General features: G+C 45.2%; 1 protein-coding gene across 1 annotated transcript; it reads right to left on the bottom strand.

Moving 5' to 3' along the window:
* Positions 1-20,099: 20,099 nt before the first annotated feature.
* On the bottom strand, positions 20,100-41,489 carry LOC142796326 (uncharacterized). The gene is made up of 4 exons (XM_075886665.1): positions 41,306-41,489; positions 33,606-33,744; positions 29,951-30,194; positions 20,100-20,441 (listed from the first exon to the last, which is right to left on the bottom strand). Exons 1-4 carry the CDS (start codon positions 41,472-41,474, stop codon positions 20,262-20,264), a joined length of 732 nt encoding a protein of 243 aa, XP_075742780.1. The 5' UTR covers positions 41,475-41,489; the 3' UTR covers positions 20,100-20,261.
* Between the last annotated feature and the right edge of the window lie 30,600 nt (positions 41,490-72,089).

The raw sequence follows: 72,089 nt of genomic DNA on the forward strand, positions 1-72,089 counted from the left end.
AAAACTACTAGTAACTCAAGTGATATATTTCGATGATCACAAAAAACAACCTATATAAGAAGCGATATACTGAATTGGGTAAATTTACATTTGCAAACAAAAAGTTTAGTGGCGTGTTTAAATTGATGAAAAATTATGAAGTTTGGATAGTCAAGTGTTAATCATGGCACAGTTTTATGGCGGTGATTGTCGAGGCAATTTTGTCGTAGTTAGTATGTACTATAGTATGGTCAAGGAAAGTTAAAGTGCGCAAACCCGATAATATGTTTATTAGTAAGACATCTGAAATCAATGGACTTGCACGACAGCTGTTTATCAAGCAGTTTGTAAAATATGATAGTGAGATGATAGATAAACAAGGTTGAAATATGTAGTACGTAGTGGTCACAATGTAAAGTAGCCGCATTGGTGAAGAAGTTGCCATTAGTGATGATGCGAATGACTTAGATTTGCAAGAGCTGAATAGATGATAAATGACAATGATACGTATTAACCCAGGCGACAATGTCGTAGATGATGTGACTGTGAATGAAAGCAAAATATAATGATAAAAATGTAGGAACCTTAAGCTCTACCTTTCAGAGTTAACGCGCTAGTGATACTCTGTTCCTAGAGCATACTTCAAAGAGTGCATGAAATCTTTTCGATCTTGATATCCACCCATCTTGCTATGGCTTTAAGGGTGCAGTAGCGTGTGTGTTTTTCTGTAGTGGGTGACTGGCTTTAAACTGTGAAGTCATAATTCCGTGTTCTGACAGCCGATGGCAGTGTACGCTTGTTCCGCGCATCATTATGACAATATTTTAAAATATATTGGTAAATATGTACACGGGACGCGTCTGTTGTAAAGCACGAAAATTACTTTCACTGCATTTACAAGCAGAGGAACTTGCTTGCACTATATTGACAAGCAGGGGCATGGCTGTATGGTAGAACAACCGCTGTCCGCGCAAACGACCCGGAGTTTTTCAATTCAGGCCAGGAATTTCAGTCATGCAAAGAAGGCCGATTTTTCGGTCAAGCCAAGATGATGATTTTTTTACTCACAACCATCGACGCCAACGCCGACGCCGGAATTTCTGCAAAATAAGCTCTTTAACGTTATCGCGTTAATATTGCATGTTTATACAAATCGCTATTTGATCTAATTAGAACTCTGATTCCGAATATGTATTTATGCTTAATGAAAGTAATATCATCAGAAAAGCAAAGGTTACAATTCAGTTTAATTCGTGAGAAATATGCACAGTTAGGGTTCGCGATGATATGTCAATGTAAAATTAAATTAGGTTCATTTCGTAGCACTCATGTGCCATCTTCACTTAAATCACAACGATCATTTTGTTTTAACGTCTTTTATTGGGGTCAGTGTTCTTTCATCTTTTGTGAATGCCTCCTCCCGACCTGACGGCATTTCGTCAAACACTGAATTTCAAAACGATATGTAGGTCAAACGGCTCTTAGAAAACTGTTGTTTTAGATGCTTTAGATGTTTTAGATTTCAGATGTTTTAGTTTTTTGGCTATCAAACGAGTGTGTGATTCACGCTAAATGTTAGGAAGTTCGTATTAGGATGATGAAGTGCTCGATATTGTACAGATTGTGCCCGAAAAGTTGAGGGGCGGGCTAGTTGGTTCATATTCATTATGTCAGCTTGGTAGCGCAAACAAAGGTAACAAAGTAAGGTGGTACACAAACAAGCGCCGACTGAAACTTAGGTTTATTCGTAGATATGACGATCAATATCGCACAAGCAAACCTTAGTTTCAGGGTTTGCTTGTTTCTGTACCTTCTCACTTTTTTCCCGTTTGCGCTGCCAAGTCGTCATAATGAGAATATACATGGCTGCCCCAAACTCGTGTAAAGCTAATTATGCTTCTAATTAAATTAGAATTGAAGTTGACAATGTTTCAACTTCATTGCATAAAAATATTTACGGCTACATCGAACAAAATTAGCGGGAACACTTGATAAATGGGGCAGTGCGATACACCCCGCCAAAATTGGCTTTTCCTCAAAAAGCATTTGATTTTTCTCGCGAAAGCGAATTTTCCTGCATTTATTTTGGAGAGCGAGTCGTCGGATTTGGAGGGCGCCACGCAGAGTCCACAAAAAGGGTCGCTTGCCATCGCCTGCTTTGTCCACGAATCCCTGTTGCAGCAGCCATGCGGGGTCGCCATTAGCTTGTTAGCTTCTTTTGCTAGTGCGAAGACTGTCTTGAAACGGAAGAACCAGGTTGTTCACCGGAAAGCTAGTGGTAGCCAACATAGTCAGACATATATAAAACATGTTTAACGACGCCGTTGCGTATAGAGCACCCGAAGAAGCCCGCTAAGTACGAAATTGAAAAAAAAACGCCACTGCTATAGAGCCAAGGCCGACTAGATTTCGGGGCCCGACGAGCTCGCACAGCAGCTTATAGGGAGGGGTGTTGAGTCACTGCTTACTTCAATACAAAATTCTCACGCCTACTACACGCGCCTACCCTGCTAATAAACACGAGATAATAAACACTAAAAGAAAAATACTTCTTTATCCGTGCGTTGACATAAGCAGACCTTTTCGACATAAGCAGGCTTGTATAAGTTCCCATAAGCAGGCTTCTTCAGTAATCCCGCAGTCATGGCCGCTCCTTTTACCAAACCATTTTGAACTTAGCGTCCTCAGTGCATGACACCGCTATTTCAATGCTGCTTCCATTTTAAGAAACTTAAGTATAGGCATGCATTCTATACTTAGTGGGCAGGAAGTCCAATATATCATTGCGCAAGGGCATTTTTGGCTTGCTGTAACTGCAAGTGAAACCATATATCGCAACATGTTTTCATTATTTGTGAAAGCCGATGTTCAGGAGCATACGTGGTGGAAGTTTAAACAATGTAGACATTGTTTTTAATTGTTGTAAGAAGTTTTCATTGCATGCTCTTTACTAGAAGCTAGCGCGATTATTTGTTTTCATTTAAAGGTGTTATTATTTAAGTTTTGCCATCTTTTTGAATAAGCATGCTGAAGAAAGTATGCGGAATTTTCACCGCTCTGTCATAGGGCTTTTTTAAAATCAAGGCCTGCAAACTAGCCACAAAAACGTTCTAGTTCAAATTCGAGAACCATTTATTAAATTGTACAATACGCAAATATTTGAAACGCAATTCTATTTAAGTGCAAGTACTGCGCATATATTTAGCTTAACAAACTTGATGTACGTAGCTTGAACATATTTTGTGGGATTCATCCCCAAATTTGAAGAAGAAAAACACAGCAGAGCAGGTAAGCGTGGCACTCGACCTCTTCGTCATTATTGATTTTTACAGTGCTTCAAAAACGTTTTTACAGCAAAATCAATTACCGATCGCTTCTTTCTATTGAACAGGCAACAATATATAAAATTTTGAAAGCAATTCAACAGGTTGAACAGCCATGCCTTGTTCAATCTTACGTGGAATCGCGAATTCTAACAGGTATAAAATTCGCAACAACAGCTTTGCTGCGGTATTTGTGAACTGCCAAGGGGAATCTAGAATCGTCAGGCCATGTTACAGCAGCCCGACAACACTCGACGCCCAAGTTGACGTGAGCTGCGCGACCATCGTCGACTTCGAGGTTTCTCTAAGCCCGCGGCTGCGAAGAACGCTATAAACAGTAATCGGCAACAACTCAGGCAGTGACACCACACACCTGTTCAGTGCAGTGCATCGGTGCGGTGGGCATTACTGAGCCTTTAGTTTTCGACCGACTACAGGATTTGAGCGTTTGTGGCCGCTACTTCACGCTGGAAGACCGCCACTGCCATTCGCATGTTTGTACTTGCAAGTGAACGTTTAAGCGTCCCGCAGACTTAGCGTTCGCAGATGATTGGGTTAGCGTGATGGAAAATGCGAACGGCCAGTGGTCATGATCTTTACCGTACGTGGTGGCCTTCGCCTTAGCAAACATGTAGCGTTGCCTCCCCATACCGGCACTTGTAATCATCGACCAGTGATGTACATCGAACCCAACCACTGGCTAAACGCGATGAGGTTGGAAATCACTTCTAAGGTGGCGGGAGGCTAAAATTACTTTTCCGTTGTTCTTTCAATGTAAGATGCTTAGTTTAGTTATGGTGGGAATCATGTGAAAATGTGGTAATCCAATTTAAAGACCCCCAGGTCATTGAAACTCCCGGAGCCCTCTACTACGGTGCCTCTCATAATCATATGGTGATTTTGGGAGGTTAAACACCGCATAATAATCAATTGATTAATACGTAATAATTGTTTCTGTAGTGCACATGGGTCGCCCTTGATCGCGTGTGCTGTAGTTGATCGGGTGCGCTGTAGTTGCACGTGATGTCTATAAGCACTCAAGTATTGTTGTGATGCCACGTTTGCGGTAACTGTGTTTCGACCCACGTTGTCATGAATTACTCTACATTGCATACGCGTTTACAGCGTTCACTCTATTTCGACTCATATAGGTATGTTTATCACAGTGTTTCACCATACATATCTAGTAGAACTTTCATCGCTTTATTGTCCAAGAGGAACAGAACATAGCTGCAAGTTGAGGCACGCGGCGCTGCTGATATGCACGAAATAGCGGTGAGGACGCAGGCTTGATAGATGCCCTTGTACAAATTATACGAAAGTTATACTTGGGATGAAAGAAGAAAGAAGCTTAAGCGTTTGGCTTCCGCGATCGGCGAAGTGACGGCGTACATTGCAGGATGGGTTCAACACTATTCTTGGTTGAATGCGCAACAGAAATTAGAGTTCGAATGTAAAGCCCCTGCTTCCGTCTGGCAACTGCACTGTCGGGGTTTTCCGCAGCACGTTCGGTAGGCCTGCCAAATAATCACAGCTTACGGAAAATGTTTGAAGCGCAGCTTTAATTGCGAAATAGGTCGTGCTAAATGAAGAAGCAGAAATTACAATCTCGTCAGTCGCTGAGCACTGAGATGCATGAGCTGTCACAATTCTGTGTGTCCTGTTCCTTCGGACTCACAAACCACTAGGAGTCGAGGGTCCTGCTTGAATCTCTCTATCTATCTATCTATCTATCTATCTATCTATCTATCTATCTATCTATCTATCTATCTATCTATCTATCTATCTATCTATCTATCTATCTATCTATGTAGCCGCCTACGCATTCATCGCTTTTGTTTTGTTACCATCTCCTCTAGCAAAATTTTTATGTCAAGATACTAACGAATGACAAGCTTGAACAGCCGAAAGGAACACGGATATCATATGTGTGTTACGTAGGTTAGAATTAGGCCTTCATGTTTTCGGATAAATTCAGGTAAACGCGATAAACACGTGTCGCAGATTTTTTTTTTTTTTTTGCTATTCGGACCTATTCGATTAGCTTCGATATTGAAAGGACATTTTCAAAGCTGACAATCACCAAACAAAACAAGCACACATCCATCAGCGGTACCAATCTCGTAAACTATGCTTGCGTCTGTTACAAGGAGCTTTCGTTTGTAATACAAACTTAAGCGTTTTGTATTCCAGTAGTCTTGCATGTATGCATATGTGATTGCGTTTCATAAATTCCAGTTATCTAAAATATTTTTAGTGTGTCCACATGTTCTGTTCGGATATAATTTCATCTCATATTTCATAATATTGAGAGTAATAATAATAGGTCTTTTATTTTTCCTCAGGAATATGAGGGAGGCTGAGAAAAAATCGGAGAATCACCTTGACGAAACACGTTGTCATGTGGCCTTCCACCTGCTCACCCCAAAATACACTCTAGTAAGACTACAGCAGTGCACATAAACAGCCTTACCAACAGGGTACATTAACGGGGAGAGAAAAAAGGCGCTGGGAAAACAGCATTGTCAGCAACAACGCAATGCGTTGTTATTGCAAATAAAATTAATAAGAACATAGTGCAAAAACTTGTATCCAAAATAAACGCCGACTTTCTAAAAACTGGAGCATTATAAGAAATAAACACTTATAAATGCCAAATTTCCTAAAAAAGTGAATAAACTCCGGAAAACTACATTTCCATTTAAAGAAAAATGAAGTCCGAAAACACCGAGTCATGCTCGTGATGTACAGGGCAAACCGGCACTGGGTTGGAACAGAGGTTGTTTCATTACCTCACTGTGTTCAAGAATGCCCATCATGTGGCGTGCGTATATGATGAGCCCGAATGACACGTCACATCACGTATGTCGAGTGCATGTCATCTATTTCACTACATTATGAACCCAGATAGCGTAATTCCGTCAAGGTCATTTCATTATCATAGCGCACCAGAATGTGTAAGGCAGCGCTACACATGGGTAGCGATAAGTTATCTTTCATGGCATGTTATAGACAGCATGACATTCATTAACGTGATCACCGTGTCGTCACTCATGAATCATGAATACGCCCTTAAAGTGAGCGGAAATCCCCTGCTGCGGAAATTCCATGATGTCCAGACTGCTTACCTATCACACCAACGAAACGCGACTCAGAACCATCTGTTTAGTAAAGCGCTTATTAAGACGCGGCCTCGGTGGCCGCATTTTCAATGGAGGCTAATATGATCGAGGTTGTTACACTTACTTAGATACACGTTAAATAACGTCAGGTGGTCGAACTTTCCACTGTCCTCCGCTACGGCGTCTCTCATTTTCATATCATGGTTTAGAGACGTTAAGCGTGACCAATTATTATTATTAGTTACGAGGAAACTCAATACAAGCGGCGTCATATTGATATGGGCTTAATTGCAAGGAACTTTCTGGTGATGCACAGTGAGCAAGAAAGATGCGTTCGTGGAAGAACGAAAATTCAACGACAATCACGACACTGCACAATGTGAATTCAGAGCGGAACTTCGTGTTGGGGCGCCATGAGCTGCGTTTGAAGTTCTGGCTATTCGCAGTTGTAGAAAGGTAACATTTGCTGTATATCCCACAGAAACGACCAGGGTTTGAGTGCTACGTGCATCAGTCTGCACGTTGCAGGTGTCGCGAAGCAAGCGAAACACTGACAATCCCGTTACAAGAACCTTGGTGCGGTGAACCATTGTGGCTAATGGGGCCCAGTAGGAGGGGCACCACCCACCATAACCATGCAAGGGCACGTTATGAATAAATGTTTCTTCTCTCTCTGTTCTCGTCTAGTGCCATTTTGGTTTCCGTCACGTCTTACCAACATGGCAAAGCTGTCACCTAAGTGAAAGGCAGTTAATGCTTGCGTTGGAAACAAACATTGGGGATAAGCCTTACTTCAGGTTTCGCTGACAGAACTGCATGAACGGTTGGCCAGTTCTTTTTTGGGTCCTAATGGGTTGAGAAAGATGCACAGGATGTTGAAATTGTGTAGGGCACTCCATAACGCAGGTGGAGTGTGAAAGATAGCATTGCGTTAGGAATTCACCCAAGCTCTCTTAAAAGCCATCGTGAACTTACTTACAGCGCAACACCAGAAAAAATACAGGACAGGGAAGGAGCAAAAGAGAAAGAAAAGACAGCACTGACTCACAACTGTTGTTTATTGGAAAAAACGGGGTGAAAAGTGTATATATAGGTACTGGCAGCCTACATCACAACATGCGCAGAATACGAGGTGCACTGAGGTAGCGTTATGACAATCATGGCAATAAACAAGACTGGCCTAAATAACTTAACTCTTTTTCATGCAGTGTGACGATGGTTCACTAACGCACTTGCTCCCCCTAATCTTTATATGATATGCCTCAGCGATTTCTCTTTTTAGCTGGTTAGGATGCTTGAAGATGATGGTGGTTCTCTCAAAAAGGGGACGACAACCGCATGACCTGCAATTTTCCGGCAGATGAAGTCGCGCGATTCCTTGAAGAGATAACTCATGCTCCCTTAAACGAACATTGACACATCGTTTCGTTTGTCCCACGTACTCCCTACCACACGATAATGGCGTTGTTTCTGTATAGTTGCTGATTGTTGGTCTGTGCTACTTCTCGTATTGTGCGGGGACGTAGAGACGAATCCCGGTCCCCAGACCCGGTCCGCTGTTGACCTCAATGAGCATAAAGATGTCTTAAGTGCTATTCTTGAGGAACTGAAAGAGATAAAGACTGCCGTGAACAAGCGTGATGAAACTCTGACCCGTATTAGTTCAAACCTTGATGAAGTTCTGGAACTGTCAAAAGCAAATAAAGAAAAATTCATACCCTTCAGCACACCGTTGAACAACTAGAAAAAACTGTCGCAATTCAAGGCAAGAGGCTTAATGATTATGAAGATGGGTCACGACGGAATAACTTAGTAGTCTATGGCATACCAGAAGGCCAAGAAGAAACCAGAGAAGTCCTTGAAGACTTAGTTGTCCGACGGGTTTGCAATGATGAACTAAAAGTCGCTGTCACCTCTCTCGAACGCATTCACCGAATCGGTAAACCCCGAAATGATAAACCCCGCCCAATCATTCTCAGGTTGTACAATTACAACGAAAAAATAGCCATACTAAATAACTGTTTCAAACTAAGACAGCGAAGTTTCTGTGTTACATGACTACTCCCAGGCAACGCAGCACATAAGAAAAAAACTTTGGCAATCTGTAAGTTCTGATAACAAGGCTGACAATAAGATAAAACTGGTTCATGATAAACTGCATATTAACAACGACATATATGCGTGAGACGAAGCAAAAGATTGCCGGGTGCTCGTGCGCAAAGGTAAAAAACGAGAACTGAGCACTAAACTGAAAAACACGAAAAAGACGAACGAATGACTTCCGGATTCTACAAAGCAACAACCGAAAACACTGAGGCTCATTTCCCTTAATGTGCGAAGCTTATGCAACAAACAAGGAGAACTAGAACACGTGTTGTTAACATATGACCCGCACATAGCTGTCATCTCCGAAACCTGGCTTTGCCCAGATTTGCCTGATAATTACGTGATTCCGTCTTCATATACGTGCTATCGCAAAGATAGACTTACACGAGGAGGTGGTGTGGAAATTCTTGTGAAGGCGGGCCTTTCATCTGTTTCACTGCCTGCTGTTAACCCTGACCACGAAAGTGTCTTTTGTAAAATAAATATTTCAGGAAACCATATTGTTATTGCGGGACTTTATAGGCCGCCGGGAGCTCCATGTGAATTTTTACTTGAACTGTATGATCATTTGGCAGTGTATAAGGATCAGAACATTATTGCTGCGGGAGATTTCAACTTACCGCACATAGATTGGTGCTCGATGTCATCAGGGGGCACTGATACAAAGAACTCCGAAATCCTTCTAGATACTTTATTAGCTTACAACCTTACACAGACAGTACTATATCCAACACGAGTGACTAGCACTGCTTCCACCATTCTAGATTTAATTTTGTGTTCAGCAGCTTTACTGATCATACCACAGAAATTCACGAGGGAGTCTCGGACCACAAGCTCGTATATTTTTCCTGCAAGCTTCCAAACCTAATCAAGTTAAACAACGCTAAATTCGTAAAAGTAAAAGACTACAACGCAGCAGATAACCCAAACATTGCCCACCATTTAGAAGAAGCATTACTGGCATTTCACGATGACGATGTTAACGTCTTATTGGCAAAGTTTAAGTCATGCTGCAATTATTGCATCAATAAGTTTATTCCAGATAAAATGAAAAAAAAATCAACAAAGCCAATCCTTGGATAACCAGAGAAATTATACATTTAAAACGTAAACTAAAACGGTACCGAAAAAGGAAGAACAGGGATGCCGCCCTCCTTTTTAAGCTAAGTTCTAAGTTGAAATCTAAACTACGAGAAGCTAAAGAGCACTTCTATTCAACCACCCTCGGGCGCTTTGCTACCGAATCCCCTCACAAATTCTGGCAATTTTTATCAAACAAGGACTCATGAAGCGTAGATCAAATAGCTGTTGGTGCCCGCATTGTTACAGATAAAAAGAAATTGCTGAAACGTTTAATTCCTATTTCCAGAGCGTATTCTCAAGGCCAGCCACGCTGGGTAATACGCCTTACGTCAAAGATCATCATCATCATCATCAGCCTGACTACGTCCACTGCAGGACAAAGGCCTCTCCCATGTTCCGCCAGTTAACCCGGTCCTGTGCTTGCTGCTGCCAATTTATACCCGCAAACTTCTTAATCTCATCTGCCCACCTAACCTTCTGTCTCCCCCTAACCCGCTTCCCTTCTCTGGGAATCCAGTCAGTTACCCTTAATGACCAGCGGTTATCCTGTCTACGCGCTACATGCCCGGCCCATGTCCATTTCTTCTTCTTGATTTCAGCTATGATATCCTTAGCCCCCGTTTGTTCCCTAATCCACTCTGCTCTCTTCTTGTCTCTTAAGGTTACACCTACCATTTTTCTTTCCATTGCTCGCTGCGTCGTCCTCAATTTAAGCTGAACCCTCTTTGTAAGTCTCCAGGTTTCTGCTCCGTAGCTAAGTACCGGCAAGATACAGCTGTTATATACCTTCCTCTTGAGGGATAGTGGCAATCTACCTGTCATAATTTGAGAGTGCTTGCCGAATGTGCTCCACCCCATTCTTATTCTTCTAGTTACTTCACTCTCGTGGTTCGGCTCTGCAGTTATTACCTGCCCTAAGTAGACATAGTCTTTTACAACTTCAAGTGCACTATTACCTATCTCGAAGCGCTGCTCCTTTCCAAGGTTGTTGTACATTACTTTCGTTTTCTGAAGATTAATTTTAAGACCCACCTTTCTGCTCTCCTTGTCTAACTCCTTAATCATGAGTTGCAATTCGTCTCCTGAGTTACTCAGCAATGCAATGTCATCGGCGAAGCGCAGGTTACTAAGGTATTCTCCATTGACTCTTATCCCTAACTGTTCCCATTCTAGGCTTCTGAAAACCTCCTGTAAGCACGCAGTAAATAGCATTGGGGAGATTGTGTCCCCCTGCCTTACACCCTTCTTGATTGGTATTCTGTTGCTTTCTTTATGAAGCACTATGGTAGCAGTTGATCCCCTGTAGATTTCTTCCAGAATGTTTATATATACTTCATCTACGCCCTGATTCCGCAGTGTTTGCATGACGGCTGATATTTCTACTGAATCAAACGCCTTCTCGTAATCTATGAAAGGAGATGACAAGGACTTGAAGAATTACAGGCCGATCAGCTTGCTCTCTGTAGTATACAAGCTATTTACAAAGGTAATTGCTAACAGAGTAAAGAAAACATTAGAGTTCAATCAACCAAAGGAACAAGCAGGATTTCGAACAGGCTACTCAACAATTGACCACATTCATACTATCAATCAGGTAATAGAGAAGTGCTCAGAGTATAACCAGCCACTATACATAGCCTTCATAGATTACGTCAAAGATAGCAACCAATATATCCATATTACTGTCGAAGGTGTTACTGAGCTGCTCTTACGATTAGACCCTAAAAAATCCGCAGGACCTGATAACATTCCCACCGCATTTCTCAAAAGATATGCAGAGCTCCTAGCTAGATTCTTGGTACAGTTGTATTCTAAGTCTCTTGAAACTTCTTGCCTCCCACTTGAATGGTTGGTTGCCCGAGTGAAACCAATTTTTAAAAAAGGCTCTGTCACCGATTATTGTAATTACCGACCCATATCTCTCACTTGCACAGTTTGTAAAGTTCTCGAACACGTAATTGCTAAACACCTAAATGATTTTCTTGACAACAATAATCTTCTTACTAACGTACAGCACAGTTTTCGAAGAGGTTTTTCAACTGCAACTCAATTAGTAGTTACCGTCCATGAGATGGCACAGGTACTTGACGAGGGCGGACAGATTGACGCAGTTCTAATAGACTTCTCGAAAGCGTTCGATAGAGTTCCACACTCAAAACTAATAACAAAAATGAAAAACTTAGGCATTCCATCACAAGTCGTCAATTGGGTCATTTCATACCTAACTGGCCGCAAACAGTATGTTGAAATTGGCGGTGCCTGTTCTCGTTTTCTTGATGTTTTCTCTGACGTCCCACAGGGTTCGGTCTTGGCACCGGTTCTATTTAACATTTATATTAATGATCCTGGCCAAATTGTAAAGCCCCCTCTACGCCTTAAGCTGTTTGCAGACGATTGCATCATATTTAGCCACATAGTGTCTGCCGCTGACCAGCACGTTCTTAACCATGCTTTGCATGCAATAACGGAATGGTGCAATAAATGGGATATGCTTATAAATCTCGACAAAACAGTTCACATGTGCATCTCCAATAAGAATAAATCTCACTTCATGTATAGTCTTGGCAATTATCAGATTAAACAAGTGGAGGAACATAAGTACCTGGGGTTAACCTTGACGTCCAGACTTAACTGGCCAACACATATAAATAACATATGTTCTTCCGCGAGAAAGAAGTTAGGATTTCTGAAGCATAAATTAGGTGATGCCCCCTCGTCGCTTAGACTCATTGCATACAAATCCATTGTAAGACCCACCCTGGAATACGGAAGCATTGTATGGGACCCCCATACTATCACTAATAAAGAAAAGCTTGAAAAAAATTCAGAGATTGGCAGCTCGCTTTATTTATAAACGTTTTAGACGTCGCGACTCCCCTTCAGTTATGTTGGAGCTCGCACACCTAGAGCCATTGGCCAACCGACGTAAAAGTGCCCGTCTAAACTTTCTACACAAGCTATATTTTAATAAATTGGGAATCCAGTCACAAGATTACATAGCTAATAACCCTAGTCGAGCGTCTCGTCACAAACATAGCTGAAGTATTACACCGTTCTTTGCCCGTACAGACCAATACAAATATTCATTTTTTCCCAGAACTGTTTCCGATTGGAATGTTTTGCCAGAGTGTTCACCCTTGCTGTCATCCAATGTATAATCATTGTATACTTACCTGTTGATTATGTACCCTCACATTCATGTGTCGATCTTGCATCCGTACGCATGTCTTCTGGATGTGTACATCCCTCTCCTGCTTGGACCTCTCAAGGTTTGCAGTATTGTACAAATAAATAAAATAAAATAAATACACTGCTTTTTTTACGCATGCGATGTACTTGTTCTTATGATTCACCGCGCATCTCCCTTTGGCTTGTTTGTTCCTCAGCGCATGATCAACCATCGGGCAAACACAACCTATCTTATGTTTGGCGGAAAAAAGAACGTCGACACCATATCTTGAGCCTACGTTTTTCAGCCCATGCGCCAACTTGTGTACATAAGAAAAAACCGCTCTTTTTCTTTTTCTATCAGAATTTTCTTGAGCTCCTCTGTGTTTCACGAGCTTAACGCTCCGAACCATTGACTCACACACAGCCGAAATCACCTTGTCAGGATAACCAGCATCTACTAACCGTTTTACCTGGTTATGAAAAGCAGTATTCGACACGTGCACACAGGATTTCCTGAGCGACCCATTTAAGATTCTATTTGCAATCGCTCTCTTCACAATCTTAGAATGGCCAGACTTGTAGTTTAAGATAGGCTTCACTGATCTTGGGTCATATTTCCAACACAAATGATCTTTACCAAAAGTTAGCTTTAGGTCAAGAAACTGTAGCTCGTAATCCTTACAGACTTCGTGAGTGAAGGTAAGAGCTATACCATGCTGACTGAACAATTTGAGAATGTGGTCAATCTCCTTATGGTGAATGTCATTGTGGGAAAAAAATTACAAAATCAACGACGTAACGAAAAACAGCACTGCAGCACTTACTAAGGTGACCTTCCAGCTGCCTGTCAATGTAGCCTAAAATTATGTCACTAATAATGGGGGCCACGCTCGACCCTATGCAGACACCAGACTTTTGTACATAAAGATCCCCCTGCCACGACACAAAGGTACTTTCAAGGTAAAATGATAAAAGTTCAAGAAATGATTCTAAAGAAATACATCAACCATCGATGAAAGATTGTTCATCGTTGTCAAGCACAATGCAGGCTTTTACGCATTTCATAACCGGGCAATGCGGAAGGGAATAATATGAATTTTCCACGTCGACACTGAAGGCGCAACGTAGGCTCGTCGAGTTATTTTTGAGGTACTCGCACACGGAATCCAAATTCGGTATGCGGAAAGGGTCAACAATATTCAGGCATGCTAGGTTCTTTTGCAGAAAACGCGAAACATCTAACTGCCAGCTACCTTTTTCCGAGACTATGGCCCGGAAAGGCTCTTAAAAGCCACTAGTGATTGTGAACCTTCTGGGTCAGACTACTTTGGCTTCATATTTGGAGGTATAATGGCCATTTCATGCGCTATCCACACAGCCGAAATGCACGTGCCGGCACACGTGTCGCACCCGAGCATAGGGTGAAAGAGCGTCGCCAATTGGCTTATTTGTCCCCCGCTTTCGTGTGGCAGGGGTCCCGTCACCTGCGTTGCGACTGTGCAGGTAACACGTGGAACGGCCAGGGACAACCCGGCCTGTGTCCTGTGACATTTTTAACAAAGGCAGTATATGGGCATTCTGGACGTGTCTCTGCCGCAGCCATACGCGGACTACAACCCGCGAGTGAATGCGCCTGAGAGCTGGTGACAAATGCGGCCAAAGCAGGAATGAAAGGAGCCTGCCATCTATGTCACACGGCGGGTACATGTCATAAAAATGGAAGCTTCAGTGTGGTGGTATGCGTTCATTGTGGTTCATACAGCGCACATGCTGAAACCCAGCGCTTGTCTTCTTTTATTGCGATAGCAATTATATGTACATTCTCTGCTGAATTTTGCCGCCAGCGTCGGCGTCAGTCAACGTATTTGTATATGTATCTATATATATACAGAAATTAAAGGAAGAAGAAAACCCATAAAAAGACTCCGCCACGCAGAATCGAACTTCCGAGCTCTAAAACGTGAGTGCAAGGCGTTAAGAGCCCCAGAAAGGTACGTCCTTCAACGCTCAAACGACAAGCTATTTATATCCACCACTTACCGTTGTTGACGTGCATCTCGGGGGGAACTCTCGTGTTTTTGCATTACCAGAAACATGGCGCAATCAGCGCGTCGCCACATTGTCACGACACGGCGGCGCGCGCTCGCATCTCCTACGAGTACTTTGTCCCGCGGAGAGGAGGGGGTGGAAGCTCGCTCACGCACCCTCGTCTCGGGGTGGGGAGGATTATACGTCTTGGCTGGCCTTGGGATTTCACCGAACGATTCTGTTGCAGTTACCGGGCGCACAAAGGTCACTGCAATCGTTGCACTGTCTCCGTTTTTGAAAAAGGCACGCTTTTCACACACGGCGAAGTCACAACAGAAACGCTTATTCGCGTTCATCTATACTTGTGAGTGCCCCGCCGCGGTGTTCTAGTGGCTAAGGTACTCGGCTGCTGACCCGAAGGTCACGGGGTCGAATCCCGGCTGCGGTGGCTGCATTTTCGATGAAGGCGGAAATGTAGTCCCGTGGATTTGGGTGCACGTTAAAGAACCCCAGGTGGTCGAAATATCCGGAGCCCTTCACTACGGCGTCTCTCATAATCAAATGGTGGTTTTGGGACGTCAAACACCACATATCAATCAAATCAATACCTATGAGTACGTTCCATGCGTCATTTGTGCGTGAGAAACACTGGGCACGTTTCAAGCAGCTTGCCATTCTGCGCATGACCTTCCAATTTGTTGCTATCGTGTCCATTGCTTCGCTTTTGCGGCAAAGCTGCGACTTGCGCTGTCTCGTGTGTGCTGTATCCACCAAGATGAGTGCATACAATAGCATCAGTACGCGTGCGACGCCTGCCATCGTAGAGCACTGTCTCGGTAGGCATCAGAAAACGACTCGTATATCTGTCCACGTGCTGGACTCTGAACACTACCCGTGGAGGGGGTAGACTTCACGAAAATTGCTTCTATCCCTGAAACAGCCGAATTCTCTAACACCAGCAATTTGTAAACTTACGCGAGATCAGATACCAAAGAGTTGGCTGTTAGCCTTCGTATAATAATAAAAGTTCATTGCAGTCGCATTCGTTGCTTCACCTCTGCGGCAAAACTGTGGTTCTTATGCGGTGAGTTCCCGATATGACGCCAGTTTTTCCGTCTTTCTTTTTTATTAACGTACCTGAACATCTTAGTAGCTCTGGGAAGGCGATTCACGTTGACTGCCTTGCTTATAATGTATCGCAAATAGGTAACAACGTGCCAACACAGTCGATGTTTTGGCTGAAATGATTGAAATCATACGCTGTGCCAGGCACCCAAGTGCCGCTCCACCTCTAGAGAAAGATTGCCAAGTGGCGGCGCCTTCAGGCGACGACAAAATTACACATCTCCGCTGGGCGACGTACCCAATGGCACCGCCATAGTAACGGCGTTCCACCGGCTAATCCTGGAGGTCATTGAAAGGACCACATGGTTGAGATCTGCTTCACCGGGCACCGCTATGATCCCAAGTGCACCCAACGAAACCGTCTATTCTTCCAACTAACTCTTTCAATTGTGTTTTGTGGATTATCCTGATAGTTCCAGCCTCTTATTTTAACCTAACAGATGCTATAATAGGATATGTATCCGTTGCAAATATTCACTTGAACGACGATCATCAATTTGGTACTAGTTTCTTCTTTAAGCTTCTCTGAAGCGAAAAAAAACGGAAGTCAGTGCTCGACCGAAAGTGTTTGTAGAATAACAGAAGCGCCACTCATAGCTTCTGTGGTCATACTCTGGAATTCTTTTTTTTAGGGGGGAGGGGGGGGAGGGCGAAGGGGGGAGGGGCCGGTTTGTAGAGCAGCTAACTACGCGACTGCTAGTCACTGTGACGTCGTGTCATCGTGTCACCCGAAAAGGTAAAGCATAAAAATATTTTGGGTTGAGGGGTTTTTGATCCTTTTACATTCCCAATCGTCTTTCATGCTTTAACCTTTCGGGTGATACTATTCTTTTCACGGCCCTGTCAACTGAATTATATGTATGGTGACATGAATGGCAAGGCGTGCCTGGTTTTTAGCACCCCGTTACGCTCTGGAAAGCCGCGGGGGGCACCGCTGCTCTTTTTCATAATGTGGCGGCTAGATCTGCGTAGGACACGGATAAGCAACCATCAGCTGGTGCCTCCTTCGTTTAGGAAAGAAAGGCCTGGTCTGGTTGGTCTAGTGGCTAAGGTATTTGTCTCCTGACCCGCAAGGCACGGGATTGAATCTGGCTGCGGCGGTGCATTTTCGATGGAGGCGAAAAAGCTGTAGGCTTGTGTGCTCATATTTGGGTGCACGATAATATAGAACCCCAGGTGGTCGAAATTTCCGGAGCCCTCCTCTACGCCGTCTCTAATAATCATATGGTGGTTTAGGGACGTTGAACCCCACACATCTATAAATCAATCAATCGTTTAGGAAAGAAACGTTCGTGAGTGTTGCGTGGCGTGGCGTACAATACTTAGCGCCTTCTCGCGGTGACCGTGTTACCTGTGCATCTTCGCCACGCGCAGCAGCCCACGGCATGTAGAAGAGGTGACAGATTCACATCACTTCACACCAGAATGTTGCACGGGCTGCTAAAATTAACCCAAAGCATCGCTGTTCGTCAGATCAAAAGATGATAGCCACAAAAAGAAAAAAAAAAGGGGGGGGGGGGAGCAATCTTTACAGGAAGGTTCTGCACAGCCACCATTTCGTGCGAATATGATGAGTCTCGTAATGCCCTTTGGAAAAAAATTGTGTTTCACACTCACATCCTGGGCTACCAGTGCCACTCGCTAACACTCCGAATGAAAAAAAGCACACATAAAATACCCTACAATAAAGCGGACGAGTGAGCACCATCCATTTCAGCTCACGGGAAAGCGCGCCATGTGCGTAATGCGAATGGGTTTGAATGCTACCGACAGAAAGGGATGAGATTTTTCGTGAGCATTAATTCATTCCATTTAAGCGAGAATTATATTACAGTTAACAAACCACAAATATTGTCTCCCATGTTTTTTTTTTTGCTTAATCATCTCCCGATTTTTTTTAGTTTTCGAAACACATGCCGTGGCGGTCTATGATGGCGGCAGCAGCTGCATTACCAATGTAGGCAAAATGTTTGAGGTCGGATACTTAGATTTCAGTGCATGTTAAAGATCCCCAGGCACTCGAAGTTTCTCGATCCCTCAATCATATTGTGGTTTTGGTACGTCAAACCCCAGATATTGTTAATTTTCGAAACTAGTCGCACTTAACAGTTACATGCTACTTCAATAGAATCAGCCAGATTTGACTCATTTTACCTTACCTTTTACAGGCATCCGGGCACGTTGTCTTTATTCTAACGAAAGCTCGAGGAAAAAAAGTGCAGGAGCGCCACAGTGACACATACCACAAATATCCATTGTTATTACCTTGTCCTCTTGCATGCAAAAAAAAGTGCCCCTTGGAAGACAACATCACGCCGACTCTCTTTTTCATCATAAAATATATTTTACCATTCATCATAGTACATTCCTACTGGCCTATTAGAGACATCTCATTCTGCATTGCCACAAGGGGTACGCAAAATCACAGTCATCGCTATGAAGCCTTCACGTTAATCTGCCCATTATATGAATTCAGCGTAGGGTGCCCAGCTCACTCGCACCAGCATTTGGAAGCCAATAACTCAAAAAACGTCTTACCAGTTGCATATTATAGCTGGTTGGGTGTGCTTACAGCCACGATGTTTTCATAATCAACGTCATAGTTTCGATTACGTCCACTACAAAGCTAGGGCATCCCCATGTTTCGAGCTATTTCATAATCTCAATATATAAGTTACTATTTGTAATTGGTCAGCTTGATAAATATTGTTGAAATCACTGACCTGCTCGTTAAAAACTAGTAGGCTGCCTTAAATAACTTCGGAATCAGGCATTCATTTCCTGCTAAAAGTTGTGTAGTCATTGTTTGCCTGACGTTGTTGTTCGTTGTCTTCTCAGAGAAAAAACAAAAACCTGCGTCCCTCGTGAAGCATGAAATGGACGCACGCTCACGCGCCACTCTTCGATTGCTCCTAATCGATCTTTGACAGATACACAGCTCAATTGGATTTTTGCCGCGCCGTGCAGCGGTACCCTTCGTGACATAAACTGTCGGATTGTGCTGACGCAGCCATACTCGCTCATGCAAAACTTCGCACAGCTTTATTTTTCGACAGGCTCCTAAACGAGAGGGTCACGCCAACTCGTAGACGCAAATGCGCCGTAGCGGTTTCCATGCTTAAGAATCACGACACTCCTCCCCCCTCCCTTACAAAAACACACACACACACACAACACACACACACACACACCAGGATGACACACACACACACACACACACACACACACACACACACACACACACACACACACACACACACATACATACATACACCTCACGATGACCAACGGTGCCACGCTTATCAAAGCGCGAGCGGTCAGCTTTCACGCTTAGACCACCGAAATGTGTGAAGCCCTCTAAGAAATGGTGAAAAACTAACCACAGCCATGTATCCATGACAGTTTGCTAGGAAGCGCCATAGTAGTAGTGTCGGTCAATTCTCTGGGCTTTTGTTTCTTTTTTAAAGCACTATCAGGCAAACTTCAGCACAAAATAAATGCTTAATTCCGAGATTAAATGAGGTGCCTACAACTTTAAAGTAATATTTAGCGCTCGAAGCAATGAATATGAAAGTATTTAATTCAAGCTATTCAATATTTGTTGGTGAAACGCATACTGGTTCTCGGTACACACAGCTACGGCTTATGTACAGTTGGTAAGATTTTTCCAGAGCTATTCGCTTCTTCGTATCTTCCCTATATCTCATTAAGTATTGATCCGAGGGGCAGTACCTGCACTAAGGCTTCGTTAGAGCTATAACATAGCATCTCATTATAACTTGCAACATAAAATATGTTGGTTCAGTAAAAGTCAATCCAGAACAAACTCAAAAGAGGAGGCTGGAGCGGAGCTTGTCCAGTCTTCTTAGACCTGGTTCTTATGCTGCTTATTTGTCTTTAGCACTTAAATATCACCAGCTACGTACAGGTCCTGCTAAGGAATACGTTTAGTCTTTTGCGTAAAGACAAATGTCACACGTGTCGTCATACTAAAAGCTCATACCTAAAAATATGTTCACTATGTTTTGTTTTGTTTTTCTACCTAAAATATGTTCACTGTGTGTTTTTTCTTTCTCCTCTGATTATTGTTCTTCTCCAAATACCCTCCACTTCTGAATGACGGCTTCATCTAGCTATCTTGCACATTTAGACAACCATAAGCTTCAAGTCAACATAACATCATTTGCAGGCATCTGTCGCCAAGCATAAAAATATTGAAAGGCTACAGCGCAACCTTTGAGGTCGTCAAAGCACGATGGCGACCAAATCGTTCAATACCACAGGTGTATGGGTGGGTGTTGCTCTTCAGTCAGCAGAAACATCGTCACCAACGGTCCTTGTTGTTTGAATTCGGCTCGACTTGCACGTACAGCTCGTAAGGGCAGTGCAGCGTGTACTGGTACTCATGGGATCCCTTCGGTCGGTGCGCTCCCTTGCCGGCAGTTGATGCGAATGCTGTCCCGGTGGGAACTTGAGCCTCGACAACGTACGTTGTATGGGGTGCCTGCCAATGCGTGTAAGAGCTCTGTCACATGGTTTTCTCGTTCAAGTAACTGTGCCCTGAAGCCTGATTTCATAGTGGTTCACAGCTAAGAAGCAGATATATATTCAAAGCATCTGAAACACATAATTTAGCTGCGACATAGAATGCACACAAAGCAAGCAAACAGTGTTCGGATTCAAGACTAATCGTAAGTAACAACTATAGTCTAGAAGACCGTCTTTTTTAAAACGTACTTCAAAGCATCGGTGAATTTTTTTAAAAAGGAGGACACAGAAACGACAGTTACTTTTCTGTTATACAAGGAGATGGCATCCCATGAGCCTGTACATCGAAATGAACACTCAGCGACGTGTTATATGCGCACGAGCCAGAGTAACTCATACAAAAGTGTGCTCTCCTTCCATTACAGCCTATGTCACTCGGGATCAGGCGTTCTAAAACGTGAGAGTCTGTTGTTTTTAATACAGAACAATCTTTTTACTGTATCCGCTATTACAAAAACTATCGCTCTTTAAAAACTACCGCGTTATTTAGCAGGAATTATGTCCACCTCGGTAGAACAATGACTGGCCCGAAGGTAGCACGTTCCATACCGGCCGTGGCAGTCACATATTGATTTAGGCAAAGTGTTGGAAGCCCATGCACTTGGATTTTGGTGCATTCACATTAACGAACACCAGATGGTCGAAATTCCCGGATTCTTTCACTGAGGCGTCGCTCATAACCATGTCATCGTTTGGGACGCCACACGCGAAATAACGTCTTCTCGAACGACACCTAATGCTTCTCTATAGCTCAGAAAGTATCTGTTGTTAGCAGAGTCATTGAAAATGTTTTCGAGCATTCTTCATTGTGGGCCTCTAAAAACAACGCTTCCTTTATTTCTTTCAAAGCCAGTACAAACGCGCGCTTCTCAAGGGGAGCCGTCAGTCCGCCTTATAGTTCAGAGAGTGGTCGTGATGCGACGCTACATGAGGAGCAGCACAGCTTGCGTCAAACGTGCTTCTGAGCGCTTTCGCCGAAGATCCATAGCCCCGTTTCCCTCTTAAATATCATACGTCTGTCAGATTCGTGCCTTTGTGCTCCTTCTTTTTGAGCTTGAAGCAACGCCGCCACCGCACCACAGCGCATGCAGTAGCGTTGCAGTGACGCTTCCTCATTGGCTGCCCGCATAGCGCCACGAACGGCGGCATGCTATCTAAAGACACCGTATTTCTTATAGGGCCAGCCTGACCGCCTAAATTGTAAACACGAGGAATGCAACGCGCCGCCCCATGGATATGTACACAAGTGAACAAAAATTACTTCTTACGATTTTTGTTGTGAGGAACTGGGCACTGAATGGGGGGGGGGGGGTTTCACCCATGACCCTCCATCATCTTAAAGCACATTCGAAAGCCAGGCAATGGACGAGAGCATACATATATATATATATATATATATATATATATATAAAGAAGCGTTTTTTATAATATATGTGTAAACGGGACTATCGTAACCAATAAGTGGCGTTGCAATATCTGAGGAAGGAATCTGAATCTTGTCTCTGCTTCTTAACATAGATCTCAAAAAGACGTCTGGTATGGATAGCGTACCTAACGGGTTCCTTGTGAGGTATGCTGAATGGTGCTCGAAGTTTTTGTGCATCATTTTTCAGAAGTCACTGTCACAGCGCGCTTCCAGATGACTGGAAAGTCGGAAAAATTATCCCTATACCCGAATCGCCTAACACTTCTCTCGTCTCCGCCTATAGACGGATTTCTCTGCTTTTCTCATGCGCGAAGGTATTAGAACATATTATATTCAAGCATCTCTCAGTTTTTCTCAAGGAAAATACTTTATTCAATGACCAACAACATTTTCGAAAAGAATTATCAACTGTCACACAGCTGTTGGAAACCGCTCATGACATTGGAGCTATTCTACATAAGCAAGGCCAGATTGACATAATTTTCCTAGACTTCGAAAAAGCATTTGATCGCGTGTCGCATCCAAAACTTCTCGCGAAACTTAAACCACCTATACTAAAAGACCGTACATTAACTTTATGGATTGAGGCCTACCTTTCTTATCGAAATCAAATAGTTTCTATTGATAACGTCCAGTCTGATTCAGGACCGGTGAAATCGAGAATTCCTCAGGGCTCAGTGCTTGGGCCACTTCTTTTTTTTAATTTTTATAGATGACATTGCCAGTGATATCTCGGTTTCTATTAAGTTATTTGAAGATGATTGCATTCTTTATCAGCAAATACGTGGTGCAGACGACCAGGTTCTTTTAAACGCAGCGTTAACGAAAATATCTTCTTCGTGTGCAGTGTGGCAAATCAAGATTAATGAAAAGAAAACGGTAGCTATTACCGTTACGCGCAAGCGGCTTCCTTTAAAACACTCATACTCCATCAATGGTCAAAAACTATCGTTTGTTAAAACTTATAAATATTTGGGGGTTGTATTAAGTGCAGATTTTGAGTGGAATGAGCATGTTGCCTACATTGAAAAGAAAGCTTAACAGAAACTAGCATTACTAAGACGTTCTTTGCGTGAATCTACCCCCAAATTAAAATTAATTGCGTATAAAACTTTTATCCGTCCGATCCTCGAGTACTCATCGGCGGTTTGGGACCCTCATAGCCAAGTAAATATTAAAACACTTGAAATAGTTCAAGGAAAAGCGATCCGATTTGTATATAATCGCTACAGTGCTCTTACGTCACCGAGTGAACTGTTAAAGAAAGCTGACTTGGATACCTTGCAGGCAAGACGGCAACACGATTGATTGAAGTACATGTTTCTACTTTACCACGACAAGCTACGCATAGACAAGCACACGTACATAAAAACGGCTCACCGCCGATCAACTCATTCCGAGCATCTAAAAAAACTGAAGGAACATTCCTGTCAAACAAAAGCCTTTAAACTCATTTTTTCCGCGCACTCTCACTAATTGTAATGCTCTTTCTACCGATCTGGTGAACTGCGAAATCGTTCAGTCGTTCATAGAAAAACTTAAACACCAGCAACCCACTTGACTTTGATCTTTCTTTGCGCTTCGCCCTCTAATATTCCACCGCGCATCCTGAACAGGCTTCCATTTATGTTCCACTTTCTATCACTTTTTCATATCAATGCGTTGTATTTTTGAAATTGTGCTGATTTTTGAACCGTTATATGGTGTTTGTTTCTTAGTTCCGTATGAGCAGATGTTTGTCATAGTTTTCTTGTACGTGTACGCGTAAACCACTACAATTGTGTAAGTACTGGCGTTTTACTTTGATGCACTAGTTCTCTATGGTGTAGCTCTACGTAACGTGGTTCCTTTCCTGGTGTATCTTCATATTTGTTTCCTTTCTTTTTATCACCCACCCTGCCTAAGGCCTCATGTGTGAGGCTGGCAGTACTTCTGAAATAATATATATATATATATATATATATATATATATATATATATATATATATATATATATATATATATATATATATATATATATATATATATATATATATATATATAGTCTAGTAGATCCTCCGTGAGCGGTCACAACGTGGTTTATTTCGACGTTTCGGCCTAGAGTCTGGCCTTCATCAGGAATTTTTATTCCTGATGAAGGCCAGACTCTAGGCCGAAACGTCGAAATCAACCACGTTGTGACCGCTCACGGAGGATCTACTAGACTATATGCAACGCTACGGCCACTCAACCACCATGCCTGCCTATATATATATATATATATATATATATATATATATATATATATATATATATATATTGTCACGCAGTTTATTCACGTACAGACCTACTGGAAGGCCGAGGAACGCCAGAAGAGCGAGGAACGCCAACAGGCCGAAAATGCAAAACAAACGCAAGCTCGGGTCGCGCGTGCACCAACGCTGTGGCTTGCCGTTTCATGCTGCTTCTTCGTCGTTCGCATAGTTCCCTACATTGGCCCCCGGTGAATAGCGTAGCCAACCTGGCGACTTAAGGCGTAGTCACTATAGCGGGGTCGTAATACGGCTTCAGGCGACTCACATGCACAATTTCTCGGCCACGACGGCGTAAGTCATGAGACTGTGTCAATGGCTCAATCTCATAATTGACGGGTGACGTACGGGCGAGAATGCGGTAAGGCCCGTGGTATCGTGCCAGTAATTTCGACGAAAGGCCAGGAGTGCTCGGTGGAACCCAGAGCAAAACGAGAGCACCAGTCGTGAAAGTAGAGAGATGTCGGCCGGTGTCAAGCCGTAGCTTCTGGTGGCCTTGGTCCTCGGTTGTCAGAGAACGGGCCAATCGTCTGCAATCTTCTGCGTACCTGGCAACATCAGAAATTGCAGTGTACTCAGAGGAGTCGGGCGTGTATGGGAGGATAGTGTCTAGCGTGCACGATGGTTCGCGTCCGTACAACAGAAAGAAAGGGGTGAATCCTGTTGTCGCGTGCGTAGCGGTGTTATACGCATACGTGACGAATGGCAGGACAGTGTCCCAATTAGTCTGGTCTGAAGCTGTGTACATCGTCAACATATCACCAAGAGTGCGATTAAATCGTTCTGTGAGGCCATTCGTCTGCGGGTGATATGCTGTCGTCAGGCGATGAACCATGTTGCACTGGGCGAGCAACGCTTGAATGGCGTCAGACAAGAAAACACGCCCCCGGTCGCTCAAAAGTTCGCGGGGAGCACCATGGCGAAGAACAAAGTTGCGCAAGATGAAAAACGCAACTTCCCTCGCGGTTGCTGCGGGTAGTGCTGCTGTCTCCGCGTAACGCGTGAGGTGGTCCACGCCGACAATTATCCACCTATTTCCAGAAGACGACGTGGGAAGTGGTCCGTATAAGTCGATACCAACGCGGTCAAACGGACGCGCTGGACAAGGCAGAGGCTGAAGTGTACCGGCAGGGCGTTGAGGTGGGACTTTACGTCGCTGGCATGCAGTACAAGCACGTACGTACTTGCGGACAAATGTGTACATGCCGCGCCAGTAGTACCGCTGACGTAGACGGTTGTACGTTTTGAGAGCGCCAGCGTGAGCGCTTTGCGGGTCGTTGTGGAAAGCAGTACAGATTTCCGAGCGCATGTGGTTGGGTATCACTAACAGCCACTTCATACCTTCAGACGTGTAATTCCGCCGATAGAGTAGGTCATCTCGAATAGCGAAATGTGTGGCTTGACGGCGGATAGTTCTTGACACTAAATTAGCTAACGGATCAGTCAAAAAGGTGAGGAGTTGGGAAATCCACACATCTTTGCGTTGTTCCGATGCCATGTCTGTGAAGTCGATTGGTGTTATGACAGCTGAAGAAGGTGACGAGGAGGCTGGGTCAGCCGGTAGCGGCGAGCGGGATAGCGCATCAGCGTCGGAGTGCTTGCGGCCGGATCGGTATACAACACGAATGTCGTATTCCTGTAGGCGAAGCGCCCAACGACCAAGGCGCCCCGACGGGTCTTTGAGCGATGATAGCCAGCATAGAGCGTGGTGGTCCGTAACGACTTCGAAAGGGCGGCCATAAAGGTATGGGCGGAACTTCGTCAAAGCCCAGACAATTGCGAGGCACTCTTTCTCCGTGACGGAATAATTACACTCGGCTTTCTTGAGGGTTCGACTCGCGTAAGCGACCACGTATTCTTGGTGCCCTGGTTTTCGTTGAGCCAATACAGCACCAAGACCGACACCACTGGCGTCGGTGTGGACCTCCGTAGGCGCATCAGGGTCAAAATGTCGTAGAATTGGAGGTGATAATAATAACCGCCGAAGCGCGTTGAAGGATTCGTCGCACTCTTTTGACCAAGCAGACATGCCTTAGGAAGTTGTCAACAGGTTGGTAAGAGGCGCGATAATGGAAGAGAAGTTGCGCACAAATCGACGAAAGTATGAGCACAGGCCGATAAAACTTCGAAGCGTCTTGATGGAATTGGGCTTCGGATAGTCGGCCACGGCGCGGAGTTTCGCCGGATCCGGGAGAACACCCTCTTTGCAGACGACGTGACCCAGTATGGTGAGCTGACGTGCGGCAAAATGGCACTTCTTGATGTTAAGTTGAAGGCCAGCAGAGGTGAGACACGTGAGAATAGCACGAAGACGAACAAGGTGAGTGGAAAAGTCGCGAGAAAAAACGACGATATCGTCTAGGTAGCAAAGGCACGTGTTCCACTTGTAGCCGCGAAGGATGGTGTCCATCATCCGTTCGAAGGTAGCTGGGGCGTTGCAGAGTCCAAACGGCATGACGTTAAACTCATACAGCTCATCAGGTGTTACAAATGCAGTCTTCGATCGGTCAGGATCAGCCATTGGAACTTGCCAATATCCTGAGCGTAAATCTAAGGAGGAGAAATATTCTGCCCCTTGCAAGCAATCGAGAGCGTCGTCGATGCGTGGCAACGGGTACACATCCTTCCGAGTTATCTTATTGAGCCGGCGGTAGTCGACACAGAATCGGATAGACCCATCCTTTTTGCGCACAAGTACAACAGGGGACGACCAAGGGTTCTGCGATGGCTGGATGACACCACGCTTGAGCATATCGTCCACTTGTTCGTTGATAATACGGCGCTCTTCCGCTGAAACTCGATATGGTCGTTGGCGTAAGGGAGCATGAGTACCGGTGTCAATGTGGTGCGTGATGTTCGCTGTGCGACCCAAAGATGGTTGAGAGCAATCGAAGGCAGAACGGAACTCTCGAAGAAGGGAGAAGAGTTCCCTTCTTTGTGTCGGTGATAGCTCAGCGGCAACAGAGGGCTGGAATGAGTCTGGCGTGGGCAGTGTGGCCACAGGTGGCGTCATAGCATTGAGCTGGAGGTGAGGTGCGCGTTCGGCGAACTATAGAGGGCGCAAGAGGTCAACGTCTTGTATGTTACCCAAACATTCTCCGCGAAGTAAGGTAACTGGCGACGATAGCGAGTTCGCGACGAGCATGGCGGTAGCACCGGATTCCACGGTGAGTACGGCAAAGGGCAGGTGTAGGCTACGGTGGCGGGTAAATACGTCAGACGTAGTGAACAAAACAGTTCCGGCTGGAGCGGCCGTACAGGTCAGGGCTACAAGGGCGGATGTTCTCGGTGCTATTTCCGTGTCTGCAACAACGACAAGTTTGTAAGGTTCAGGAAGAGAATCCACAAAACAAGAGGTTGGCAGCGGTGTAAGGGCAACTTCTGCACGTGAGCAATCTATGATGGCCCGATGACGCGAAAGAAAGTCCCATCCAAGAATGACTTCGTGGGAGCAGGATGCCAGCACAAAAAATTCAATGGCATAAAGTTCACCTTGGATAATGACACGTGCAGTGCACACAGCTGTAGGTTCTATGCACTGCGAGTTGGCCATGTGGAGCATCAGGCCCGAAAGAGGCGTCGTCACCTTTTTCAACTTGCGGCATAAGGGCTCACAGATTATGGAAACGGCGGCCCCTGTGTCGATAAGCGCTTGTGCGGTGGTCCCCTCAACATTGACGTCAATAACGTTTTGCGGCGAGAAAGATGGAGGCCTTAAGCAGTTCGAATTGTATGCAGCTGTTGCCTCCGGAGCTGCAGCGATCAGTTTCCCTCTTCCGTAGCAGGTCGGCGACGCATAGGTGACAGGGAGCGTCGTCGTGGCGATGGTGACCGTTGGTTTGCGTAGGGTCGAGGACCGTCAGTGGTGTACCTTGATGGCGTCCTAGACGACGACGCCATTGGCCGGCCCACGGCGTCGACTGGAGGGGGATCTCGGCGACAGTGGCGGGCGACGTGTCCAGCGATACCACAGGCGAAACAGATGGGCCTATTATCTGGCGTCCTCCAAGCGTCTGAGCGACGGTAAAATGGAGCTGGAGATCTCGCGTAGGGATATGGCGCCGCAATTGGGGTTGTAGGCACGACATAGGGTGGCGTGGCAGGTTGAGCATACTGCATACGCTGTTGCGTAGGACAAGCAGCGACGGCGGCGTACATGAGAGGTGTAGTGACTGGTGGTGGCTGATGCACCGGCGAAAGGGCTTCAGCGACTTGGGTCCGAATGACGTGTTGGAGGTCCGGTGCCAAAGCTTGCGTGGGCTCATGCGTCAGTGGCAGCAGTGACAGCTGGCGCGCTACCTCTTCGCGGACGAAGTCCTTGATTGTCGACAGCAGCGGCTGCTGGTCGGTAGGATGGGCAGCTAGGTGCAAGCTTGCGAGCGTGTCTGGCGTCGTGATGGCTTGACGAGCAATTGCGCGCTGCCTACGCAATTCATCGAAGCTTTGACAGAGGGAAACGAGGACAGCAATGGTGGGGGGATTTCTCACGAGCAACATCTGAAAGGCGCCGTCGTCAATGCCTTTCAATATGTGCCTGATTTTTTCTTCCTCAGGCATGGTAGAGTTGATGCGGTTGCATAGATGCAACACATCTTCAATGTAGCCCGTGTAGGTCTCGCCTGGTTGCTGTGCACGGTGACGTAAACGGTGCTCGGCTTGAAGCTTGCGTGCCGCAGGTCGTCCAAAGACGTCCGTAATAGCCGTCTTGAATGCAGACCACGTAGTAATGTCAGCTGCGTGGTTATTAAACCACAGCTGCGCGGTGTCCGCAAGGTAGAATGTGACGTAGCCAAGCTTACTTGGGTCGTCCCATTTGTTGCTTGCGCCGACTTTGTCGTACCTCGCCAACCAATCTTCGACGTCCGACTCAGTGGAGCCCGTGAAGATAGGAGGGTCTCGTTGAGGATACACGGCACCGCAAGTGACATGGACGGTCGAAGGTTCCATCTGGAGAGGCGTCTCGGTGGCCATGTTCGTGTCACGTAGAGGGGGAAGCTTACGGGAGCGAAGTTCCAGGTTTGTACGGGAGTCCACACACCTCCACCAGATGTCACGCAGTTTATTCACGTACACACCTACTGGAAGGCCGAGGAACGCCAGAAGAGCGAGGAACGCCAACAGGCCGAAAATACAAAACAAACGCAAGCTCGGGTCGCGCGTGCACCAACGCTGTGGCTTGCCGTTTCATGCTGCTTCTTCGTCGTTCGCATAGTTCCCTACAATATATATATATATATATATATATATATATATATATATATATATATATATATATATATATATATATATATATATATATATATATATATATATATATATATATATATATATATATATATATATATGTATATATATGTATATATATATATATATATATATGTGTGTGTGTGTGTGTGTGTGTGTGTGTGTGTGTGTGTGTGTGTGTGTGTGTGTGTGTGTGTGTGTGTGTGTGTGTGCGTGCGTGTGTGTGTGTGTGTGTGTGTGTGTGTGTGTGTGTGTGTGTGTGTGTGTGTGTGTGTGTGTGTGTGTGTAACAAACACAGTGACATGACGGAAATGCATGGCACTGTTTGTTGGGCTTCATGGGTTCCGAATTACAGTGTTCCATTCATTAATTCAAAAATTATAATGCACTCTCTAATCATGGTACGATTTGAGCGATTAGTATTCAAGTCATGCGCACACCCTAACACATAAATGAGACACTCTTTCTGTAACAACTACTGCGACAACTGCTACTCGTTCTAACCTGTGGTAATGGGTGCGCGTCATGCACAGCCGGTGGTCCGGCAACCCAGCCATGTGCTGCTGGCGCTGGTTGTGGCGGCGGCGGTACCCAGCCAGAGTAGTCACCGGGGAAGCCCCAGTGGGCTACCGGTGGTGGTACGCTGTGTGGCACCGCGTGAGGAGGAGGCACCCACTGCGGCGGGGGCAAGTACGCTGGACCGACCGCATGATGATGCGGCTGCGGCTGTGGCCTCAGACCAAACTTCCTGCAAAGGGGCACGTGGAAATCTAGAAGCTTGTCGGAGGAAACAAGGCTTACAATGCTAATTTTCTTTAGGAATTTGATTATTTCAATGGCGCATCAAAACATGGTTTTTTGTTAAAATGGCCTGTTGTGTAGATTGTTCTTTTTTTACACGCGCAAATGCTCCACGTATCCTTAAAAAAGGGCTATCACGTGAATGACTTTGCTGCACATGCGTAGTTACTCTGTCGAAGCGGACTAACCAGTGTATATATTCGTGACTTTCCTTTAATTAAATATATATTCGTGACTTTTCTTTAGTTGAGAGTCCGCGCTGGTGCTAACCTATACTTCGTCTGCGTCCTTCTTGTGCTGTGAGTTATCGAAAATGAACTATCACTAACTATTGCAGGTTTCTCTTCATGCACATAGTCAAAAACATCCAAGTTTTTTCGTGTCTAAACTAGTAGAGCAGTCAGAAGGACACGGATGAAAGAAGTGAAGACAGGACAAAAAATTACAATTGGACAGGGAGGTATTTTATTACGACACATTTTTTACCAAGATATTTATCTTAAGATCACCCAGAGTAGACACAACAGCGAATCACTCGCGTTATACGTGGTTTTCTCGTGCCAAACTTACAAGCCGAACTAGTCTCTGCAGGTTTTTGTCTAAGAACAAAGCACATGGTATGAATGCATGGCACGATATCTTTCGTAGCATCATGGAAGCCACCAAAAACATTTATGGAACGTCAATGATCATAACAAAAGTCAGCAAAGCGTCAGCAAGTCAGTCAGCAAGTCATCTTTTTCGTACGTTGTCTATCACCTGAGCTAATTAAACAGTCTGTTGGGAGTGAGCACATCGTCCTACCTTCACTTTCTTAGTGCGCTACGAGTTCTACCTTGTATCACCCCAAACAAACAGAGTCTTCCATCCCTTCATGTTTTTTTTTTTTGGAGGCTCGACTACATGGATAAATAGTCAGGTAAATATTTTGACATATTATACTTATCTTTCAGTTTTGATCTCTTTTCCTTTATTGGGATCATTGTCTGCCTCGTGTAGTGGAGAAATCTAGAGCCCCTACTTCAAGTTTAACCATTGTAAGATCTAGCGGAAAATACCGCCAGTTCTGCAGCTTCGCTGGCTATACTCTGTTGAATTGACCAGGAGCATCTGAGTAGCTAATCAGTCGTAAATGAAGCTTTGCAGACAAATGAGGTATGTCTTAAGGAATTAAGAGCTACTTTGTTGCTCTAATAGACCACTGCACACAAAGAAAAATAAATAAAGATTACAAATCGCCTATACACATCACGATCAAGCACTCTAACTTTAGTAGAAGTTACTGCCAAAAGATATGGTGCATTGAGCTTCTGACTGTGAGTCTTTCTACGCAAAACGCAAGTTCTTGTTGTTGTTGTTTTTTTTTCGAAGGATTGAATCACACGAAGCTCCAGCTTTTCCTTCAGGAAAAAGATCTCAACGCTTTTATTCTTCAGTGTACCCGTCGTAATCAGCATGCTCAGATTATTTGCGCTTATTGCTCACGTTATGTCCCTAATGAAGATACTTGTACGAATCACTAAATGACGCTTCATTACTCATACAACCTCTGTTATCGCCATCGCAATATCTGTTCCTTTTGTCTCTAGAATTCTAGGATCTAGGATCAGCGTTATACATTAATCAAAGGCTAGGAGTGCGAAAGGTTGCACGTAATTTTGCAGCTCATGCTGTTTTCACGCACACATTCTCAAGAGCTGCCGTGGAACGTCAGTAAATGAAACCAGTCAAGATGAATTAGTTTCTACATAAAACACGTTACACGTTAGTGATCAATACGAAGTTATATCACAGAAATTAGCCCTGTATCGGCATGTTACGCTGCAAATGTCGTCGAAAGACGATAGTCTTGCGTCTAGAGAGAGTGAACCAAGTGTTTATTTGATGTTCTGTGCAAGAAAATTGGGGGGTGGTATTCTGTAGGCGCTGCGTCGGAGTGCCTCGAGCGTGCAGTGGAGGCGAACGAGCACATCAAGTCACGTCACACGTGAGACATGAGCGCTATCTGGCAACAATCTTGGAAAACGAAGCGCGTGGCGTGCACGCCCGTCTCGGAGGCGATAAGGTGTAAAACGCAAGGCGACGGGAAGGTGCCACCACCATGTCGTGATTGTGGTGGAGTAATATGTTCGTGATTGCGTGTCCGAGTGAGTTTACTTGAAGCAAATTTTCGTGAGTGCGAGTCGGAGTCAGTTCAGCTCAGGAATACTTTGGTGAGTCCGAGTGAGTCTCAAAACGCAAAATGTGTTGCTTGAGTGAGTTTGAGTGGTACACTTTCTTTTGCCAATCTACGGACGTATCAAGATATCTTCAGCATTACGAGCAGCCTTACCTGGATTTGCGTTTATAATCCCGTCTACTCACAGGCATTCCAGAGCAGTGTCGTTCATAAACCACTTGAATATTTATTGACCAAAGGCGTGAATTTCTAAAATGTGTGCCTTGACCTTCCCTCTCACCAATGTTCTTCCGAAAAGTCTCAATACAAATATGTTATGCTGTCATCTTTTCCAAGAAAAATGTCGCTACTGGTTAGCAAGTATTCAGAACTCGTTTTCTAATATGCTATCCCAGATGTCGCTTAAAGAGCACCTATTACGTGAAATATTGATGTTAAGGAGCAATGACACCATGGTCGAAGAGGCTAATTATAGGCTAACGGACTCATGTCGAGCCGTAAGTCTGAGTCTGAGTGAGTCCGAGTGAGTAATATTTTGGTGAGTTTGAGTCCAAGTGAGTCCGGTTGAAGAAACTTTTCGGGAGTGTGAGACTCAGTCCGGCTCAAGAAACTTTTCGTGAGTCTGAGCTCGCGTATGTACAGAGCAGAAATATATTTCACGAGTGAGTCTGAGTGCGCTCCAGAAGTTCTGCCGACCTTATGCTGGTGAGTCAGTTTTACTTTTCTTGTCAACTGCGCATGTTTTATCGTTGCAAAGACGCTTATTCTGCTTAAGTCAGGCATGTGAGCGCATTGACAGAAAATTAACTGGAGCAACTTCACTCAGACTCACCAAAATTTTTGACTGAGTCAAAAAACGCCTTTTTGTCATTACACCCCTACTGTGGTTCGAAGCAGAGGCAATACTCTTCATTGTCTCACCGCCAATAAACGAATTCTCTTGTTTATGCAGCACTGAACAAGGGAAGCTCATTTTACTGAACGAACGTACGCTTGAGTACATTACATCGTGATTTTCGTTTATTTTATCATGAGACCGCCATTCGTCATAATTATAATTCTTATTCTATTGCAGGATGTGTAGAGGTCAATCTGAATTGGTCGTTCACAAGCCTTGACAAAAAAACTGGCATGACGTGAGAAGCGCACAGCCGCTCCAACGCGTCGCGCCGATCTCACCCTTTGCTGGCCTTCAAGAGCTTGATCTTCTTCTTCAGGAAGAAAGCGTCCGCACCAGGTGCCAGGCATAGCGGAGACAAGATGGCGACAAATACGAAAGCTTGAAGCATCCGTCGCTTCCAGTGTGACCTGCTCCGCCCTGCGTTCACAAACAAGGAAACATTGCTTGAAATAAACAGGTACCAACAATTTTTATTACCTTCTTCGAAACATATTTTCGTTTCCGTTTTACTAACATGTGGTGGTGCAAGCTGATGCACCACCACACAGGTTACTCAGGTACCTAGAAACATTACAGCCAATTAGGCATGAAAAGTGCAGTCCTAATTCCACCTTGGCTGTTCATGAGGACATGGTTACATTTTTCCAGCATGACGCGCAGGTATACATGAAACGATAACACTCACAGAATAGGTGCGCATTGGCTCCTTGTTGCTCATCATGAACCCTGGACACCGGACTGCCCGTTCTTCCTCAACTTTAGAGCGCACACTCTCAGCGTCCATTCAAGCAGTTGTTCTCATCGTAAGTTGCACGAACGATCACTTGCCGAAAGGAAGCTAAAAGAGAGTGAACGGCCGCACAGATGAAAATTAATGCCTGTGACAGCGAAGAGAGCGAGAGTAAGAAGCCGAAAAATGAAAGAAGGACAACAGAGGAGGAGAGTAGCGACCGTGAAAGCGCGGGGTCCGTTCAGTGGTGGTGGCTAAGAGGCGGCTCTCAAGTCGCGTACTGTCATCCGTTTGTCGCCTTCATTGAATGTATGGTGCGAGTACGACCGCCGATGTCACAGTTACAAGCAAAGCGCTGCATGTCTCTGCAGCTATAGTGATGTGAAAGGCCCCAGCGCATCGATGCAGTTCTCTTAGTCATCACACAAAATACATCCGGTTCTTTCTGAACAATGAGCTGGGCAAAGGGTTGATGTGAGAAGTCTGCCACTACTACGAAAGCAGCTGCCCAAGTAGAGGTTCAGCGACGCTGCCATCAGAATTAAAAGGCTCACAAAACTGAAGCAATGGCTATGTGGAGCCGCCTAGAAGAACCTGCCCATTCAGCCGCTGAACAGGATATCACCGCCACCAATACGTACAAGGAAGCTTCTCTCGAACTATATGTCTTGTATATCTCAAAATCAAAAGATCTAAGCAGCCACACTGACATTTACAATTATAAAGCATCATAATGTTCAGCGAGATTGCTTCCCCCAAACGTTTCCCGCAGTAGCACTCACCTACTACTGAAGAGAACGTCCTTAAACGCCCCTCTTTTTTATACGTCTAGACTATGTGCACTGTAGAGCCTCCGAAACTACTCTATTATAAGGATGCCGGCAATCACGGCCTCTACGACAATAACGAGAGTGTCGTAGAAGAAACCAGCCAACGTAAAGCATCCAACTGTGGATAGCGGCTTCTTTTCTCAGCTCGAAAAGATACAGATGAGCATCCCACTACGTCCATACGCGGTGAGCATACTTAGACACACATGTATGACAACGGAATAATTGAAGGCAAACGTGCACGCTGACTGCGGCAGCTGTAAAGTGTAATTCAGCAATGGAGTGTAACGTTGAAGACCCCACCACCTCACGATAATCGCAACGTCAAAACCACTTCTCCCACTTCAAACCCACTTCTATCACTTCCCTTCATTATCATCAAGAGTTGAGGTCACCTTGCAGCCACTAAGCAGTTTCCGCTTTGTGAGGTGAAGAAAAGTAACGCTATACAGCGAATTGTGGAACCAAAAGTGGAAGAAAATATGGATGACACATTTTCCTTCGAAGTCAGCCTTAACCAAACAGTGCAAACTTGAGCACTCCGCTGTTTCCCCAGGATGGACGTCATCTGGGGAAATTCCGCACGGAATCCTCGAACAGCACAGCTGCCTGCTGTAAAGGTGTCATCAATCATATTCAAAATTCAGCGTGTAACCCACGATTGCCACAGCCACCCGATATCGAAGTACCCAGCTACACCTGAAATTTCTGTAAAAAGCCTGAACTTTGAGCCTGGAGCACAATCTGATGTTTTACTTGACGGCACTCTATCTGAATCCTGACACACGAATTTTGTGCTCGTCCTAAGACATGTGCTGCGTGGTTACGTTCGAATGAGCCCTATTTTGTGCCTTGTTTGCGCGCTTTTTTCTGTGTATATGAGACGCAATCTGCTTATCAAGCATGCAAGGCGTCAGACACCGTGATTGCTGCTGTTCTGAACTGACGGCTTCCAAATCTCGAGGAGGAATAGCGTATACTGAGAAATACCACAAGGCATAGTCAACAAATGAAACCAACTCCCTTTGTCAGCCAAACAAGAAGGTGCAGCTAACAGAGTCAGCTCTGCCACACTTGTATGATCGAAGGCCCAAACACGACCCCATGCAACGCAATCAGAGCCATTCTTCACTGATCAAATGCATGTTATTAAATGCAAAGCTTTTGTTTGCGTGCTGCAGGCATGCTAAACTTCTATCCACGTACGTATCTATCTATCTATATATCCGTCTATCTAACCACCTACGTCTGATGGCTGTCGTGATCCCCCCCCCCCCTTCGCCTTAAGTTGGGGTGAACCAAAATTGGTACGGGAGGGTAAAATGATTTGGCGAATAAGGCTTGTTGCTGTCATGACATTAATATTGTCGCGCACATCGTCAAAGACTCTGCGCCAGGCAGTGCCACATGTATGCGGGTATGTGCCACTTCATATCCAGGAACGGCGAGAACACATATGGGAAATTTTAACGTGTGAGCGTTAAGAAAAAGTTGAGATCGCTAGCGTTGACCCGACGAATGCAAAGAATAAAGGTCCCAGCAGGAAGTGAACTCCAGTATTCTGCGTGGCAATCAAGTATTCTACCACGGAGCCACGGCAGGTCCCAAAACTACCATTCAAGTAGACCCTAATGTTCGTGAAACGTCAATTGCCGTTGCATGGCTAGCTGTCCAGTCTTATAAGCCATACATATGTATTTCTATGATACAGCCGTCCCATCGGGTTTACGTCAGGTTTAGTTATGTGCCAGTGGCTGAAGTTTGTTTGTGTAAACGTATTCAGGGCTACCATCCACCCCGCCGCGGTGGTCTAGTGGCTAAGGTTCTCGGCTGCCGACCCGCAGGTCGCGGGATCGAATCCCGGCTGCGACGGCTGCATTTTTGATGGAGGCAAAAATGCTCTAGGCCCGTACGCTAAGATTTGGGTGCACGTTAAAGAACTTGATTGAAGTTTCTGGAGCCGTCGGCACCCACGTCTCTCATAATTATATGGTGGTGTTGTGCCATTAAACCCCACATATCAATCAATCAACCAATCAATCTATCAATCAACGCTACGCAGGATGGCCCGAGATTAGTGAAACTCGGGATCTTTGCCAGCTCTGGCATCCAACCCTTTAGAATGAGCCAACAGTGTGAAAAAGTCAAATACACTCTTCATCGCTCTGCGTTTCATTTATTTCGATGGTACCCGGCATCGCGGCAAGCATGGTCGCGAAAGTTGGGCGGTATTTTCAAACAAGAGGAAGCTTATTTCATTTTTTGTCGTCTCTCTGAGAGCAAAAGTTCACCCATGACACAAAAGTGTCAGGAACCTTTCCTGGTGATACTTTTCAAAGGCACAGGCTGTTTGCTCGTAAATTCATTTTTCATATTTTCATGCCTGTACTAATTTGGCTTTAGAATAATCAATAGAGTATCATAGAATACTACCTAGAGTAGAATGTGGCGCTAATGTCTACGCGGACTCCTTCAGCGGCGCTTGTACCCCCACGGTTATTATGGCAAGTACAGGCTTCGTATTCGCTTCGGGTGGATCATACGTTCTTGAGGTTCGCAACGCTTCTTTTCCGAGTGCAAAACAAAGTGATATGAACTTGTGAATAATTGAAACCTACTTCATGTTTTTGTATGCAAACGTTATTGCAAAAAGGTTTTGTGACGAGGCGGAAAAAGTGAAACCTGGGCAAATTTACCCTTCAGTGTATGCATTGCTCTGCCATTGCGTTCCAGATTTGGCATCAAGATGTAATGAAATATTTTTACAATGCTTGAAAACAAACATACTTGTTTCTTTAAAGTACAAATTATCTGTTTATGAAAATAACAGTACCGTATTAAGTGAGAAACACTTAACGTTTAGTCTTCTACGATGATGGTGCGTCTGTCTAAGTGGTCTGCCAGCAACGCACCTCTGGTTCTGTTGTGAAGTCAAGCCAGCGAAGCGTGACGGTGCATCTACTTGGCTTCGTCACCGTTTTGCAGTCTATTTGAAACGAGTTTAGGCAAGACGCGCTCGAGAAAAAACACGAAATTGATGCAATATCCTGCACTGGCATGAAACGCTTCATTTATGCGCAGCGAGGAGCGGATGACGCTTCGTTCAAACTGTTAAATACGACTCGTAAAGCTCCAATGTTACAGCAAACTTAGGCCCTGGTGCTCTTCAGCGTCTTTGAACAACAAAGGCGCTGCTTCAGTGCTTTTTACCGCACCCCAATACACGCACTGCGCGAAGAACGAAACTGAAACTACAAAAAAGTCTGTAGACAGTTCGCTAGCGAACTATCCCATCCGAAGTCTGCACTTCTCATAATTCTCATAGAGGTACACGATCGCAGCACCAGATTCCTCTCTAGATATTATTGTAAAAACTCTGTGAAATATTCAGCATGGTGGCCTCTGAGATTATTTCCGGCCAAGCCCCTAAATCCGAGGTCACGTGTCACGGTCGGCTTGCACATTCTAGCGTGCTGCTCGGCCGGTACGCGCCATCTTCGTCAATTTCTTTGACTGCTAGCACCCGAGCACGTTTGGCTGATTAATTATCTATTTGGCTGGATGGTATACTTGGCTAATTAGGCCAAGACATGCTATGAGCAAGCTAATTTAGTCATGTCGTGGTAAAACCGAGGTAATTACACCGCATCCTAATATTGTCATGCTAATGAAGCCATATAAACCTGGGACCATGCTAACTAAAGAATGCTAGTTGGCGTGCCAGCTAAACCATGTTAATGGACGTGACGGTAATTATGAGCACACTAAGTAAAACGTGCATGTCAATTACACATTAGTAATCTGGTGACAATTGGCACCGTGCTAATTAAAATTACGTAAAATATATTCGCACTGATTATGACCGTCTTATCTGCCCCTGAGATAAATATTGCCGTTTTATTTGAAAACTTATCAAGGCAAGACTATTCAGTGTTATGTCTTTTAAGCCCTAGCTAATTAGTATAATCAAAACTAAGGGGCAGAGCTGATGCGGTCTTCACTTCGAAGCAGACCAAGCAGATGAGTAGACGACCAACTTAAAAAGCAGGAAGAAGCTAGGTTATCACAAGCTCCTCTATGGCTCCAGCCTTGCAAAAGTAGTGCAAGATGCCCAAATTATTTTTCCGCAAACAAGTTGCTGCTTAGCAATCACCGCATCAATCCCTTGACAGTGACACTGGCACTATGAGAGTCACGAGTTGAAGCGGGGCCTTCTCAGAATAAGCAAGTTCGTTTCCGAGTTCACGCATCTATCAGTTTTATTTACATCGGGTGAGATCGGGTCCGCCCACCATGTTTGCTCTTACCGAAGAGCAGTGCTCACGCCGAAACGCCAGTGAGCGGCACGATTCATCTATCATCTTTATCGCGCAGTTTATGTACACATGCACGCAAAAGTAAAAGGCATATCATCACGTGGTTCGTATTTCTCGCATTCAATCTCACCGCGTTCACGATGTATCCACCGACAACCGCGTTGTCAACATGATGTGTGCGCCCCTGGTGACACCTGACCTTATATAAATATGCAATATTTGATAAAAGCGACACGGCAACCACTTGAGTAATGCCCCTGCACCACTGCTGCCATCGAGAGTAGAAATCTTACGCTAAAACCCACATATTAATCAATCAATCAATCAATTAGATAGCAAACATGTTATAAGTGATGATTACGCTTTTCTATTTATTCCCTCAGTCCGGCCGCACACAGGGCAGTAAGCATCACAGTAGAAAGGCAGGTAGAAAGTAAGCTGCTACACCGCACATCCCAAAAACCCTCATTCCCATATCCAACCTCTATACGTTCCTTTCCAGTATCCCCAACCAAACTCGCTTGTATGTCTCGACACGTGGAAGCACGTAATGCGAGGCTGCTGACAAGTGAAGATGAAGTAATAGAAAGCACGAAAACGAAGCCACCAGCAGCACATAAAAGTGCCTGGCAGGAGACTCAGTCACACAACCTAAGTTATTGCCGTCTTGTAGGAACGCCGTTATGCCCTAATGGCCAAAAAGTAACATGGTTAGAGGGTCTCACAGTTTCAAAAGCAAACGCGCCCTCCACTTCCCCCAGTGGTGGATGCAGGACCCACACTACTTGCAACTGCAACTACGCGTTCATAAAGGTGGCGTTGACGCGCCTAAAAGGTCACCTACCGATTTGACGGCGGGATTGAGCGTAGTTCGTCCTAAATCAAGGCTTGTTTAACTACAACGCAACAACCTAACAACCTCCTGGTGTAGCTGTAAACCATCTGTTCGTCCTAGAAACGAGATATAAAGCCTGTGCTGTGAATGCCTCTCCAATGGAAACTCACCGTTATAAAGTATAAAGCCTGTGCTATGAATGCTTCTTTAAAAAGGACTCAGCGTCGAAAAGCAAACATGCATTATTGGTGCTTTGGACAGACGTCCCAGCGCAGTACAACAAGCACTCCCGACGAGCTTGTTGTATGGTGACGAGATGACCAATTTTTATGCCAAGCGAACGTCATCATCGTGTACGCAAACTGGAACAAGCCTTTTCGACGAAGCATAATGTTCCCGATATGCCTGCAGGGAAAGCTGGTGGTTGCCGCTAACACTAAAGGAGACATGCACCTATCACCCCGCAACGAGTGCGGTGCTTCGAAGCCTGCAGTGGCTGGCATGGTAATTGCGCTATACTTTCCAAACCCGACAGCGAGACAGTGAGAGAACTGTTTTGTGAAATAAACTGGGTTATACCGATTTACGATGAAAACGTTTCCACTTGCGTAATGATTTATTGCCTATGGTGTAGGATATCTGTTTTCAATGTGCCGGTAATTCCTGTTAGCTTTTTTTAAATAATTTTTGACTTGAGAGACAATCATAGCATAGGCGTTATATCTCGTTTCGTTGTCGCCATGATTGGTTTTCTGACGTAGAGTCGCATCAGAAGGTTTTTCGGTTGTAGCGTTATACTTCTTCAAGAAGCTTTGCATACTACCTCTCCACGAGGACTGGTGACTCAAGCTTAAGATACCGATGGTGGACTCAAAACAGTTTTGGAGCGCCGTCAGCAACCCTATATATAGCAGCAACCCTATATAGCAGCAACAACCAAGATTCCGAACGCAGACTTCTGGCTCCTACATTTGGGAGGAAAGTCGCGGAATTCCACGCCAGCAAGAATTGCAGTTGGAAAGCGAAAAGCTTTAACATAGGTTACTGGTGGGAAGTGGGGATCAGTGCTGATGAATTACTCATCTCACTGTAACGTCCTGCATGCAAACAACTGCGATACAAAAATTACGAAACAATACTGTCGGGCCACAACGTTACCTTTTTTCTCCTAAAAGTAACGTTCGCAATGGGAACTAACAACAGCCTAAAATCGATACATGATGCACAATCAGCGTTCACTGTACCGGCTGCGAATAACAGTGCGTACCTCTTGAGGGGGCATCCAAGAGCAGCAGCGTAGGCCTCCGTGGCCGGGATGGCTGCAGGCGTTCTTTCTCTATCCGCACAACCATGATGTAAAACGGTGCGACAGTTTGCGCAGACCTTTTGAAGCCTCGCTCTTCGAGCTGGGTGGGGTGGTGCGTCACCCTGTGCATCGGGCGTCGCCACCGATGACACGGTTTCCCAAGGGGTCAACCGCATAGCCGTGCAAGCGGCCAACAGATCGGGGAAGTTGCATCGGCGGGGAGGAGATGCACTCCCACGCATGCCGATGCAACGGTGTCAAACGAGACATGGCGCTCAGCTCGTCATTTCCATGGGGTCTGCGTACATGTCCCAACACACGACATGCACACTATGATTAGTGATCCTCAACCGTTACAACAACCTTGATTCCATTTTGTGCAATACCTAAATGTAACCCTTAAGAAGCTTGACTACAACTTAGGAGCTGTTTTTTACCGGTGTCACACGTACGGGTGCTTTTCGGTAACGGCCAAACCATATCGCATTTTTATCGCATTTCACAATGGTCTTGTCTACGTGGTTCTTGTCAGTCTCGAGATTGACACCAATGTCTGTCAAATTGCGATCTGGGTACCAGACAACGATGCGCGTATTGAAATTAAACATGGCCATATGGCAGCGCAAGATCCGGATAGAGCGTATTCTGAATAAGCCCTGATCGACATCAAAATTGCCCTTGACACTGGTAGTATATCCCATAGATGAAAAGAATAAAGTGGGCAGTTTCCAGATTACTGACTGAGTGACTAACGTGAATCTTCACGCGTCATATACAATACAACTTGAATGTCATTCACACCCTCAAGATTTGATGTAACGCATCAAAGTAACGCGGTAAATTTTGTGACTCCATTCAACAGGTGTTTCATGATTGATTGATATGCTGGGTTTAACGTCCCAAAACCACCATATAATTATGAGACGCGCCGTAGTGAAGGGCTCCGGAAATTTCGACCACCAGGGGTTCTTAAAACGTGCACCCGAATCTGAGCACATGGGCCTACAACATTTCCGCCTCCATTGGAAATCCAGCCGCCCCAGTCGGGATTCGACCCCGCGACCTGCGGGTCAGCAGCCGAGTACGTTAGCCACTAGACCACCACGATGGGGAGTAGGTGTTTCATGCTTTACTGAGAACCGCACGTCACCTTGCTGGAGTTTTCACTTCACAGAAACGCCAAACGCGGAAATCAAGGGCCCCACGTAAACCAGTCGCTCACTTGAAATGCAAGAGATCTGTGTTGAAGACACTTGCTAGAACCTGAATGAAACGAGAGGAGATTGTCAAGGAGCTTGTTTCTATGTTAGACAACCAAATAATCCAACCGACAATCATTCTATAGAAAATATGAAGGACATAATTGTGTGTTTCCTTTTGTGTAATAACTATGACGTAAGTTGAAACCAACTAGAGCGCATCCCAACACACAACTTTCGAACAACACTCGGCATTGACGGAGCGTTATTTACACCGTAAGCAATTAACACAATTTTGCAATCTTTCCCGCTGTTAAGTAACACTCAGTGCCATGCCCACATGGTCAAGAATTGTGCAGAACAGACTTACACCACCTCATTTGGGCTTGATCACCCTTCTCTTGAGTAAGAAAAAAACATCTAACCCCTGCCACGCGACGACATAAAAAGCTTATAGGCATTGTGCTTCAATCTAATGATGAAGTACAACTATCATTTGTGAACTATGCTAGAATAAGTGACCTCTTTCAAGTAGAGGTCGGCCATCTCGCGCGAGACCTACTCGATTGAACCTTCACTGCAAACGGATTAAGGCGAGCTGATCTTCGTATGTTATGTTTGCGCTGTACACCCAACACACCGTGTTTCACTTACTCCTAAACTGCGACCGATAGCCGTCTTCCTTTCTGACACAAAGGTTCAATTCATTCATTCATTGATGATGATGATGATGATGATGATGATGATGATGATGATGATGATGATGATGATGATGATGATGATGATGATGATAATGATGATGAGTGTGATGGTCGTGGTGATAATGGTAATCGCGGTTGTTGTAGTTGTTCTCATCTTTGCAGCAAGTACCTTCAACAGCACATACGAGAAGGCGCGTGTGCATCAATAACCCCTTTCTCACAAAATACTGCGCAAACATTTATGGCACGTCGACGCTGCATTTGTACCCGGACCTCAGGACAAATATCAGAAAACAGCTGCTACTTCCGGAGTCCTATACATGCGAACGCCCCTGTAAAAACAATAAGCTCCCATTTCGCACTTGCAAATCGGTGTCTGGAGTAATTCTTTAGCAGATCACTTATCTATAATTGTCTGATTGGCGTTCACCACATATTTATTTACATACATAAGGATTGATAAGTGTAATAATGTGCATAGTTTGTCGTGAATGCCTTCGAATTCCGCTCTTTACTGAAACAGGTGATTAGAGTTTGTGTGTTTATGCAAAACGCATTTTATTTTTATTCTTCAAGGCCATACGGCTTACAAACTACAAAGTATAAGTGAGGAAGCTGTGGCTCTGAAAGTGGTTTCGTATTTGTAATACGCGAAACAAATGATAATAACCAATTGACACGGTAAATGAAATTTGAGCTTGTCATAAACCCTCGCTGAAATAACCTTACTTGAGCTTACGCGGGATGACCAGAGAATAGCCATGGATAGCTAATACGAATACCATTTTGTTATAACACACGAACGTTCACATTTGTGTTTATTCCTTCATATCATTCAAGTTCCCATGTTATTCTAATAATCTTTATTTAATTGTATCGTTGAAGCTTTTGTGCTAGTGCAAAAAATGAAATATTATCTCAATGCCTTGCTCTCAGTGCAAGTATATGAAAAAGCACCTAAGGTTAATGCATAGTTGTTCATGTGCCATCCTCATATATACGAGCTTTATTTTTCTGTGCAGTGAAGGCACTGCGCAATATTTATCTTACTGGGGTTACCGAAACATGCGAACTTGGGAGTCCATGCAACGTTAATTAATGCACCGTGTCAATAAAAGAAGCGAACATAACCATCCCCTGGATTTCGCAGCCCTTAGCGCACATCTCAATCGTGGGTAAGGATCGCTGTGCTTTTGTTTCGTTTTTGTTACCTTGCTTTGGGACTTGCGTCACGTCGCGGCGAGTCATCTGTGTCGGATCACCGACGAAGACTCGTGCATTCGTTTGACCTCAAATTGAAATGCAGGTGTCGTCCCTGAACATCCATGCTGACATCCCGTGAAAACCCACAGCGTTCAACCATGATGCCATTTCGCGACATCCTGTGTGCGCGATCACTCTGTGTAGAGGAAGCACGTAAGAACTCAACGTACGTGTATCGAAATGTCAGGTACGCACAGACACAGGTAAAACCCCTCACGCGCCTCGTCCGTGGAATGACAGTGTCAAACGTGGTTTATTTTTGAATGCTGCTCAAGACAGACAGACAGACAGACAGACAGACAGACAGACAGACAGACAGACAGACAGACAGACAGGTGGACGGACGGACGGACGGACGGACGGACAGGCAGACAGGCAGACAGACAGAAATTAACGCTCATCGATCCTGAGCTTATGCATCTTCATTTATTATACCTCAAGGAAGGAAGGAAGGAAAATAGGAGGGAAAAAACGGCATAGAGGTTAGTTAACCAGCCCATAGGCAGCTGGTTTGCTACCCAGCACATGGGAGGGGAATGGAGGAGATGAAAGAAAGTGAGCAGAGAGACAAGAGAGATAAACACGGCACATTCAGCAGCACACGCCTTAATGATCTACGTATGCATCTAAGATAGATCAAAGGCAGGACATCAGTGATCAGGACGATGCGGTGGCCAGATGGCATCCGTCTGAGCACGCGCAAGACTACATTATTCATTTATTTTTTTAAATACCTTACAGGTTCGACGGCATTGAGTAAGGGGGTTACAGTGAATATCAGAAGTAAACTCTCAAAGAACAACACTACAGTACACGTTAATAATACCGACAAAGTACTTCGTAGAGAGGGCCCCGCTGCAGTGGTCTAATGGCTAAGGTACTCGGCTGCTGACCCGCAGGTCGCGGGATTGAATCCCAGCTGCGGTGGCTGTATTTTCGATGGAGGTGAAAATGCTGTAGACCCGTGTGGTCAGATTCGGGTGCACGTTAGAGAATCCCAGGTAGTCGAAATTTCTGGAGCCCTTCACTAAGGCATCTCTCATAATCATATGGTGGTTTTACATAACCACAATATGATACATAACCAGGACACTTGAAGGCGAACATGGTGGTTGTAGTGAATAATCGAGTTCAGTCTGAGTAACACTGAAATGATTACAGTAGATGCTGGAAACGTAATGGGTTGCTCTGTTCTGAATTGCTTCGAGCATATTTGATAATGAGTGGACGGAGACCTAACTGAGCAGGCGTATTCAAGTCGAGGGCGGAGGAAAGTTAGCTAGCACAGTTTGCGAACGTTAGAGGGACATTTACGATGGTTTCGTCGCAAATAGCTTATTGTTTGGGAGGCTCTTGCAGAAACAGCAGTGATGTGTTCACGCCCGGAAAGCGTTGGTGTAAGATGGACCCACAGATAATTGTATGAAGCTGCCCGGAAAAGCCCATCACTTTGTATATGATAAGTAAAGTTAGAAATGACTTGCTTACGTCCAAAGGAAACAACTTTACGTTTGCTAATATTTGCCCTGCCGTGGTGGTCTAGTGGCTAAGGTACTCGGCTGCTGACCCGCATATCGCGGATTGGAATCCCGGCTGCGGGGGCTGCATTTTCGATGGAGGCGGAAATGCTGTAGTCCCGTTTGTTCAGATTTGGGTGCACGTTATAAAACCCCAGGTGGTCCAAATTTCTGGAGCCCTCCACTACGGCGTCTCTCATAATCTTGTGGTGGTTTTGGGACGTTAAACCCCACATATCAATCAATCAATCAATTAATCAATCAATCAATCATGTTTACTAGTATTTAGCGTAAAAGTCATGTGTTACGCCAGTCAAGACTATCTTGAAGGATGAAGTAGTCATTAGGACAGCTTATAGGTCTGTAGAACATGCAGTCATTTGCGAAGATTCTGATATTTATTGATATGTTAGATGAGAGGTCACTGATAAGAAAGACTAATGGGCCAAGAAAGCTCCCTTGTTGGACACCAGAAGAGACATATGAAGACAAAGACGATGAATTATTAATCGTTGTGAACTGCTTGCCAAGGATAAAGAAGTTTTGTAACCATCATAAAGTGTGGGAGTCTCAGAATTATAAAAATATAGTAAAAAATTATAGTAAGTCTGTAGTCCATTATTTATGTTATATTGAATGTCAGTAGCGAATTTTAATACCTGCGTTTCGCATGGCATGCCTTTCTGAATCCGGGCTTGTTAGGGAAGAAATATTGATTAGTCTAGTTGTGTCTCTAGACGTGGGAGGCGATTATGTGCTTCAGTATTTTACAACGAAGTGAGATTGGATGCTAATATTAAGGTGAGTTCTTACCTCCGAATTCAAAACTGGTATTCCTTAAGCAATTTTTCAATCGTCTGGCAGTTTTACGGACGACAAAGACTGTCGAAATATACGGTATAATCTAATGCTATAGATATATAAATGTCATTTTTTACCAACTTGGAGTTGATATCACCGGTAGCGGCTGATGAAGATGCCTTAATTTGCTCAATTCGACTCACGATACCATCCGCCGTAATTTCAATGGGCAGCATGTACAATGGTAGCAGTCGTATTCAGTGACATTCGGTAAGTCGGAATGATCTTCCCAGCTGAATACAGATGAAAAAATGTATCAAACGTGGCAGAACATTCGTGATATGAAAGTGGATGGTTGTGTTCATCAAGTAATGACAACTGGTTAGAGCCGGTCTCAGGGAATATGCGGCGCCAGAATTTCTTTGGGTGTTTTTGCAAAAAAGCGAGTAAGTCGATTTTGAAATATTTGCCCTTGGTACTGTATATTTAGGGTTGTTTGTTTTCGTGTAAAACCCGATTTCACCCGATTCCTGCACCCCGAACAAGTTTCAGGAGAATCGGGTTAAACCCGATTTCTCCCCGAATAAACCTCCCTGTAGCGATCTGCACAATCGTGAGTTGCTGCTAACTCGTGTTGATGCTCTTCCCATTCTCTTCTCACCACTACCTGTCTCCTTTGTCACCCCTTTCTCCTCGCTAATCTTTCCATCCCCTCTCTCCTCTGCACGCACATGCGTGAGAGCGTACATGCACCCCCCCCCCCCCCTCCCTAAAAAAGTGCTTGCAGAAGAAAGTGGGAAACACGTTTGAGGCCAGCCACGTTTCGAGTACATTGTGAACAAATTTAGGGTGAAAGAAAAGCAAAGAAATCTGCCCCTTTGCCCACTGCAGATTAGTCTCGGGTATGTGCACCTGCTTCCAAGAATTTCACGTGGAAGGGACGGGTGACAAGTCGGTGGGGGAGAGATTGAGGGACGAAGAAGCCAGCCATACCCTCCCCCAGCGTCCAACCCCGCGCGAACGCCCCTCACTCTCTCGCGCGACACGAGACGAGACGCATATCGCCATCCTCACTTAGCATTACCAGGCGCGTCTTGTGAGCGCAAAGCCACCGTCGCGGACATAAGGCGGCACCGGAAACTTCAGCGTGGAGATGGGAAGAAAACGAAAGACACTGGATGACTGGTGTAAAGAACATGAAGATCTCCAGATCGCAACGAAAGACCGTGAAGGCACCCGCACTTTAGTGTGCAAATATTGCAACACCGAGATGGTCACCGATCCAGCGAAGAAGCCCTACGACCGAATTCGTGAGCATCTAATGTCATCTCGTCATAAGAAGTTCAAGACGGCTTCCAAGGAAGCTGAGACTGCGGGAACGTCTCAGCAGACGCTTTTTGATATGTCCTGTAGACAGCGTGCGAAAGAAACTGAAGCGGACGGCGTTATCCATGACTTTGTTCATGCCCTAGCGTACAGCGGAATAAGCATGCACCAGGCGGACGGACCGCTGGGAGACTTCGCACGCAAATACTGCAAGGCCGCGAAGACCATGCCAATAGGACAAAGACTTCGGCTGAAATACCTGAAAGAAGCTTTTGACAAGGACATGGAGAAAATCCGCGATGATATGCGAGATGTGAAAGTGAGCGTCATCGTCGATGAATCCCCAGACATCACTGGTGTGCCTACCATCAACACTCTCCTGTGCTACTATAGCCAGATAAACGTGAAGAAGCACGTTGTTCTGGTCGACGTCGACAGGGTAAATGCATCGAACAGTTACACGGTGGCCAGCGCAGTTAGCAAGGCACTCCTGACGGTTGGCAAGACGTGGAAAGACGTTGTGGCAGTAGCCACAGACACAGCGGAGTACATGCGAAAGATGGTTCGAGAAATCTGTCAGGCTGAAGGGATCCAAATCTTACATGTGAAAGATATAACACACCTTATTCATGTGAGTGTTGACCATGCCATTTCGTTACCATGCATGTCTCATGTTCGATCCGTAGTGATCAAGTTTGGAGTGTTATTTAAGCACGCTAACAAGCTTTACCAAAAGTACACTGAAATTTGTTCTTCTAATGGCCTCTTTGGACCTGACATTAAGAAGCCACCTTCTGTTGTCCCGAATCGATGACAAAGCTTCTACAAGGCACTTGTGGTAGTCGTAGAAATGTGGAGCTCGTTAACAGAACTTGCGGAAAGCTCGCATGATAGCAGCAAAGCGGAAGCTATTCGAGGGATACTTTCTGAAAAAGAAGTTGTTTATGCGAAGGCAATCTTGATGAGAGATGCACTCGGCCCACTTTTGAATGCCCAGAAAATGCTTGAAAGTGGGAAGCTTTTGATGCCCAGCTTTGATCACCTGGTAAACGTGAAGCTGCAGCAGATTGTCGGGGAGCTTTCGGCGATGATCGGTAAAAGCGATCAGGCCAAAGCTGTTTTGTCTATGTTACCCAAGCGCAGCGCTAATTTAGTAAAAACATGTTCTGAAGAGTTCTGCACGAAACTCGCCACAAAATGGCGCTGCACTCTTGGACGAAACGTCTCAGAAAAAGAGGAAAACCAGCTAACTTTGTGGAAGTTGGGAGCCGTCCTTGATCCGTTTCAGAAGCGTCTGCTGGGGCAGTCATTCGAGGACTACCGACCTCTGTTCATGTAGAACCAACAATGTAGATTCCCTTAATGATGAGTTCAACCAGTATTTGCTGGAAGCGAGCCCCACAAACCCAGCTGTCGAACTAATTGAGTATTGGCATGACTCTACTTCTCGCTACCCAAGGCTTGCAAAAGCTGCACTGACATTGTTGTGCCTAGCTAATGGCAGCTGTGATGTGGAGAGAACTTTCTCCCAGCTGAGATATGTTCAACGACCGGACAGATCTCGAATGGAGACTGACATGCTGCGCATGCAGATGATAATGTATGTCAACAAGGACGTGTAAAAAATCGATGACCAGATTTTCGAGAATAAAATGTATAATTTCTAAGAGTCAATGTTTACTGATTCATTCATTTTCAAACACCACTGATTCATTTTCAAACAAACACAAAACTTCGGGTAGTATACTGTATTTGCTATAATACTCTGGTGTCTGTCCCAATTACCAGCTTGAAACACCAAATTTAACGTGTTATACTTAAAAAAATTGCCCGCAGCTTCCCTCGGGGGAACACTGAGGAGGATGCGGAGCATATAATTGGTTAACGGGGTGTTAAAGTGCGGCTTACTTGGGTCGATGGCTAAATTGGTTAACGTGGTTGTGAAATGGGGTGTTAAATTGCGACTTACTTGGGTCGCTGGCTAAATTGGTTAGCGTGGTTGTAGGAGGGGTGTTAAATGAGTGAACACGTACGAGACGTATCCCGTTTTCGAAAGTCCGGGTCCTCTTGTCGACGCTAACGTTTCAAAGCGGCCGAATCCGGTGCTGCTGCTCGACGCTGACGTCTCTCAGCGGCTTCACGTTCTCTAAGTTGAGCATCTTCCGCTCGACGCCGACGTTTACGTTCGGCGTCGCGAGCTCTTCTCCGCGCTGCCTTGTCTTCGGACGACGACTTGGTTGCGGTTCCGCCAACACTTTGGCCGGCGCTGGTCGAAGGGACGTCGATCATTGCGACCTCGGACGTCGACGCGCCGTACAAACCAACCGACGAGCGGCAACTGAGCGAGCGAGCACCGACCTTGAGTATATATACAGCGCGACGGCGCATGCACTGTCAGCTGTCGAATGTTCGAGAAGGGGGAGAAGCGCAACGGCGCATGCGCGCGCGTCAGCTGCCGATGTTCTCGAAGCGCGACGGCGCATGCGCGCGCGTCAGCTGCCGATGTTCTCGAAGCGTGACGGCGCATGCGCGCTACATTATACAGCTAGCGAATGTTCGTGAAGAGGAGAAGCGCACGCGGTGTGTAGAGGATGAAGGGTGCACAGATGGTGGAGGAGTGAAGCGCGCGCGGTGTGTAGAGGAGGAAGGGATGCACAGATGGTGGAAGAAGGAGGAGGAAGCTTGCGGACGGCGCCGCACTACAAGCCTCGAGTATTAGATGCTCCGCATCTAAAAGCCTGTGATACGTTTTGATAAGCTCAGTGTAAGTTCTGATAAGTACAACCGTTTATTTAACCAGAAAAAACCCGAAGTAAGGAATGGTTTCGCAAAAAAACCAATTTTTCCCCGAATATCAGTTTGAAAAATACCGCCCGATTTTTACCCCCTAAATTTGAAAAAATATAAAACCCGAAAACGAACAACCCACTGTATATTGCTGTCCAGTATTCACTCAGACACTGCCTGTATCTGTCCCAAGCGGAAGTCGTAGCAGCGCGTTTGGCAGTACAGTACAGGCGCTGTTTCTTGTTTCTTTGCTTACTAAGAAAATTGGTGAACCAGAGATGGGATTAATCGTTTTAAATTCTGATAATTGCGATATATCAGTTGATCAGCAATGGCACTTCGTCTCGACAAGCACCCAGTTTTCATTTACAGATTGATTGTGGAATGACGGAGACAAAGCCTGCTTCGAAAATTCTTCCAGCTGTGTGGTTATTTTGCCAAAGTTGGCTTTGCTGAAGTCCCGGGTTGTTGTTTCTTTAGTTAATCCTGTTATTCTCAATGGTAAGTGCAACGTCACTTCTATTAAGTTATGATCACTAAAAACTTTGGGCTAAGTCTGAATCATTTGTCAGCAACAGATCTAACGTAATTTAACCATGGGCGAGTTCATCAATGACTTGCAAGAAATTGAAGTCCAATGCTAAATTAACAAATTCTGCTGAAAGGTAACATGGGAATGATAAATTTTTCCAATAAGTTAGTGGAAAGTAAAAATCACCCGAAGGATAAATAAAATTGGTAGGGCAAAGATTCTTAGTATTCTCGATATTGCCATGAAATTCGCTTACACACGTATTTCTAGAATCGGGTGGACGGGAACAATTTCCAATTTGTATTTTGGAATGCTTCGTCACGCAGACTATCCAAATAGTTTCAATGCCGGAGTCATTATTCAGCGCGTAAGAAGGGAGTGTTTTTTTAGACCAATAAGTACACCACCGTGTCTACCGTCGACACAATCTTTGTGGTATGTGTTGAAGCGTTCACTACCAGTAAGAAGAGGTGTGTGTGTGTGTGTGTGCGAGCGAGCGTGCGTGCGTGCGTGCGGACATTGCACGAATAAGAAAAGATGGTAAGAAAGTATTCATTACACACTCTCTCAAATTAGTGGGCGCAAATGCTGTATCACAATGTGCAGCAGTAGTAACTGTAATCCGCATTGTGTGTAGCGTAATGATGCATGAAACAACGTATTTTTTTTATAATTTTGTGACTTTCAGTTTGTATATGCTGATTTCGAACTATGCGAAATATTGAAAACTTCACAATCTTTAGTATGACGCCACAGCTGAGCGGTTCCGCGGAAAGCAGCGGTGATGTTTACTGACTGTTTGCTTGCTTTCTTGCTGGTAAGAGGCAGTCTGCCGTACGTTCGTTCAACAGAGCACGAATGCGAGTGCCACTAAAAAGGGCTAACACAAGCGCACATTTTTGCCTAAATAATTCCGTTTGTTTGTTTTCTTTTTAATGCTTCTCCGTTCAATTGACAACGCTTGCTCAGTTCGCAATGTTTTTTTAAGGTCTCGACTCACCCGAATGACAATATCGAGCAGAAACTTTCTTTTCAAACTTTTCAGGCCACTGTTCTCCAGATACCATTCGGTGTTTGTAGCTTGCCCTGAATAAATAAAAACATGTCATGCACGATAATATGATCCAACTACGCTCGTCCAGCACCACAGCCTGATTAAGCCATGGTCATTGGCATACTTATCCCGTGCCCACACCGAGCAGCTCTCTGAACCGATCGGTGCATTTCACTCAGTGGCGGATCTAAAGAAGGGGCTGTAGGGGTGATCGCCCTCCACCCCCAAGCCTGTCAACCCCTCTCCCTCTCTTCAGAGCTTGCCATTCACCTGCTATCACCAATTAGGACCAATGAATGAGACCACTTTTAGCACATATTTATGCTATGATACAGTTTTTGTACCACTAAAAGCAAAAAAGTAATCACCACGTCCCCCTCTCCGGTGATACTTCAAGCAACCCCCCCACCCCACCCCCCACCCCCAAAAAAAAAATGAGTGGCTGAATCCACCCCTGATCGCACGCCCCTCAAAGCGGGCCAGTTAGGACACAGACGTCCGAGTAATGCAGCTTCACCTCAACACTGATATTGCCATCGTAGATTTGGACTTGCACGCTCCATCGGTATTCTGTACACACAAAAAAACCCTAAGGTCACCTTTGCCTTGAAGTCCTTGCAGCGCCGACGCCTCGAAGTGTGCGTGCACGTGAACTGACATTAGTACTTCGGCGTACTTTGTCAATTAGAATGCGTAAGGTTGCGCAAATGAGACAAGCTTAGTAGAGAGGCACGATTAGACAGATGAAGCGTGCACTTGAACACGTGTGCGCTTCTAAACCTTAGCGTATATGTAACGGTGTGTTACACACATCGGTACCCCTTCCCGATGCTGCGTAAACATACTATGCGGGCATTTAGCGGACCCCTGCATCTGTTAGTTAAAAGAACTCTAATCGGCTTCTTATTTCTGTTGACTCAGGGTGATACCAGATAGTAAATAATTTATATGATCACAGACGAAGTTGATAGTGTTGTCTAGACGTTGTCCACATCCATGGAGCTTGTATACTTTCCATTAAGATAGATTGCTACGACGTATGATGAAAACACAGAGAGTGATAAAACGCCAATTCAACTATATTTTCTGCCTTAAAACAAAAAGTAACTTGTTAATACTTTCTTGCTCAGTAGCGAATGAAGGTTGCTACAAAATCTGCTATTCAGCATAATTTTACTAGGGCCACCTCAATGTTTCATTTACGACGAAACATGTGCCAAGATGAATTTTTTTGTCAACTTTGTGGCCACCTGTACACTTGATATGACGTTATGTATACGTCTCAAGTTATTTTTAGCGTGTGGTAAAGCTCTCTAAAAATACGCTAATACAAGCTATAATATTTCCCTGAATGTTATCTTTCTATAAGAAAATCCCCAATATGCACCATATCGTTCGTATTCAAGGCCGCATAAAAAAACATACATAAGCGTAAAAAAGCGTAAACCTTTTTGTAATTAAAAAGCCTACCAACGCTCTAAAAGGAAAAACTTGTCCTACCCTAATTTAGGAGGAAGAGGAATAAACGAACCCTATACAGGGTGGGTGGTCTCCTCTCCCCCCGAACCTTGGCCTTCGATGTCTTCTTGGCGGATATTTCAACAATGCGTTTTACGAGCTATAGTTTGAGCTTTAAGGAAATATTCACATGCATATGAATATCTTTTTCGCAATATATATTTGGGGGAACACTTTTCGCTTTAGATAAAACGTCTCGATTTTTTTTTTTCAAGCAAATCTGAGGTGTTCGAGCGCCAAGGTTGAACAGTTGGCATGGAATGACCCGTCTTTCTAACGCGTCAATTGCGGCTGTTGTGTGCGACGTAGCGTCGTTGTGCTTTGTAAGGAGGGAGGACTGAAAGGAGAAGCGAAGAACCTTGACGAAGAAGCTAGGCCTCGCAATGTCAACAAGCACGATTGTTCGGGACTAGCACACCTTCCCATTCTCCTATCTACGCGGGCGACTAGTGATATCCGGTTCCTATTGTGCATTTCAACCACTTAGTGCATATTTATTACAGTGTGATGTTTGTCGATAAATTTAACTTGCGGAATACTACGGTGTAATCAATAACGTCTAAAGCGGCTTGTGTCAGTGAAGCTTTCGTATATGGCTGCATTCTGTGTATTAGGTAGCATGCTTTAAACCATCAGCAATTATGAGCGTGAAATGTTGTCCAACTTGCTGTGCACCCACCCCATGCTCCCGGGAATACGCACAGTAACATATGTGCCTTTTGTAGTGGGTGGCCAGCTTTAAAGTACGTAGCGGACGTGATTATCACATGTTCTAACGCCTGATGGCAATGTACGCTTCCACCACATAATATTACTGTTATATTACGCGTTATGTTGTAAAGCCTGAATACAGGACGTGTGTGTGTGCAAAGTATGCAGATTATTTTGGCTACATTTCCAAGCAGGCGCGTAGGTGTGTGGTAGAACGCCTGCTTGCCACGCAAACGGTCACGCAAACGGCGAAAATTTTTTTCATTCATTTTATTCCCATCTTTCTCCAATTCTCGGTCACGGGAATGACGCTTTTTTGCTCAGAACTAATGATTCCGGCACCGGAACTTCAGCCGAACAAGCTCCTTAGCGCTATTGCGTTAAAATAAAATGCTACGATTTGAGATTCGCTGCACAATGCTTCGCCCATCATGTGCATTAACTTCGTGGATATGCGTGGATATTTTTTTCTGTCACAGGTCGCGCACAACCTCGCTTGAAATTTTTGAAATTGTTTGCATTTGTGTGAAAATTTGTTTTGTCTATATTTACGACGTTCACAGCCTGAAAAGTTGTTTTGTCTGCCTATTTTTGGCCCGTAAAACGTATTCTTAATGCCTAAAAATCTCTCTCCTGGTTCTCACATGCGACCATTCTTGATTTTTGCGGTTATCGAAGATGCCGACGCACCGGGCAGCTGCTGCCTATAGCCGCCATCGATCATATCTCAACGGTCCACGCACTGGTTCTTCCTTTCGAATTAAACATCCTTTTGCCAATAAATGTCAAGGCTCACAGTCAGGCGATTTTAGCCTAATGTTCCATAAAACACACCAATAAATATAGTACATGTTGCACATGTGTCCAGAATCTCTGTTTATTGTGGTCATACATATTTAGGCCAGACAGACCGTTTAATTAGCGTTAAGAAGTTTTTTTTTTTCATTTTATTTCAAGTTCTCTTGAAATAAAATGAAAAACCTAGTACCTCGGTGAAGCAGTGCATGCGGTTTGTATTTAGCGGGTGTTATCTTTACGTTGCGTTTGTGCGTTGCTTGCGTTAGCGCCGATTGAACGTAAACGGAAACTTCGCGTGCACCCCCAATGTTCCTTCACATCCCCTCATGGCTACGTTTAGGAGGGATGGTGTAATTTCGTGGAGTTGAGTGTGCGTGTTCTATATGCGCATACAATCAGAAGTAAAGAGACTAGAGAAAGGTTTGAGTCATGTGTGTCGCGTCCGACGTTCCGGACCTCAGGGTTTGCAGCTCGATGCCGACACTTGGCTTGCGCATCCCTGGCCCGGAGTTCGAGATCACCTTGCCTGCGCAGGTTCGCGTTCAGCATCATGGCCCTACGCTGCTGCTGCTCCGCGACTATCTCGATCTCGGCAGAGGTTGGAGTGATGCTTCAACGGGCACCAACGTCGACGTTACATATCATCTGAAAGGGAGTGAAGACTGAAGCCGACCAAGCACACGCACTTATATCTAAAGAGGAGGAAGAGGAGTTAATGGGTTTACAGGCTGCAGCGTGGGCGGAAAATAGGTGACAAGGCGACCGAACACTTGCGTAAAAGAAGTGAGTGGGAGAGAATCTAGGCACATGCGCAGTGAAGCGCGGACGCCACTGGATCAAGCTCGCTTATAAGATTTTTCGCATCTAAAAAGGATTAGTGTCAGAGCTATCGAAAGTTTGAGCTCTTCCAATGAATTTTCTCGTGACACCAGATAATGCACCGGTGAACCACTGATTGCTATTTTCCGCTGCTTTGATGTCGTATTTTTCTACATATTCATGCATCTACGGAATCGTATTCGAACGGAGTCCCCTGGCATTGATGCTGTCAAGAATGAACACACCATTAAGTGTTCTCGGCGGCGTTACACGGTCGGCTGTGGTGTGATGTAGTATATCTTGTACGTCTACTTTACGACAGGCGGTTTCTTTTACACGAAGCGTCACCCGAATGCGACGCACTCGGTTGAAAAATGGCGTTTTCTGGAGCGCTACGCTTCACGTATCGCGTTACAAAACGAGGCAAAGGTTGAGGAGGACTGGGCGCCACCTCGAGGGCAGCTGTCAAGTAAGCGGCATAAATAAACATCTCGCTTAAATCTCGCCTTCTTCACTCCAAGGTGAAGGATACGTGTAGGCCGTCCATGCATGACGGATGCCTGCTCGCTCGAGGAAGTATAGGCGCCGTCACACGCCTATTGAGTCGAGGAGGGCTTCGCTGCAGCGCACCTTTTGGCACTAGCAAATTTGTATTCAGCAAGGGCGGCCGCTTGCGTCATAACCTGCGGGTCGATTACCCCAAGCAGATCGTGACCTAAATACTTGGGAGTGAAAAACCAGCTGACACGTGAAAATAACCAGGTGCTTTTAATCCGTCAAGGCCATTACCTTTTTTTTTCTCCTTCTTGAGGGGAATCTACTACACACGCAAATATTCTGTAAGATATGCAATAGCCTAGACAGGAGAGGAGGAGACAGCAGTTCAGAGTTAGTTTATTTTGAGCTTCAGTCTTCCAAAATAAGTCACCAATTACCGGGACCGCTGCTCTATGGCTGAATGAATCGTCCTGCTTTAGTAATAAAGCATTTCCTGTCCATCCAACAACGTTCTTTGCACACATTGCTTGAACAAAAACAGCCGTGTGTGAAACACATTGGTGTACCTAATACTCGAGTACCCGTTGCACCCCCTGGTAGCCCGCAATCTCGCCACAACGTTGAAGCAATTTCCTCAATGTTGCGATAACGTTGTGTCAACATCGGTTGCTACAGGGAAGGATGGTCAACGCAAGCCCCTAACGAAAGCATGAATGAACCTCCTCGCCAAGTTGTTTGAGGTCAAGCACCTGCCATCGCTGCTTTTAGCCTTGGTACGCTGAGTTTGCACTGCAGTGCGAGATGTGCCAGAGTGTGTGCCACTTTGCAGTGTGGGCAGATGTAGATAAGCAACGTTGGCCTTGTATAGTGCAATAAGATGCCGTGGGTGAACGTGTAGTTTTAAAGTCGCATTTAGTCAGTACCTTCGTCTCTCGTGAGTTTTGCATGTTGAGTAGGGTATGAACTGCGTTCGAGCAATAGTGTTGCAGGAATGTGTGATATGTTACGGTACGGGTACATATTTTCATGCTTCTACTGTTGTTGTTGAGTGGTTGGTGCCTCGGATCTTGAGCGGGGAGACCCGGTTGACGCAATCGCGGCCCACGGTGTGTGCCGCTTCATTTCCCTCGAGACCTTCGAAACTCGCAACTCATACAATGCATGTGTAAGTTGGAGGGTGGAGGTGTCCATGCGTTTTAGTATCTCGGAGACCCCGCCTTTCCGCTAATTCCGTGCCGCTGACTGTGAGTCGGTGAAGAAGTGACAACAGTCCGCATTTTCGACACACTGGTTCATGTTGAGTCGGCATTGGACTTTAGACTTAAACAGCAGTGCCAGCTTAAAACATCGGCCATGATTCGCAATCGCACTGCATATTCAGCTGTTTTTGTTTCTTTTTCATACCACCATGATCTCTTTGCTATAAGCTCTGAGGTGGGGGAATCACCTGCATAGTTGCTCATTTTCTGGCTGTTGCTTTTTTTTTCGGGGGCAACACATGTAATATTCAAAAGCTTTACAAAGGATGTCAAGTGAACATAACAGTGGCAAAACAGTATTCCGTGAATTAGAGTAACTGTACATGGTCCCTACCCGTGGGGACCTTATACAGTTACTCTACCACGGATCACTAGGATGCATCATCTCGTAACAGCCTAACAGACAACGCGCGAGCACCTCGATCAAGTAGCCGCGAATGACACATGCCTTCGAAATAAACTCGGCGCCCACAACGGCAAGTTCTTCACGATTCTCGTTTACAAGTTTCCTTTATACCCTTAACAGTGCGAATACAGCCAAAAACTGAACAGTATAGCAGCTTCGAATGCAGCCTCGGCAGTCGTGTGCGCAAGAAACGACGGAATGGTGGATCTACTCCGGTGGTGGCGCCTGGTGGCTAAAAGCTGCACTAACTCCAACGGCCGCTTGCATTCTACTATAGAATACTGGCGCATGCGCAGGACGAGCGCTGCCTTTGGCCCACCGGTTCATCCTAGTTTGAAGGTCTCGCATTGTACTAGGCCCCGGAAATTCTCAAGTTCCAGCGACGGCCGGGGAGAGCGAAAAAAAGTGAGCGCGGTTAGTTTTATTGAAATACGTACGTATTGGAGCGACTCACTCCTGTTTTATCAGTCAGATAAGTTAGTTTGCATTTTTGCTGTTAGGGGCACTGAACGCCGCCAAAAATTATTAATTTCAGCAATTATCAAAATACCGTTAGAAGTGGAAATGCCGGATCCCTTTTCATAAAAATGGTGGGCTATATTTCTGTATTACTTCTACTATGGATACAAGAGTGGTGACTATTTCAATTCAAGTACGTGTGTTGAGTCGAGGAGGGCTTCGCTGCAGCGCCCAAGTATTAATATGTTTTTGATCTGATCTAGCGGCCTGATTTTCTGCTTCCCCCTCACTTGCTTGCCTTTCCTTAGAACATTCTGTTATTCTTGATAAGCAGTGGCTATTTTGCATTGCTTCAAGCGCAGCTCATACCCATTTCGTCTTTATTGCGACTGAGATATCTTTTAACACACGTTTCTTTGCTGACCAACTCTTCTTGTCCCTTAAAGTTAATAAATTATTAATTTTTAGAGTTTAGCGTCCCAAAACCACCATATGATTATGAGAGACGCTCTAGTGGAGGGCCCTGGAAATTTTGACCACCTGGCGTGCTTTCACGTGCATTTAAATTTAAGCCCAAGGGCATCGAGCATTTTCGCCTCCATTGAAAATGTGGCCGCCGCGACCGGGATTCGCTCCCGCGACCTGTGGGTCAGAAGCCGAGTGCCTTAGCCACTAGACAACCGTGGCGGGTTTCCCTCAACTTTAAACCTATATTTATGGGCGAAGTTCTTTTTAGTGTGACCTTGTTCTGTGTCAAGCGTGACCGGCCGTATCAGACTGACAGACAGATGGACGTATAGATGGACGGATTGATGCACAGACAGACAGACGCTTCGCCCCACTCATCACCATTTACTCCGTGGATATGCTGTAATTTTTTTTCTGCTCCCGTGGTTCACTGCGTCGTCCTTAATTTAAGTTGAATACTTGCCTGACATGCCACTTACTGTAGCTGAAACTGTCAGTACACCTAGGCTGAACTACAGAGGCATCTGCCAGTTGATCGCCAAGTCCAACAAGACGTCCAGAGGGTGCAGGTCAAGTCGCTGAAAGTCGCCGGGCCATGCGAGCTTACGGTGGTCCAGGAACGCACGCAGGTCCCGAGCGTTTCGCTTCGACATTTCTGCGTCACACGCTCCTTCGAGGCAATACTGCAGCATGGTCATCGCGTCGCCTAGGATTCGCATGTCCTTGCTCGCACTATTGCCCTCTGCAGCTGCAGTCAAGGATTCAATGACGTTGTTCGTCCACCTGAGTAATCAATAATAAAAAAAGTCATGTTGTTTTTCAACATGTTCATGGAACGCTGTGCTAATTTAGTGCGGACGCGGAAACCTCAGACTACGCACATTACTATTCATTGTTGTTGAACCACGTTGTTGTAGTTATAGCGGTAGTTCTAGTACATCAAGCGCCATTTGAAATAATTGCCCCAATGGTGCAAAGGCGAGATGATTATCTTTATCAACGCGACGTATTTCGCGTTTTTTTTTTGCGTCAACGCGTAGGTATCTATCCCCTAGTAACGATTCGGTACTAATATTGCAACAGAGAGACGAATAATATGTGTCATATTCATTAGTATGCCGAGTATAGAACCCTACTAAAAACAGGTGCAAAGCCCACCAATTTTCAGCGCTGTCAGCACTGCCAAGTGGTCACCTCTCGCGGCCACGAGCTATCGCATCACGTGGTCACAGTGAATAATGACACGACCTTCAGTTGACGTTTCGTGCACTCGGCGCGCACGCATTAAGCATATGTTCGTCACTCCCGTTGTGATTGCCACCGTTATCAGCGTTCACAAGCGACGATGAAAACGCTGAAGAATATTGAATCGCATCGTGACGAATCACTTTAGGTTCGCTTTTCTTCTGAGCATTGATTCTGAAATCGTCGCTGGACTGAGCAGCGATGAGGCAGCTGGAGATGCATGCCTCGACAATGCCGCCTAGATAACTTCAGGCCTGCTCACTGCTTCTGCAGCGGGCTCTGACATCACTTCGTTTAGACCGGTGTGTTTAGCTGCGCAGGCGTGCGTATACTTCCTCTCATTGCTTGACAGACATAGATTGCCAAGCCTGACTAACGTTTTCGTGGCGTGCCTGTTAAAAACTCGAGAAAGACTGTGTTTTTCTGTGTCCGTGACCTGCAGCCTGAACATGTGATGCGCTTTGTGCACTGGATACTCGCAACCTGTACGGCTGCAAATCCTAACGATTGGGCGATGCTGCGTGGCAAATTATCGCGACAAAGACACCAAAGTTGGGAGTGTTCTCTTTTAAATCCTAAGGATTGGTTGATTGATTTGTGGGGTTTAACGTCCCAAAACCACTATATGATTATGAGAGACGCCGTAGTGGAGGGCTCCGGAAATTTCGACCACCTGGGGTTCTTAAACGTGCACCCAAATCTGAGTACATGGGCCTACAGCAGTTCCGCCTCCATCGGAAATGCAGCCGCCACAGCCGGGATTTGATCCCGCGACCTGCGGGTCAGCAGCCGAGTACCTTAGCCACTAGACCACCGTGGCGGGGCAAAATCCTAAGGATAAACAACGAACGAAATGGGAGAGTGTCGTTCGTCAAGCTGCAGCGTCGACATCCGTTTTCTTCGTGACCAGAAGATGTGTGTCCATTTTATATATTTCTTTTCTAAATTAAGATGTCATCTGAGCTTCTGACTTGTTAGCGTTAGCCCTGGCATTGAAATAACGCGTGTGGCAGTAAATTTTTAGCACAGGCGTTTTTTTCTTCAGGGTTGGTAAACATTTTACTGTTGGCGATTAGCACAGTTGACTTCTTGTACTACTTCTGTTTACTTGCTTGATAAATATGGAAGGAATGCTGTTGCGTTGCTTAATGCATAAGTATTGTGCGCATTTTTTTGCCGGTGTTCCAACCACTTCATTGAAGTATTATAATTTTGCACCAGTCTTGTCAGCACGTTAGCCTAATATGTTTACTTGAAATTTTACGCGTGTATAACACTTACGATAAAATGCTTTCTTCAATAGTTCTCAGGTGCGTGAGCTGTACTTCAAGCTAGAATATTTAAAAAGCACTACCAAATATGCAGCAATGGTGTAGTGGTTAGATCATCCGCCTCGCATGCAAAAGGTCTGTGGCTTAAATCCCGGTGCCGCGCAGTTCCCAAAGGGATAAAAAAACCAGTGGTGATGGAACTGCATTAAGAGGCCTGGGGTGCAGCCTCACCGGTAACTAACGCCGGGAACGCACTCCCTCACCAGAGCAGGATTGGCCACCCTGGTGCAATATCTGGCCACTACCTCCCACATGCTTACGTCAAATAACTCACGGCCCTCAGCCCCCAGCAGCTGCGAAGCAACTGACCACGGCGGCGGTCAGATCTGCAACGCTGCAGAGGGTGCTAAGAATCTCTGGATCCGGACAGGCCACCATTCAAACCTGAACTTGGCAACGTTTAACGCTATAACCTTATCTAGTGAGGGAAGTCTAGCTGTACTATTCGAGGAGCTACAGGGTGTTAAATGGGATATAATTGAACTCAGTGAGGTTAGGAGGACAGATAAGGCCTATACGGTGCTACAGAATGGACACGTCTTTTGCTATTGGGACTTGGCTGACAGAAGAGAACTGGGAGTGGGGTTCCTAATTCACAGAACCAGAGCTGGAAACATAGAGGAATACTGTAGCAGCAATGAAAGAGTGGTAGGTATCGTAATTAAACTGAATAAAAGATACAAGATCAAGGTGGTACAGGCTTACGAGCCTATATTCAGCCATGATGACGTTTCAGTTGAAAGCTTCTATGAAGACGTGGAATCGGCAATGAGTAAGGTAAAAACACAGTATACTATACTGATGGCAGACTTTGATGCAAAGTAGGGAAAAGGCAGGCTGGAGACCAGGCAATAGAAGATTATGGCATCGGCACTAGAAATGCCAGAGGAGACCTACTAGTAGAATTTGCAGAACGCAATAGTTTAGGGATTTCGAATACCTTCTACCGAAAACGAGGAAACCGCAAGTGGACATGGAGGAGCCCTAATGGCGAAAATAAGCATGAAATAGACTTTTTAATGAGTGCACACCCAGGCATCGTGAAGTATGTTGAAGTGTTTGGCAAGGTACGATGCAGTGACCTCAGAATGGTACGGTCTCGTATTCGCCTAGACTTGAAGAAGGAACGACAAAAACTGATACGCAAGAAGCCAATCAATGAGCTAGCACTGAGATGGAAAGTACAGGAATTCAGAGTGTCGCTTCAAAACAGGTACTTGGCTCTTAGTGAGGAAACCAACCTTAGCGTAGATACAATGAATGATAATCTGACGAGCATCATTACGGAGTGTGCAGGGGAAGTTGGAGGCAGGGTAGTTAGACAGAACACTGGCAAGCTTTCCCAGTAAATGAAGAATCTCATTAGGAAGCGTCAAATCATGAAAGTCTCAAGTACAACAGACAAAATAGAACTGGCAGAGCTTCCAAAGTTGATTATTAAGCGTAAGGTATGCGATGTAAGAAGGTATAACATAGAGAGAAGTGAGCACGCTCTGAAGAACGTAGGAAGCGTCAAAGCAGTGAAAGAAAACTTGGGATAGGCGAAAATCGTATTTATGCACAAAGGGACAAAGAAGGCAAAATAACTACCAATATGGATACGATAGTTAAAATAGCGGAGGAGTTTTACAGAGATCTGTACAGTAGCCGGGACAGCCACGACTTTAATACTATAAGAACTAGCAGTAACCCAGATGACATTCCACCAGTAATGACAGAAGTCAGAAAAGCTTTGGAGAGCATGCAAAGAGGCAAAACTGCTGGTGAGGATCGGGTAACGTGAGATCTGCTGAAAGATTGAGGACAGATTGTGTTAAAAAAAACTAGCCACCCCGTTTACGAGGTGTCTCCTGACGGGAAGAGTACCAGAGTCCTGGAAGAACGCTAACATCATCTTAATACATAAGAAAGGAGATGACAAGGACTTGAAGAATTACAGGCCGATCAGCTTGCTCACTGTAGTATAGAAACTATTTACAAAGGTAATTGCTAACAGACTAAAGAAAACATTAGAATTCAATCAACCAAAGAAACAAGCAGGATTTCGAACAGACTACTCAACAATCGACCACATTCATACTATCAATCAGGTAATACAGAAATGCTCAGAATATAACCAACCACTATACATAGCCTTCATAGATCACGAGAAGGCGTTTGATTCAGTAGAAATATCAGCCATCATGCAGACACTGCGGAATCAGGGTGTCGATGAAGTATATATAAACATCCTGGAAGAAATCTACAGGGGATCAACTGATACCATAGTGCTTCATAAAGGAAGCAACAGAATACCAATCAAGAATGGTGTAAGGCAGGGGGACCCAATCTCCCCAATGCTATTTACCGCGTGCTTACGGGAGGTTTTCAGAAGCCTAGAATGGGAACTGTTAGGAATAAGAGTTAATGGAGAGTACCTTAGTAACCTGCGCTTCGGCAATGACATTGCATTGCTGAGTAACTCAGAGGACGAATTGCAACTCATGATTATGGAGTTAGACAAGGAGAGCAGAAAGGTGGGTCTTAAAATTAGTTTGTAGAAAACGAAAGTAATGTACAACAACCTCGGAAAACAGCAGCACTTCGAGATAGGTAATGGTGCACTTCGAGTAGTAAAAGACTATGTCCACTTAGGGCAGGTAATAACCACGGAGCTAAACCACGAGATTTAAGTAACCAGAAGAATAAGAATGGGGTGGAGCACATTTGGCAAGCACTCTCAAATTCTGACAGGTAGATTGCCAATATTCCTCAAGAGGAAGGTATATAAGAGCTGTATCCTGCCGGTACTTAGCTATGGAGCAGAAACCTGGAGACTTACAAAGAGGGTTCAGCTTAAATTGAGGACGACGCAGCGAGCAATGGAAAGAAAATTGGTAGATGTAACCTCAAAACACAAGAAGAGAACAGAGTGGATTAGGGAACAAACGGGGGTTAAGGATATCATAGCTGAAATCAAGAAGAGGAAATGGACATTGGCCGGGAGTGTAGCGCGTAGACAGGGTAACCACTGGTCATTAAGGGTAACTAACTGGATTCCCAAAGAAGGTAATTGGGTTAGGGGGAGACAGAAGGTTAGGTGGGCAGATGAGATTAAGAAATTTGCTAGTTTAAATTGGCAGCAGCAAGCACAGGACTGAGTTGACTGGCGGAACATAGGAGAGGCCTTTGTCCTGCAGTGGACGTAGTCAGGCTGATGATGATGGTGGTGGTGATGATGGTGGTGGTGGTGATGATGGTGGTGGTGATGATGATGGTGATGATGATGATTATTATATCTTTAATTCCAGTTTATGTGCCTATCTTTCCGTGCCGCTACGACGAAGCCAATGAGTCTAAAGTTTGTGAACCATGTCAGCTGCGGCGCTTGAGCGACGTCAGGCTTAAGGTTCTTAGATGAAACAACTTGTTTAATTTAGGAACCTTAGTCAGGCTCTGCAGCCTCCTGCGTGAGAATTCAACGCTGGCAAATTGTTTTTAGACTGCCCACAAAAACGGAATAATCATGCGCAATGTGGGCGTGCGTACCAGTGAGAGAAAATTTGCTGCTTTGCATTTAAACATGGCCTTCTTTTTAGCATGTGCTACAGTTTTCGAGGCAATCAGAAAACTCCAACCAAAAGTATTATTCAGAAACTCAATCCTTCGAAGCCAGACCAGCTTCTTCCTCAGGAGTGAGAAAACCAGAGGTGTGCGGCGCTTATATACGCTTCTTTGCCTTGCGTGTGAGGTTGCACTTGACCCGTCGCAAATCCTTGGCAATAGAAGAAGGGTAATGTGAATGGAGCGGTTGATGTTCCCGGCTGTCTCCTGAATGAGCCAGGATTCGAGAAGGAGTCGCCGGCGGGTGTGTTTTTTTCTTTTCCGGAATCACTGCATCGTCCGAGAGAGAGAGAGAAAAAAAAGTAAAACATTCATTAGTAATAAATAAGTGGCTATATAGTGGTTGAACCTCGTAGTCTGGAAGATTATTGGCTATTAACGCCGTCCGGGCTCGGTCGACCAGGCCTGTTGCTGCACTGGGTCGGAGCTGGACAGGGTCGCTTTCCACTCGACTATTTTAGGATTATGATCGGCTGATATACTAGGATTATGTTGGAACTCCCAGACCATATGAAATAAAGTGGCCGTCTGTGTACATAATTTACATTGCCGATTGTACATCGAAGGGTCTATTTTGGACAACACACAAAGATTTGAAAAGGCTAATGATTGTTATCCTCTCCACGCGACCTGAGATGCCTTTCCTAATTTAGGGTCAAGTGGAAATAGAGTGCATCTACAAAGTCTGATGTTTTGCAGGATGTCAGTATAGGAAAAAAAGGACTGGGGATCATCCTGGTCAGCAAGAAGTTGCACTGTGAATGAAGCAGCGGAGCCCACGGTTTAAGAGATCACGGGCGGAGGCATAAGTGCGTTCATTGCCTTTAACTGCCGTGTGCCCTAGAACACATAGCAGCAGTATCCACTGACCCTCTTGACGATTGGTCGCAGCCTGTTGTAGAACGGATTGTGCTATTTTGCCGATCTGACCTACGGCGAAACTGCGATACGCCGCTTGGGATTCTGTGAGGACAAAGGTCGCTTTCGGGTTACGCATGGCTAAGGCTAAAGTGACCTCTTCCCTGGGTGTGATGTCAATTCCAGTAGCTGAGATACGGTCCACGACCTGTTCCCTGTTAAGCACGGCTGCCGTGGCACGGTGGTGCACAGATCCGGCGGTATCTACAAAGAAAACGTCTTCACAATCCCAATATTTGTCATATACTTTGGCTCTGGCAGCTCGTCTATTTTTGTGATGTACAGGGTGCATATTGAGCGGAAAAGGCCGGATATAAACTTCCTTTTGCCATTCTTGTGGTAGTGATAGTCTACCACCTACCTGCATTGGTGGACTTATACCGAGAGCGTCTAACGTGGCGCGACCTGCCTTGGTTCGGGCAAGCCGAATCACTTGATTTCTGTGCTTAGTTTCCAAAAGCTTCCATGCTGTATTACATATGCCCATCGCAATGAATCTGTCATTCATGAATCATGGGGTTAGATTAGGGCTTCCCGATATGAAAGTCGTAGGATACGGTCTATTTTTGGTTTATCTTTTTTCAGAATGTGCAGGCACGAAAAGCTATAGGTGACGCGACTGATCACAAATGATTGTACAAGACGCAATATGTCCGCTTCCTTCATGCCTCGCTGTCGATTGGCAATCCTAGATACCATTCGCGAAATATTTGTACAGGTAGTACTGAGCTTTTCAATCGCTACCTCATTGCCCTGATTATTGATGTGCGCTCCGAGGGCGCGGTTGGTTTACACTTCCTCCAGTGTGGATTGATCAAGTTGGATATATAAAGGAATGTAATTGTGACGATGCCTGAATACCAGCAATTCTTATTTAGTGGGTGAGCAGCGAAGCCCGCCTGATCAACCGATGCGTTCTACAGTATTCGCGGTCCGTTCAAGCGCTTCTTCTATCTGTCCCATGCTGCCGGTGTTCGTCCATATGGTAACGTCATCAGCGTATATTGCGTGGTTCATTCTGGGTATCTCGCTGAGTGTTCTAGGGAGATCCAGTAAAGGTATATTGAATAATAGTGGCGAGATTATGGCCCCTGCGATTTTCCGAAGTTTCCGATTGTGATGGGAGCTGATTTAGGGCCGCCTACTTGTTTGGTCAGTAGACAGTTGTGGAGGAAGTCGCGCATGTAATTGTATGAAAGTTGACCGCTTCCTATTTTAGTCAGGTTAGCCAGGATAGTCCAGTGCCGGACATTATCAAAAGCTTTTTTCAAAGTCTATCGCCAGAATGACGCGCTCCTGTTGCGTGGCTTCACCGGGTCGATTGATTATGTGCAATAGAACATCCTGTGCCAATAACTGTGCTCTAAAGCCCAACATGGTATTTGGAGAAAGGTCCTTAGCCTCTCTGTATCCAGTGACCCAAATGTACAGTGCCTTCTCCATTATCATGCCGGCACAGAAGGTTAAGTAAGTGGAACGAATGTTGTCTTTATTGGTCTGCTTTTCGTGTTTGCAAACAAAAGTAATTCCGGTCAATTGCCATTCCTGAGGAAGTATGCTATCGACTCAATACTGATTAATGAGATTAGTAAATCTATTAAGCATGTCGTCACTCATGTTGGCCATCGAAGTGGTAGTAATTTCGTCAGGACCTGGAGCCGCTCCACGAAGCGTCATATCAGTTGCCACTCTAATCTTCACAGCCATGAAATCTCAATTCATTTTGGGGTTCGCTATTCCGTTGTAATCAGGGACGTGGTCAGCGCTCGTGGAGGATTGGTGTATTGCCCTCCAGATCTCGAAATAGTTGAGTAGTATCTCTTGCATTAGCATCGATAGCCCGCTGACGGTTTCGATAGGCGGCTCCGCGTGATTGTTCTGGGTCTAAGATACCGGAGTGTCAGGTTGATTTAGTATGCAATGTGCTTGTGAGTGCATCGCACTTCGCAAACCAGTTATCTTTTGCAAGTTCAGTGGCATATTTTATCTGCTTGTGCTGTAACTTCCGCGATGTGAAGTTTGAGGTTGCGGTTGAGCATCTAGCGCTTCTATCGTCTGGTCAGCTGACGTCTTGCATACCAGAGGTGCAGAGGGTGCTCATCTACTGCTGGTGTTGCTCCGTCAGTTTTGATTTTTTCGGTCACTTCGTTCCTCAGGTGCATGAGTGCTCGTGACCATTCATCATAGGAATTGGGTGGCTGTTGAAATGGGATGTTTTCCTATTCGCGGAAAGCGTGCCAATCCATCAGTTTGACTTATCGTGTGCTTTGTGACGGCCATATATTATTTTGGTATGGATGAGATAATGGTCGCTTCCCAGTGCTTTCTGGGAATTTAAGCCATTTTGTGTGCGGAGCATTGAGAGTCATCGTAAGGTCTGGGCATGTGTCTTGTGATACGCTGTTGCCGATCCGCTGTTGCCGATCCGCTGTTTCCGTCAGAAGCGGGAGCCCTTCTATGGCCATTGGGTCGTGTAACTTGCGTCCTTTCGCATCTTCAATGAATCATCCCCAATCCACATTTTTGGCGTTCAACTCGCCCAGCACTAGCAGGGGAGCACGTCCTGCTACGACTTTCAACTTGTGGAAGACCTCAGCAAACTTATGGTGTCGGTACGCTGGACGACTTTATATAAATAGAACGTATAACTGAAGGTAATACTTGCACGAAAGAAATTGGATGAATAACCATTGCAAGCTAGCGTACCTGAAGGCGTGGCTGTGCTCTAGAGCGGCGTAATAATTATTGACGAACGTAATTGCTGATATGCCGTCGGCACTAGCGTAAGCCTTATACGTAGGAAGCTTAGCTGCATGTTGACCGACATCTTGTAAAGCTATTACTTCTGGCACTGATTGTAAGGCTTTAATATAGGGATGCAGCGATGCTGCTTTACGGCGCAAACTGCGACAGTTCCATGGTATTACTGCAAACTGCGGACCTCGGCTAGCTATCACGGTGAACGGTGGAGGCGTTGTTGCTATCTAGATTGACGTATAGGGCTGTATTTGGCATGTCACGCCGCCCAGGCAGCTTTTTGACCCCCTTTAGATGCTTGCTTCATTGAGTAGGGTTTCTTGCCGGTTATATTTTGCAATGATTATTTCCACCTGAGTGATGTAGGGCTTTGTAAGTTCATGAAATTACTGCGCATTTATGGCTTCGGGTACGATGACGTGGCTTAAAATTCATTGTTCGATCGTTTGGATTATAGTTGCAGCAAACGCACTGAGTTTCTCTTTCAGGGCCTTGTCTACCAAGTCAGCTATTGAGGCCTGATTCTGTGACGTGAAGCTGCTGCGTTGGGTTGAACCATTGTCCGTTTCTGTCGTATACTGCGGCGTCTTGGCTAGAGTGTAATAGAACTGCAAAATAACAAAAACAAAAACGCCGACCAAGGTGAAATACACAAAACTGTGAACAGGGCTCCCGTGTGGGGAGCCGAAACGTCTTTTTTAAGTTTTATGTATTTCGCCTTGGTCGGCGTTTTTGTTTATGTTATTTTGCACTATGTTTGTCCCCGACCAGACAGGGTTCCGTCGGACTCTTGACTATGTAATAGAACTGTTGAGTGGCGTGACCGCACCTCTCCGCCTGATGCCTTTTGCGTTGCCTATAGTGACGGCGCTGCAGTCGATTGGTACTGAAAGCGCAGCGCTTCGCGCGCATGAACTGCTATGCGCTCTGGCTTTCCCGACGCGTTATTTTCATGCAGCTTTCTTTATGCCTGCCCATCATTCGTGTCTAGCGGACGCTGTCAAAGCCCTTGAGGAATGACATGCCAAAGCACCAAATTTTATCTCATTAAGCCGTTGTGAGAGACCAAAAAATGTATACTTTCTTGAGTTTACACCGTTAAAACCGTTAATATAGGTTTGAAATATATGAGAAAAAGAACACGCGATTGACACAGTGAGGCTTTATGGTCTTGGTATTATTACACATGTTACCTTAAGTTAGATGGGCTTCAAAGTACTTTTCTACTGTGAACATGGGCAGAAGCATGTGCTCTATATATCTCGTAACGCGTTTATTAAAAAGAACTGGCTTCTGAGATTCTAACAATCATAATTATTGGGAGCTGAAGTACCCTGTCAAAAATCCACCAACGCAGGGGGCCGTAAGTACAGGGGGGAGAGGGAGGATATATAAACCCCTTTCACCCCGACACTTTTTATGCTTGTCAGGAGCTGTTCTTCAGCCCCTCCCAACCCTCAAAAAAAATATCTTCTGCGCCAAACTTCTACCATTGGCGAAGCTGAGTATAGCGTGCCTTTTTACAAATGAGCAACGTAATTTTGACTGTTTCGACAGTATGAGGTATGAAAAATATTTCAAGTCTGACGTAGTCGGACGACACGTGCACCACATACATGACCGCGTACAAGTAGCGGCCATTCTAATGGGCATTTCATGGGGTTAATGGGTGGTGCAGGGACGTGTGGCTTAACTGCATGTACTTTCGCATATCTATACCTCCCAACTAGATTATTGACACTTAAAAAATAGCTGTATTTGTTATCCAAAAGCTTCTCAAAAACAAGCTATTGATAGTAAATGAGAACTTGTTTTAATTAATTTAGGCCGAATAACAGACGTGCTGTATATACATCTGCGCTTTATAATATGCTTGATTCGAACGAGCGCTTTCACGTAGAGTTCGTTACTCAGACGTAAACGCGTCCCCTCGGCTAGGTTTCCTGTTTGGCTGGGCCGTCATTACAAGCACTCGAAGCTTGCATAAGCGATGCACTGTAAGCACGAAATTACGTGCTTAAAACAACATTATCCTTTTAAAAAATTTTAATGAAAAAGAACTGGCACGATAAAACAGAGTCGTCACCAATATAAATGTTGTGGCAAAATTACTTGTAGTTGGGTTTCTCATGGAACAATCAAGCGCATGTGGTCTGACATGAGCATCGGTTGTCTGGGTATCGTAGAGACTGCCGACAGATCGAGCGTATGCTTTCATCGTGGTTCTGACACTTCTCCACTCCTTGCAGTTCGTCAGGAGCTGCTTAAGATGTAGTGCGGCTCAGAGCGCTGCTTGAGTGAGCAGCTAGCAACATTCGGATCGGCGCAAATTCCTATGGTAAGTCGTGTTTTTTGCTTAGTCGGCAGGTTCCTCAAACAACTAATGCCTCGATCGAACTTTGGCACGTCTGCATATTCGCTCATGACGCGTAGCAGGTGTGCATGCACCGACAACGGCTCAGCAATGCATTAAACGCGCTAAAAATGAGCAGTTCAGCGCTTTTGCAGGCGACGAAGCGCGCGCTCCCCAAATGTGGACGCTCTTGACATCTTCGCAGTATGAAGTGACTACAGTGCCGCCGCTTCTGTCACCCGCAGAAGAATCAGCCGAGAAGTGGCGCGGCTGCCTCGTTCATTTTGTTCATCAGCTGCCCCTTTCTAGTACACTGTAGTCTGATGGATGTGGTGGTGAAACTGTTCGCAGTGGTCTGCTACGGCGCTTTGTTGGCTTTTCAGTTGACGGAGGTCGTTTTTGTGCTCTCTTTGAAAGTTCTT

Source organism: Rhipicephalus microplus, chromosome 2 (genome assembly GCF_043290135.1).
Source record: "Rhipicephalus microplus isolate Deutch F79 chromosome 2, USDA_Rmic, whole genome shotgun sequence".
Taxonomy (NCBI): Eukaryota; Metazoa; Arthropoda; class Arachnida; order Ixodida; family Ixodidae; genus Rhipicephalus; species Rhipicephalus microplus.

Excerpts from the sequence above, each read along its gene's own strand:
- LOC142796326 (XM_075886665.1), bottom strand. The coding sequence starts at position 41,474 with ATGCACAGGGTGACGCACCACCCCACCCAGCTCGAAGAGCGAGGCTTC. Across the intron at positions 33,745-41,305 it reads CTTGGATGCCCCCTCAAGAG|GGCGGAGCAGGTCACACTGG; the intron begins GTACGCACTGTT and ends TTGTGAACGCAG. Across the intron at positions 20,442-29,950 it reads ACGCGCACCCATTACCACAG|GCACCCCATACAACGTACGT; the intron begins GTTAGAACGAGT and ends ACGCATTGGCAG.